The sequence below is a fragment of the Scardinius erythrophthalmus genome, assembly GCF_964197995.2.
Source record: "Scardinius erythrophthalmus genome assembly, chromosome: 16".
NCBI classification, from domain to species: Eukaryota; Metazoa; Chordata; class Actinopteri; order Cypriniformes; family Leuciscidae; genus Scardinius; species Scardinius erythrophthalmus.
In genome coordinates this window covers 23,074,417-23,146,505 of record NC_138236.1, presented here as the reverse complement: position 1 = coordinate 23,146,505, position 72,089 = coordinate 23,074,417, and the positions used below count along the sequence as shown (strand labels likewise).

The 72,089-nt window shown below is 42.2% G+C and overlaps 1 protein-coding gene across 1 annotated transcript in view; it reads left to right on the top strand.

The window, feature by feature from the left end:
* Nucleotides 1-2,040, top strand: part of has2 (hyaluronan synthase 2) — an 11,031-nt gene extending 8,991 nt beyond the window's left edge. Inside the window, exon 4 of the mRNA XM_081387757.1 lies at nucleotides 1-2,040. This exon is cut by the window's left edge and continues 222 nt beyond it. Coding sequence (XP_081243883.1) covers nucleotides 1-708 — 708 coding nt within the window. The 3' untranslated portion in view covers nucleotides 709-2,040.
* Nucleotides 2,041-72,089: the final 70,049 nt, after the last annotated feature.

The following is a 72,089-nucleotide window of genomic DNA, read 5'->3' as shown; positions in this document are numbered from 1 at the left end:
ACCAATCGAGTCCTGAGCCTGGGATATGCTACAAAATACACCGCCCGCTCCAAGTGCTTGACCGAGACACCCATCACCTACTTGCGCTGGCTTAACCAGCAAACCCGCTGGAGTAAATCGTATTTCAGAGAGTGGCTATACAACTCCATGTGGTTTCACAAGCACCACTTGTGGATGACCTACGAGGCCGTCATCACCGGCTTCTTCCCCTTCTTCCTCATCGCCACTGCGATCCAGCTCTTCTACCAGGGCAGGATCTGGAACATCCTTCTGTTCCTGCTGATCGTCCAGGTTGTGGCACTCATCAAGGCTTCGTTTGCCAGTTGCCTCCGTGGAAACATCGTCATGGTCTTCATGTCCTTCTACTCAGTGTTATACATGTCAAGTCTGCTACCGGCAAAAATGTTCGCAATAGCCACTATAAACAAATCCGGGTGGGGAACGTCTGGAAGGAAGACCGTCGTGGTGAACTTTATTGGACTTATTCCAATCTCAGTTTGGTTCACCATTCTTTTTGTTGGCATTATTTATTCAATAATCCAAGAGACCCGAAAGCCCTTCCCAGAGTCCGAAAAAATAGTTTTGATTATCGGCGCAATTGTTTATGCCAGCTACTGGGTCGTGTTCTTGACTTTGTACGCTGTCCTCATAATGAAGTGTGGCAAGAGAAAGAAAGGACAACAGTATGACATGGTTCTTGATGTATAGTATTTCCCAGTGCCCTTCATCCTTTCTACGTTTACATTAAATACAATCTCAGACTGCTATCTGAAGGCGGGCTCTCCGCAGGTGACAGGAAGTGACGCCGAAAAGAGACATCATTGCTGCTGTGACTGTTAATAAGAACAATCCTTTGCAGTGATAAAGGAAACACATTGTTATATGTGAGCTTTGACACTCTTGATGTTTTAGTATTCTTTGCACTTTCACGTTCACCCCCAATATGCATAATGCTTGATCTAGAACTTTAAGGAACAAAATACCTCAATGGTTATGTTTGCATTGTGTGAGTGTTGGATTAGACTCAGTTTTTCTTAAGTAATTTATGATTTTTACTTTAGTTTGTTTTATATATATATATAAAATATATTATGTATACATTTTTAGACTGAAATCCAAAACAGAACTTCTGAGTATTTTTTGATTGTGCTGTACTTTGTATTTGCATAAATGTATTTTATTGCCTTTTATATAGACTTGTTTATTATTATTTTTTGCTTTGCCACCAAAGATTCTCTATTTTCAATAAATATGAGGAAATGTAACTCTTTAAGACTTGCCTGTCTGACCAAAATGTGAAATTAAGAAGCTGGATTTGTCTCTGTGATGACAGCAATAAAAGGCAAATCTAGGGATAAGTTATTCGTTGACCAGAAGGGTGATGAACCTGTGTTGTTATAATAAGTATTACATGGAGTAATGATCAGTCTATTTATACAACACCAAGATTTATGGTTTTCTAACATTATTTAAAATAAAATAAAAAAAATGTAATATGAAAGTATCGTTTGCTGGTTCAGTTGAATGTTTTGAACTGTCCAACACAATCTATGCAATTTCAGCATGTGCAAAAATCACATTTCTTTGCAAATTCTCCAGAAATTGACACAGGAACATTTGCACAAATATGAGGCACAGTTGCCTCTAGTTATTGTTATTATTTCACACAATCTTATGTCATCCATCAGTGTCCAGAGCATTTGCAATACAGCTTTTCTAGTGGTGGCAAACCTTAATTTCCAAGTAATGCCATGCTTAATTTCCTGGAGAAGCTCTGATTTTATTTACCAGCATTATTTTAACATTTACCGAATGTTTAAGATAATGATTTGAATCATTTATCAAAGTGCCAACATGTGATGATGAGTAATGTTATTTTGTGTTACAATAAACTATAGATTGTAATTGATGGGGGCTTTTACTAAGGCAGTATTTTCATAAAGCACTTTTGTGTTTGTGCCAAATAAAAGAAAATACTTTATAATGCGTATCCAACATGCTGTTTCCTTTGTAAGCATCATGTCCTTGAAAAATAAATATATGACCTGATGAATCTGTATTTTTTCTCTCTCTCTAACTCTGGCATCTGTTAGTACAGTGATTAGGGGAATTCCTGAGACTTCAGACTGTTCTTATGCACAAGGACCTTGCTTGGCCTTTGTTCTGCTATTTCATCAGCAGCTGATGAGGGATGAATAGAACAATTATTTTCATGCTATCAGGATGCTGGATTGCCATGGAGAAGCGTTTTGTTTATGACATATACAGTGTAAGCACAATGAAGTAGCCACATAGTGGAAGTCTAGACTGTGCACTTAAAAATGTCTGCAGCTTTGCAGTATAATCCCTCAGCGCATGCTGTCACATTACGCTATAAATCAAAGATGATTTCATGGGTCAGGGTAGAGATGAAACTCACGGTTCTGTAAAAAGATTTCATTATTCTGTTCGTAGCCATAGCCTTGGCAGGATCCATCTCAAACACTGCTGACAACTCTAATTTGTGCCCATGGCAAGTCTTGGGAAAACCTTGGGCTGATGACCGCTTGAACCAAGAAGCCGTCTTCCCTGGCTGTCCAAAAAATTCCTCATCGCAGACAGTGTGCAGTCTTGGCAGCTACAGCCACTCTTCCACTCAGCCACAGGTGGAGAGGATTCTCTCTGTAAGCTCCAGTCATGTGTAGAATAGGACAAGACCTTAACTAAGTGTTGCAGAATTCCTGGACGTTCACTGCTACTTATGAGGGACACATGTGTTCAACAGGACCTATCCCATGCAGCACAACTGAGCACAATGGTGCCATAGTCGATTTTAAAGAGATATTTCACCTTAAAATAAAAAACAGTCTTCATTATCTTAACCTCATGTCATTCAAAAAAGGATAGTCTTGATTATTGTCAGGGTCTATCTATCTATCTAAACTTCAAAACTTTCAGAATTAAATTTACTGCTCAAGCCAACCTTAAAATTTTTCTTTGATAAAGATTTCTTTGATATTCTAATTCAAAATTAAACTTTCCTTATTTTCTTTAATTTTCTATCATTTTAATTATACGTTAATATTTTATTATCCTTATTGTTTGCTTCATCAATTCAATCTCCAAGTGGTGCATAACCTTGGTCACTGTATGGGGGGAAAAAGCAGCTTGGACATCCTGAATAAGTTTTTCTACAGGACTATTCCCTGAAATGGCAATGTGTTTAGCTTATGTCATGTTCTCAAGCACTCCCTGGGCTTTGGGAAGATGTCTGCACAGAGGTAACAATACACTTGATGTGACTGCCAGGTGGAGGTGGAAAGACTGAATGGCGCGAATCACACCAAGGGCTTGTAAAATACTGTGTGCAGATGAGCTGCAGGCATTGTCTGTTTCTTATGCTGTATATACATTTACAAATCTTTAAAATCATTTGAGCTACATCTATCTATCTACACCTACCTATCTAGTCATTTTACCTATTATTGAGTTTTTTTTTTTTTTTTTACAATTGCTATTTCTTAATACTTAGGTCACCATGTTCTAGTCTGTGTATGTTTTAGTTGTGTTTCATTTTCATTCTGTTTCCGTTGTGCGCTTAGCTACAACCACCACCCGTTACAGAGTACGGAACCAAAAGATAAGATTTTTTTGCAGTGTTTTTTCTCTCTTTTTTTACCCTCAAATATGAACTTACCAGAAGTCCGCCTTCTCGGAGCAGAAGGAGCAAAACCTTGAGGGCCACATGAGGGAATTTTGAAAACAATGACCTAAAAAAACACTAACAACTGGTATCATTACACAATGTTTTCTTTTGTAAAATGTATTCACAAAACAAGCGTAATATCTCTCTACTGTTTAGAATTCATTGTAGTATATGTTGCATGGGCCATGTAAAAAAAAAAAATTCCTAAGTTGTCCGCTTTGTATAGATGGCAAAGAAAATGAAAAACTAACACGTGTAGATGTTCAGCTAAATGTTAGCTAATTGTTTTGATAGGATTTCATTGTTTTAAGATTTGGGAATATATTTCAATATGGTATTACTGTAGAAATGTGGCAAATTTCTGACTTATTTGTATTATGTTAGGTTTTAACTGAAGTTTAACATGCATGTAGGTGGAGTTTTTATGAAGGTATTTTTGGTGCAAATCAACTGAACGCCTGTGACAGTGGAATTTGTTGTAGAGAATAGCCACACATGTGTATCAGTAAATTTGAAGTCACAGAGATAAATGTTTTAAGAGTTGCAAACTTGTAGACTTTTTTCTCTCTCCCACAAACACAAAACAACAGTTACACCTTCTCAAAATTTTCATTGCAGGTTCACATACACATCTCTGCTACAAATGAACACTTAAAGTTTTTTCTAGGACCTACCATTTTCGTACAGTTGCACTGAAAGTGACAGAAGTGCAAATGTTACAACTTACCCCATATGCGGGGTTAATTGTAACAGACAGAGGGGTTAGTTGTAACACTTGTGTGTAATGCATAATTCAGTACTATTTTATCTGTATAGTTTGATATTGTTTGTACATCTGTATAGATAGATATCCATACATCCATCCATCATCCAAAAATCATTCTGTTCTATTATGGATCAATATCATGGATATAGATATAGGTAAGGAATGCACAGTTTTGCAATAAATAAATAAATAAATAAATAAAATCATCTTATATTGTAATTGCTATTGAATTATATTTGTGTGTGGCAGCTGCATGCAAAATTATTATTAATAATAACAGTACTAATAAAAAAAACGAGCTCAAATCACATTTTAAAGGGTTTATTGCATGAAAAACATGCTTTTAATAAAAAAAAAAACAAGTGATCAATGCATAGTTAACAAATGTGAAAAAAATCATACTTTGATATTTAAATTCCAACATTGTTTGTGAAAGTCCAACAAAGTTAAATGTGGCAAAATAAATATATAAATAAATACTCAAACCTGAAAAGTTGTGTGGCTTCCTGTTTTCATTCCATTATCGTTGTACACTTTTGTGTTTTTGAGGTTTGCGCAGAGATAACGGATAATCGTTTGCACCTTCTAACCTATTTCAGGGAGTGCGTTCTCGAGCCACCAGGCACTGTTTTGTGCGGATGGGCGGCCGGAGTGCGTTAAGGGTTTTCTTGTTAGAACGGTGTCGTGTAAGCGGCCCCTAAGTTAATAACTACTGATCTTCGCAACGGAAGTAAATCACTCAATCAAAACTAACTTTAGCTGGACAATAACTTTATCCTATAGCTGTTGTAAAGCCTAAACAATCTGTTACGGTAATTTACTATTATCAGTGTAAAGCTTCTTTGAACCAATCCATATTGTTAAAATTGCTATATAAATGAAGGTGACTTGACTTGACTTGACACTTGGCGGCTTAAAGGGGAACTTGGCAACTATTTAAACTTAATAAATCCGTTTAGAAATCATTGGGATGGTTAAATAACTTGTTCTGGTGAGAATGGTGACTTTCCCCACACCCCCCAGCGTTCCCCGGCGGAAAACCAACCTTGCAACATGCGGACTAACGTCCCGGTTAGTTGGAAATAGGAAGTCTCGTGATAAGCGAGAACGAGCAACAAGCAACGAAACACAAACTGCTTTACGGCAATAAAAATAAACACACACGCCATATGATACTGTGTATGATGTGTTACCCACCTCGGTAGACATAGCTCCACACGATAAAGTTGGCCGGCTCCCAAAATAACAAATGCACATGAGCAGCGGTAGAAAGGGGGAGGAGGGGCCGCAAGTGAGATTTTTTTTACTACAGTGTTGTGAAATATACTGTCACAGTGTCTGGTTTATGTTCCTTGGGTCACCACTAGATGTCCTCCTTCCTCACGGTGTCCAGCACACTCTTGAACTACATTCCCCATGATCCTTGTCTTTTCATTGCACTCAGCTGTCCCTTATCACTGATCATTGCACTCAGCCTGTTTCCCATTATCATTGTCATTTCCCTGTGTATAAATACCCTGCCTGTTTAGTGTTTGTCACGGAGTCCTTGTTGTATATCACGCCACTTCTGTGTCCATTTTCTGCCTGTTCCTGTTCCTGTTCCTGTTCCTGTTCCTGTTCCTGTTCCTGTTCCTGTTCCTGTTCCTGTTCCTGTTCCTGTTCCTGTTCCTGTTTTGGATTGCCTATTCGGATTTTGACCCTTGCCTGGGCTTGACCACTGTTTTTGGATTTTCCCTTAATAAATTACTTACCGCATCTTTGGATCTTCTCCCTTGTTTCCAGTGTGTGGATCGTGACAGAAGGACTCCGTCAAATACAAGATCCAGCGGTATGTACACCAATTTCTCCCCCCCCAGCCACCGAGCGGGAGAGGAGAGATATGTTTGAGGGAACCCGGTTGGTCATATTTCGCGGGACCCGTGGAGGCCGCAGTAGAGGAGGTTATCGAGAGGAATCCCAACACCACTCTCCACCATGGCCCCCCTTCGACTCTGGGTTGGTGAGGTCCAGCCCAGAGCCCCATCCGCAACTGATTCCGCCCAGCTCAGAACCAGCAGATTGCCATCAGAGACAGAGGTGGAGAAGGAAGACCTCCTCTCCGTGCAGTCTAAGATAGACAAGGCAGCTGAAACTCTGTTGGAGTACTTCGAAAGGCTATATCAGATCCTGGAGAGTGCCAAGTCTGTTCACGTCACGCCTGCCGAGCCTGTGTCTACGGACAAGATGGCCGCTGCCGAGCCAGTTCACGTCAGGCCTGCCGAGCCGGTGTCTTCGGACAAGAAGGCCGCCGCCGAGCCTGTTTACGTCACGCCTGCCGAGCCTGTGTCTTCGGACAAGATGGCCGCCGCCGAGCCTGTTCACGTCACGCCTGCCGAGCCTGTGTCTTCGGACAAGAAGGCCGCCGCCGAGCCTGTTCACGTCACGCCTGTCGAGCCTGTGTCCCCTGACAAGATGGCCGCCGTCGAGCCTGTGTCTGTTCCTGAGCCTGAGCCGGTGGTGTCTGTTCTTGAGCCTGAGCCAGTGGCGTCTGTTCCTGAGCCCTCAGTGACCGCGACACTGGCCATTATGGCCACAGCCATGTGGTGTGTGTGGGCTACGCACACACTTGAACCGGTGGTGTCTGTTCCTGGGCCGGTGGTGTCTGTTCCTGAGCCGGTGATGTCTGTTCCTGTTCCTGTTCCTGGGCCGGTGGTGTCTGTTCCTGAGCCGGTGGTGTCTGTTCCTGAGCCGGAGCCAGTGTCGTCTGTTCCTGAGCCCGAGCCAGTATCGTCTGTTCCTGAGCCGGAGCCAGTGTCGTCTGTTCCTGAGCCGGAGCCAGTGTCGTCTGTTCCTGAGCCGGAGCCAGTGTCGTCTGTTCCTGAGCCGGAGCCAGTGTCGTCTGTTCCTGAGCCGGAGCCAGTGTCGTCGGTTCCTGAGCCGGAGCCAGTGTCGTCGGTTCCTGAGCCGGAGCCAGTGTCGTCGGTTCCTGAGCCGGAGCCAGTGTCGTCGGTTCCTGAGCCGGAGCCAGTGTCGTCGGTTCCTGAGCCGGAGCCAGTGTCGTCGGTTCCTGAGCCGGAGCCAGTGTCGTCGGTTCCTGAGCCGGAGCCAGTGTCGTCGGTTCCTGAGCCGGAGCGAGTGTCTGTTCCAGTTCCTGAGCCGGAGCCAGTGTCGTCGGTTCCTGAGCCGGAGCCAGTGTCGTCGGTTCCTGAGCCGGAGCCAGTGTCGTCGGTTCCTGAGCCGGAGCCAGTGTCGTCGGTTCCTGAGCCGGAGCGAGTGTCTGTTCCAGTTCCTGAGCCGGAGCCAGTGTCTGTGTCTGTTCCAGTTCCTGAGCCGGAGCCAGTGTCTGTGTCTGTTCCAGTTCCTGAGCCAGAGTCTGTGTCTGTTCCAGTTCCTGAGCCGGAGCCTGTGTCTGTGTCTGTTCCAGTTCCTGAGCCGGAGCCTGTGTCTGTGTCTGTTCCTGAACCTGAGTCGCTGGTGCCAGTTCCAATGCCAGTTCCGGTGGTGCCAGTTCCAGTGCCTGAGCCGTTGGTGCCAGTTCCAGTTCCTGCGGCGTGGCCGCCCGAGGGGTCTTCATCGCCGTGGCCGCCCGAGGGAAAGTCTCCGCTCTGGCCGCCCGATGGACTGTTGTCTCTGCCTTGGTCGTCCGATGGACTGTTGACACCGCCCTGGCCGCCCGAGGGGTCTTCACCGCCGTGGCCGCCTGAGGGAAAGTCTCCGCCCTGGCCGCCCGATGGACTGTTGACACCGCCCTGGCCGCCCGAGGGGTCTTCACCGCCGTGGCCGCCCGAGGGAAAGTCTCCGCCCTGGCCACCTGATGGACTGTTGACACCGCCCTGGCCGCCCGAGGGGTCTTCACCGCCGTGGCCGCTTGAGGGAAAGTCTCCACTCTGGCCGCCCGATGGACTGTTGACTCCGCCCTGCCCGCCCGAGGGAAAGTCTCCGCCCTGCCCGCCCGAGGGAAAGTCTCCGCCCTGGCCGCCCGAGGGAAAGTCTCCGCCCTGGCCGCCCGAAGGGTCGTCTTCGCCATGGCCGCCCGATGGGCCGTCTGCTTTGCCCTGGCCCCCGGCTAAGTCATCACCCCCTGTTTCTGTTCCCCTCCATGGTCCTGGCCCTCCATCCCTCCCCCTGATCCGCCACCGTTGCACCTTCCTCCTGGACTTTTGTTGGGTTTTGTTTTTTGTTATGTCTTGGAGCGTCTGGTAGCCGCTCCGTAGAGGGGGGGTTATGTCACAGTGTCTGGTTTATGCTCCTTGGGTCACCACTAGATGTCCTCCTTCCTCACGGTGTCCAGCACACTCTTGAACTACATTCCCCATGATCCTTGTCTTTTCATTGCACTCAGCTGTCCCTTATCACTGATCATTGCACTCAGCCTGTTTCCCATTATCATTGTCATTTCCCTGTGTATAAATACCCTGCCTGTTTAGTGTTTGTCACGGAGTCCTTGTTGTATATCACGCCACTTCTGTGTCCATTTTCTGCCTGTTCCTGTTCCTGTTCCTGTTCCTGTTTCTGTTTGTGTTTTGGATTGCCTATTCGGATTTTGACCCTTGCCTGGACTTGACCACTGTTTTTGGATTTTCCCTTAATAAATTACTTACCGCATCTTTGGATCTTCTCCCTTGTTTCCAGTGTGTGGATCGTGACATATACGGCCCACAGCTGTAGGGGGAGCTCGTTAAGAAAACACGTGACAACAAAAGGGAAAATCAGCGAAGAAATGGCTAGAGTTGCCATGTTCCCCTTTAATTGTACCACTATGCTACAACTAACCCCGCTGTGTAAAAGGTAGCCTTAAGGTAGCCTTATATAAAGTTAGATTTGGTGACCTTACATACACACCCAACTCAGAAACCAAAAAAAATGTATGATGAAAAAATTTACTTGCATGGTGTCCAGTATCTTCACGAAATCTTATCAAAACTTTCCACAAATCCGCGGGAGACCATCTTCTGGCAGTGAGAGAAAAAGAGCGGAAACACAACCTGCTTGACCCTGACTAACTATGTAAAAGGTTTGTGTTACATTTAACCCCGCGTTAGGTTGTGCCCCACGCTCCCCTACAACTTCTTGAATCTCTCAATGTCTCAAACGACAAGTTTCGTGCACTCTCCCTTTTTCACCATTGGTCTATTTGAAATGTGGAGCAAAAGTGAGTTGTGCGTCTGTAGAGGCAGTGGGTGGAGCCTACATGAATATTCATGAGTTTCCCGGGCATGTGCGTGGAACTGATCATTTTTGTTCACACTCTTCATTTCTCAGCAGGTTTAATGGATTATTTTAAAAAAGGTAAATATACTTTCTGCGCAAACTTTAACTACAATTGTTTATCATTTCGTAAAGTTCATAATGTTTTTATGTAGGCCTATATAAAGTACAGCAAACTTCAACTCGTTTATTTCCTTTAAAACTGTCTGAAGTATTATCAAACTATCATTTGTTGAATGTCACTGCCCGTAACAACTGAAATAAACCTGTATAAATGTATCTGTAATATTTTTTGTAACACAATATGTGATGATCCATATGATGTGTTTAACCCTGTTCTGAGCCAAACTATTCAGCATTCTCCATGTTCTCATGGTTGTGAACTGTCTGTGGTTGTAAAAGTCATGTTGCTGAAATTTCATTGATTTTTCATAATCTTATTTCCAATAAAAAATAAATATTTGGCATCATGGTTTAAGGTTCCACTTTTACAGTGAAACCAAAAATTCCAGAACACCTGAATGATTATAGCTACACGTATTTCCAACAGAAGAGCAGATAGAATATTCCTAAATACATGAACCAATTACCATTTCATATATTTATTAATAAATACAGTTTCATAAACATGTACTGTATGTTCTTGATTGGGCTTCAATTAGAGGCACTTCTGACTTGAATTCTTGAAAAATAAAACCTTTAAACTTTGTTGGATATATGTTAAAACATGACATTCTGGCATTTTTATCACTTAAGATTTGCATGACAAAAGTTTGGAATCACTATGATTTAAGAAATGTTATACTTTTATCCACCTTATTCTGCTCTAAACAATGGGTGCTGCCATAACGACGACTCCGGTTCCCTACTTCCGGTTCGTAGCGCTTGACCTGTACTAGTAGCGAGAGAAGTTCAGTTTTAACGCTAACCACTCTAAACGTTTACTTTATTGAATGTATCTGATACATGGGCATTATCTCCTTCTTATCTTATGCTCGAAACACCCAGTTTCTAAAAAGTTTGAAATCTTCTTTGAATTGTTAAAACAAATAACAACAGCACATGAGGAGCTTGAACTCATTCTCTCGCTGCTAGTACAGGTCAAGCGCTATGAACGGAAGTAGGCAACCGGAGTCGTCGTCATGGCAGCGCGCATTGTTTAGACTGAGCAGAATAAGGTGGATAGCAAGCAAGGATGCATTCAATTGATCACAAATGACAGCAAAGACATTTATAATGTTACACAGGGCCGGCGCTAGCCATTTGGGTGCCCTAAGCACAAATGCTTGGCGGTGCCCCACCCCCACCCCCACCCCGTCGGATCAACATATAATAGGCCTCATTGAACGACCACTTAAAGCCAATCAATGTACTATTTAAATCGATGGTAGTGTTATATCTGTTTTATGATTAAGCATTGTGTTCCCCCCCTCCCCCCCCCGCACCCGCAGTGTCCCACCCACTTTTTAAAACAAAGTTACGCCACTGCATACACGCAAGGGCTACAAAACTAACATTTTTATTTAAAACATTGTCTTACATGCAAGCGACGCGCGAGCATCATCCCGCTGTCTTTTCTTTTTTCCGCCCCCGACTCTTGGTGCCTTTTTGACGCCATGTCTGAGGTCGGTGTCTGCCAAATTTGACATTGAGTGAGGCATAATCGAACAGACCACTGGGAGGTGGGGAGGGGGGGGGGGGCACCAGAGGGAGACTGGCACAGGAGATTCACCTTTTTCTCGACTAATTTGGTCTAGGCCTATATTACTTTTGTATTGCTTTTGTATATTAATATGCTTTAGACATATTTTATTTGTTATTTATACTAGTAGCCTATTGTGATGATTTTTCACGACCCAGATTTTTTGGTGCCCCCCCAAGCACTTGGTGCCCTACGCGCAGTGCGTGATGTGCGTGTGCGGAGCGCCGGCCCTGATGTTACAAATAATTTATATTTCAAATAAATGTTATTCTTTTGAACTTGCTATTTATAAACAATCCTGAAAACATATGCTGCATAATGATTTCCACACTTTATTGAGCAGTGATAAGTATGACAGCATAACTGTGATAATAATCCGAAATGTTTCTTGAGCAGCAAATCAGAATGTGGAGCAAAAGTGTGTTGTGCATCTGTAGAGGCAGTGGGCGGAGCTCACTTGAAGCTCACACTTCTTGTCACTTGAAAGCGAAAAACAGTGTTTGAAACTTGTCGCAGCAGATTCAAGTTGTAGTTATACGTACTTGTGTTTGTCCTAGAAAAATATCCAAGACATTTGTGAGAAAATATTCTACAAGTGTGCAACTCTCATTGGATGAATTCACATAGCCTACTGATTTGCGGATGAGCAAAATTTCTCTGTGACTTCACATTTTTTGATGCAGGTGTATTATATACCCGCGCTGCGTGGCAGAGCAGCTGCAGCAAATGATTGCACGCCAATGTGCTTTGGCTCATTTAGTTTCACTTGAAGTAGATTGGCCTCTCTAGCGAGATCCCTATTCGTCGGTCCCCGATGTGGCGTCTCCGTTCCCTCCTTCAGGGAATGAGGGTTACCATACGCAACCGAGACGTTTGTGGCCAACTGAAATCATTTCATGTGCAATTGAGTATATGACAAATTTTAGTTTGCTGTGTTTAGAAATGTGGTATAGGCTATAAATGTTTGTGATTTTTGTAAAATCAATAAAAAGAGCTGCAAAAGTTTTTTTTCCTGATATATAAAAATTTCGTTTGGATGTGTGAACTGTTGATAACACATTTGAGAATTTGGTACACAATGTTTTGAGAAAATTCTGCATTTGATTTATGATTTGTATGAAATAGATGAAAACTTACAATCTGTTTAGGACAATTACAAAGTGTTCAGATCACCATGTTAATGAGATCAGTGATTTGAGTTAGAAGAAATATGTCAAATTGATTGAGAAAAACTGTAAGTTGTCGCAAATGTTCACCAATTTAGCCAATGTGTAACCTACTTTTATTGCTGTTCATTGGCAAACATCATGTACATTCTCATAAAATTCTTACGTTTTTTTTAGGGAGTTGTAAAGATTAATATCCTGTAAAAACAAACTCTAAATTACAGTTATAGTAATGGCCGTTTTGTTTCCGACATGTATTATAATTGGTAGACCAATCACAACAGGCTGGGCCGTCTGACAATTCAGAGCAGAGTGGGCTCTCGGAAAAGGAGGGATTTGAATCTTCGACCATTCCATTTTCAGACACTTTTAGAAATGAGGTGATGTGCAAAATTATATTATGAGAAAATTAAAGTGTTTTTGACCTTGATTGCATGTAAACCTGTTGTAGGAGAGCTCCAAAACAAAATTAGGAACCTTCAAAATAGCATAATTGGGACTTAATGAATAATGAACCACTAGTTCTGAGAACTTGGAGAGACAAGTCTCCTTTTCTTCTCTGGCCCACTCTTTTTCCCTCATGGAGCTTTATGACTTGAATTTATGTAACTCGGTCATTAAGGATATCAAAACACACTACGGCTGTGAAAAGTTGTGTTTGAAGGTGAGAGGTGTTTCTGTTCACCCTATAAAATTTTGCTTACACATCAACAAAATGAAGACAAAATGAGGTGTTTGTTTTATGTTATTTTATCCCCATTTTTTTTCTTTATGATTTAAGATAATGAATCCTGAGATGATCAAGTAAATGTTTTTGATAAGGTCAAGAGCACTCCTCTGTACTTCATCCAGAGAAAGGAACACAAGAAAGTGCTTTCCCAATTAGTAGGGTAATTGGTAAAATTGGTGAAATTAAGTAATTGTGGTTAAATTTAGAGGGATGGAATGTGTGGGGAATTTGCTAAAAGTTGACTGATGTGACCACTTACCATAAAACCAGAGACATGCAACTCAGTCTCTTTCATTCAGGACATACCGGAGCCCATCGAGTCTTTAAACCCCAGGTTGCCCATTCAACATGGTTATAAATCATCCTAAACTGAAAGTTTTGGCAGACAATTTACACTGTGATGAAGACAAATGGTCCCTCTGCAACATGCAAATGCCTAAAGGATACTCCACTGAGACAGCAGTCTTTATTGTAAAATGTCTCACATTGCCCTGTTCTGTTGGGTATTTCAGCAATCGGTGTGTTTGATCCAATTCAAGAATAGAATTTGAAATGTCAAGATGAGGTCATGGGTTTTGAGGGACAGGCCCAGTGTGAAGCTCTGTGGTGCTTGCATTGACCTATCTCATATACAGGAAGTATCATAAAGAAATGTTATTTGAAACACTGCATTGGGAGAAATGTTCAGGTCAAAGGTTCACTAGGTCATACAACCTTTTTTGGTCACGTCTGCAAACCTGGTGCCTTAGAAATGCCCTGCGTTGTAAAGTGTGAGAATTTATGTCCATATAAATAAACATAGTTTGCACACCTTTACCTAAAATACACTTCAATTCAAGTGCAGTGAATCAGCAGTTTAAAACACAAGTGGAAATGTATCATAATAAAAGAAAAATCTAGTGTATACAGTTGTAGACGTGTGATGTTTGTAGAACATAAATGACTACAATAAAAAATAAATAAAAAAAAAACACTGTAAAGTGAACATTTGTTGCAGGAGGTATTTACCTGATTCTACATACATATACTAATTTTGTTGTTGTAACCTGCTTCAATCAGTTAAACATTAAACAAGGGAATGCTGTTTTAACTTAATTGAGTAACACTGACCCAACATACAATTTCCAATAAAGCTCAAGATGGACACATTCGACACATGCACACCTGTGAATTTTGCTTCAATGAGAAATTGTGATTTGGGGTTATTAAACACAATACATTTTTTTTTTTCAATTGCTAGCAAGCATTGGTCAACCACATTTTTAAAACTCTTCATTCAGTCTGCATTACCAGGATGAATCTTGGCCAAACAGTTAATCTCACCTTAGACCAAGACTGAAAAAAATACTACTGTAATGGAGACTAAAAATAGGACACCTGGGTAGGCTTTCAGCTGAAATTGCAATTAGTTGTGATTGTAATATATATTATTTAATTTCATTGTAAATATTCTGGTAATATTTTATATTTCAATATAATTCCTGCAGAAATGCACAGAGTTTGCCATCATTCTGATTTGAATGTGCTTTTGTCATTTTTGAAAGCAGTTTGTTAGAATTGGAAAAATGTGTTGCAAATATAGTGTTTTGCAGATGAAGTATGAATGACAAATGTCAAAATGTGGTCATTGAATGCACTTTGTGTGAAAGCACTGAAAAATGATTCACAGTTTGGTCCGACTGTTTCGCAGAATGTGTGTTTGAACATGTGGCTTCAAAATTGACTGATGCTTGTTAGCAATTGAAAAAACCTGAAAGTTGCATACAAGTGAAAATGGCAATTTACAATGCAATTCTTTAGCACAAACCACAACATTTAATAACAGAAACGTCTTAATGTTCAACAAAACTGAATATCCCTGAATATTTAGGGAAAAATCCCTAAATTTACTCTCCTAACGCAGTCCCTTGCAAAGCATGCTGGGAACTACAGATCCACTGCCCAGGGCTGCATTTCTCAAAAGCATTGTGAGCTAAGTTGATCATAGAGACCATTGGTGCCAAATGCTCGATCTACTTAGGCTTATGATGCTTTTGGGAAACGCAGCCCTGGGCAGTGGATCTGTAGTCCCCAGCATGCTTTGCAATGGTAAATGCAAGTCAATTTAGGGATTAAGTATTATATGTGTTTTTCAGTAAAGGGAAATATGTTGGTATAGTTTGTTAATTTTTGATGTTCAGTTATGTTGGACATTTAGACTCGTTTTTGTTTCTGAATTTTGTGGTTACCTTTGTGCTTAGCATGGGCACTCAAAGTTTTATGCTCAGTATTGATAACCGGCTTTATTTAGTGATTCATTATATTCATTATGTGCATTGATGAACAACAGTTGACCCAACAATGAATAAACTACAAGTTGTGTGTAAAAATGTCTTCAATTAACTTAAGGATAATGAGTTATTTTTGAACGATATTTATATCAAGGTGGAAACCAGTTATTATAGATGTTACCATATGAAGTAAATTTTCTAAGTTGAACTGACTAAATTTTTTTCAGTGTACAAAATAGTAAGAAAAAAGCAAGAAGGTCTAAACAAATTAACAAAATCTTTCTAATAACTACATCTTTTTTATTTGTTATTTGATTAATCTAACAATATTTATTTTGTACTCAGCACTCATGGTTCAAATGCAACCAGCACAGAAAATACTACACAGATGCATTTGCTTGTTTCTTTTGTTTAGTTTTTTTAGATTAAATCTGGCCAATGCTCTATCGTTTAGGTCGCTCTTGGCAGACGAAGTCGCCTTTGTTTCTTCATTCAATATAATGTCTCGTGTATCAGAGCTAAAGAAGGGAGGTGCCCTAAAACACACTCAACAACCAATAATCACATTCACACAGCATACAGAAAAGTACCCAACACAGCAAATTGAACAGCAAACTCTCTTGTCCAAATGTTAGAGCCAGACAAGTGTATTACTTGGACCAAGATTTGTTAGAGGGGGAATTTCTCTACAAGAGGACGGATATAAAAAAAAACAGCAAAAAAGTAAAAAGTAATGATTAAGTATGATTTTGCATGGAGTGAGTCTCTTGCCAGAAAAGCTTATCAAGTGCAAACTTCAGAGTCTTTGAATCAGATATTTTGCTTTGTGTTTATTAACCTCTAACAGCAGGGTCTGACAGCTTCATCCATCATACTCAACTTTCGCTGTGTGAATGAAAAGAGATTCTCTAAAACTCTAAAAATTACACTAGAAAAGAGATATACTGCCTTTCCGTTTGCATAAAACACACGGATGTAATGAGTGAGCACATCCTCGAAACTCAATCCCAGAGGAACAATACAAATTTTCCATGGGGAGCAATGAATAAATCTTTTGACTTTGGTACATAAAGTTAAGGAGCATTGTTGAAATCTTGATGTCCACTAGAATAGCTAGAATATAAAATATTTTTAAAAAACAATGCCAGATTTGTTGTGCAAATCAGGAGTACATCACAGTCTATATTTTGTTTAACCACTTTTAACTGAAGTCTTTTAATATGGCTCAATCCCAGATGCCACAGATACAGTCCAAAGCTCAGAGCCAACAACAGAGCAGAAAAAGAGAGAGAAACCCAAACCAGTGTGTTTGTGAAGAAATCATGCCAGCGTGAATTCTCATAAATGCAGAAAACAAATGGTCTCTTTACAGCAGAGATTGCTGTTTGGTCTCCCCTGAGCCTGATGATTAAAATGAGCTGGCTTTTTCAAACATAAGATGACGAATATATGTGAATGAGATCCGTTAAGAGACTTCATGATCTGCAAGCCAACTCACGTCAAAGGTTGTGAATAAATAAGAGAGGAAAGAAGTTCCCAGCTCAGTATTGCACTAAAAATAAAGTCAGATTATATTGATATTTGTGTCTTTGCAAAACAGTCTCACAGCCCTCTAGTTCACATAGCAAATGCAGTTTTGACATATGGAAAATATTTTCATCTCGTTTGTACCTTCATCCTAAAGGGATACAATTTATGAGCTGGATGTGACATGTGGGTCCAGGCAGACATTTTCAAATTTTCTAAGCAGTGTTCAGAAAGTGCTGATAAAACAGTCCAAAAGCACATGGGACATCTTTTAACGACCCTTATGCAGGTTATAACGTTACGCCAGTAGGTGGCGATAAGTGACTGTCTTTGTGTGTGATTCTATTGATTCGTTCATTGAACCTATTCATTTAAAAACACTATCTGAATCTGAATCGCCCCCTAGACCCTCATTCACTAGTCCCTAGTGATGGGGAGGAGACCGCCTATGCCGAGTCCGAGTCAAGACCGAGTCTTTGAAGGGTCGAGTCCGAGTCGAGACCGAGTCCGTTGGTTTTCAAATTCAGTCGAGTGCGAGTCAAGACCGAGTCTTTGAGGAAGCAAGTCCGAGTCTTTAGGAGTCGAGACCAAGACCATAAAAACATGTCAGTTTTCATATCCATGATTTAATATCACCCCAGTTAATAATCAACAGTTAGGCCTACAGACTAAGCTAGATTGGGAATTGTTTAGAGGAGCAGTCTTAACGTCTTAATATGGACTATGCTTTTACTATCATTAAAAAAATCCCTACCACATGCATCATCTTCTGCCTATTTTTCTAAACTGCTTCAACAGTGCTGCTCTGTCATCAACATGTTAAGTCCACCCTGACTTTTTTAATCATAGTTAGGACATGCAGAGCAATTTGACCCTTCGCAGGGAGCTTGATTGACAGGTGATCTGACCAATCATATTTCGCCATCCGCCATTTTGTCCGACAAAGCAGTCAGGAGAGTTAGTAGATTAACATGGGAGGATTTGAACTTGAAACACGGAGTGTACTGATGCCTTTCCGTGGTTAAAACAACATTGCTTCTTATGTTTGTTCATGTTTATTTGAGGCTATAAATTAACTAGAAGGAAGAGATGATCGGTTCACGAGCAGCTTTAACTGATGCTCTACAGCGATCTGTCACGGCACATTAAAGAGCAACAAAACGGTATTTATTGTTTAAATTTCTTTTAAAAAATGACCAAATTTGAAAGGCGAGACTTTGTTTAATATGTTTAATAGTAACCAAAAAGTTATGTTTAATATGTTTAATAGTAACCGAAAAGTAACCTGCTCTGTCCTGTCTGTCAGCGTGTTGTCAGACTCCTCTCTGCTCCGCAATGTATTTTTCACTGCGTGAGAACATGGTGTGGCGTGAGAACGGCGTAGCTTGTCGGACATAGCGACAGTAACTAAGGGGGGCGGGTCTTTGCGAACAGTCAATTAAAATTTTCTAGTGAAGGGACGAGACCGCCTATGCCGAGTCCGAGTCAAGACCGAGTCTTTGAAGGGTCGAGTCCGAGTCAAGACCGAGTCTTTGTAAGAACAAGTCCGAGTCGAGTCCGAGAAAGCAGAAATCGGTCTCGAGACCGGACTCGAGTACTACATCACTACTAGTCCCCTAATACTGTTCACTTGAAGGAGTGAATGAAAAGGAGTGAGTGAATTCGGACAGCCGTTGAGCGCATCGGTTGTACACTCGTTATTGCAGTGCATTGTGGGATTGAATGAGTGCACTCAATTACGTCCACTATGGTTTCGGACACCACTACAAATGGCTGTCCCCTCAAATAAAGCCCTATTTGAGGGTATAGGAGGTGATTTCGGATTCAGCCACTGATTCATTCAGGAGCAAAATATTTCAGTGTGTTCGACTTGAAGCGCACTTTGCAGACCAATCGGTGTATGACATCAATGTACCACGAGACCGATTAGAGAGCCGTTTGTTCGAATCGCTCTTGTGGTACTTTTTGCGGTTCACTTAATGACTGTCTTCATGAGAGTCCCTGAATCATTCACTCAACTGATTAATTAAAAAACTTAAAGGGATAGTTCACTTTGAAATTAAATTTTGGTATGTTTTAGCTTACCTCAAGGGCATCCAAGATGTAGGTGTCTTTTTTTCCGCAGTAGTTTCAATTTTGATATTTTTAGGTCAAACCATTCTTGTCTTTCAGTCATATAATGCAGGTCTATGGTCACCCCCTCAAAGAGCATGCACAGAGTCCAAATTAAAACAATTCCCCATCGTCCAAATTAAACAATTCCCCATCGTAAGTACACATTGATGGCCTAAGACACGAAACGAGCGGTTTGTGTGAGAAAACGAACAGTATTTATATCGTTTTTACCTCTTGTAACACAGCCACGTCCAAGTGATCTGAGGGCGCGAGCACATTCTGGTGTGTGACGTGTGCACAGACTGGTGCATATATACGTCGCCTTGGCTACGGCAGTTCATTGGAACGAATGGCTTTAATGCGACATCTAGTGTATATATATCTATGCACCAGTCTGCGCACACGTCACACAGCAGGAAGCGCCCGCGCCCTCAGATCACTTGGACGTGGCTGTGTTACAAGAGGTAAAAACGATATAAATACTGTTCGTTTTCTCACACAAACCGCTCGTTTCGTGTCTTAGGCCATCAATGTGTACTTACGATGGGGAATTGTTTAATTTGGACGATGGGGAATTGTTTTAATTTGGACTGTGCATGCTCTTTGAGGGGGTGACCATAGACCTGCATGATATGACTGTCAGACAAGAACGGTTTGACCTAAAAATATCAAAATTGAAACTACTGCGGAAAAAAAGACACCTACATCTTGGATGCCCTTGAGGTAAGCTAAAACATACCAAAATTTTATTTCAAAGTGAACTATCCCTTTAATTCATTGGAACATTATTACTGTGTTTGGAGACACGAAATGGTTTTCATTTTTATTTTCATTAGAGGAATTGTATATGTTACGGTCCCACAAAACATGCGTCTAGGATTCAGGGACACATAACATAAAAGATCGACAACGAAGTGCGTGATCCAAAAATATATATTTATTATAACTCAAACAACTCCCAAATTAACCAAACAATAAGAGACGGGGAGCTCAGCAACAAAGGGAAAGGAAATACAACCCACAGCTGAGACTCCCCGCTCCTAACTCAAGTTCAAAACGGTAAACAAAAGGCAAAAACGGCGTTGAGCGGCTTCCTCTCCCAAGGCCACCTCCTTCCGTTTTATCTCCGGTCCTTCCCCAGCACCACCAATCAAAACTAAGGAAAACGGAAACAAAACAACATTAACATAATTAACATAATAAACCTTAATTAGAGGACTCCAGGCCAGGCGTTCGCGATACACGCGTAACACCCCCACCCCCAAATGGTGAATGGTGGGAAAAAACAGCAACAACCCACCAATCACCATATAACAGTGCGCGACAATGTATCTGCCAACACATTATTCTTCCCGGCTACATGTTTTATCTCCAAATTAAATGATTGGACAAACAAAGCCCACCTCATTAAACGCTGATTTGAGTTGCGCATTTGGTTAATAAACACGAGAGGGTTGTGGTCCGTGTAAACTGTAACCGGACATGAAGAAGAGCCTATATAAACCTCAAAATTATTAAGGGCCAGAATTAAGGCAAGCGCTTCTTTTTCAATTGTTGAATATGACTTTTGATGTTTTTGAAATTTTTTTGAAAAGTAGCACACCGGATGTTCAATGCCATCAAGCCCCTCCTGCAACAAAACAGCACCTGCTCCCGCATCACTGGCATCCACAGCCAGTTTAAACACACGATCGTACGCTGGAGCAGCGAGAACAGGTGCCTGCATCAGGAGAGTTTTAAGGGACTCAAAAGCATACTGACATTCCGGTGACCATTTAAAACTTTTTTTTGGACTCAGCAAGTCAGTAAGTGGGGCAGCTACAGCAGAAAGTTTTTACAAAAACTGCGGTAATACCCCGCCATTCCTAAAAAACGTTGTAGTTCACGACGAGTAGAAGGAACTGGAAATGATGTAATGGCCTCAATTTTCGCATTTACCGGTTTTACCTTGCCACCACCCACAATTTTCCCTAGATAGGTTACGGTTGCTTTCGCAAATTCACATTTAGCCAAATTAACCGTTAAGTTTGCCTCAGCCAACCTGTGAAACACTTGTTGTAGCTGATTGATGTGCTCATCCCATGTCGCAGAGTGAATTACAATGTCATCCAAGTATGCCTCGCAACCCGGCACCCCCCCCCAAAACGCAGTTAACCAATCGTTGAAAGGTAGCGGGCGCATTAAAAACCCCAAAAGGCATTACAGAATACTGTAAAAAGGCATCCGGAGTAACAAATGCACTAACTTCCCTGGCACGCGGAGTTAATGGCACCTGCCAATAGCCTTTAAGGAGGTCCAACTTTTTCACGAAAATTGCAGACCCCACGCGGTCAACACAATCATCCATACGAGGAAGAGGATGACAATCAGGCTTCGTGACATTGTTAACCTTCCTAAAGTCTGTACAAAAACGGTCAGATCCATCAGACTTAATAGCGAGAATACAGGGTGAACTCCATGAGCTGGCACTACGTTCTGCAATACCATGCAGCAGCATATAGTCAACCTGATTTTGTAAACGCCGACGTTTCTCAGGATTGACACGATACGGGTGCTGTTTAATCGGCATGTTATCACCCACATCGATGTCATGCTGTAATATGTGTGTTTGGGACGGCACATCTGAAAAGAGTAAAACATAACGATTAATTAGATTTACGACATCTGTACGCTGTGAACAGGGTAGATGCAAAAAACAGGAATCAAGGTTAGCAAGCATTTCAGAGTTGTTTAACCGGCCCTGAACTGTAGCCAGAAAAGGACTCTCGATACCACAATCAACTTCAGAACCGGACAGCAACTCCCAGGCCTCAGGGACAGTTTCAGCTCCAGATGTTACCTCAGAGAAATCAGGTACCTGAAAAACACTACAGACAGGAGAACACACAGTTTGAGGCTGTTCAGCATTGAACAAAGCCAGAACCGACTTTACCTCCCCTGAATTGGATTTGTCCAACTGCTCACGATCATAATAAGGTTTGATCATATTGACATGGCACAGTCTGCTTCGACGGGCACGGTCAGGAGTAGCTACAATATAGTCCCTGTCACTAACCTTCTTATCTATGACATAAGGGCCACTATAGCGTGCTTGAAGACTAGAACCAAGGATAGGTAAAAATACCAAAATTTTATCCCCAGCCTTAAATTGTCTAATCTTGGCCTTTTTGTCAAACCAACCTTTCATTTTGGACTGAGTAGCAATCAGATTTTTGCTAGCCAACTCACAAGCCCTGTGTAACTTGTAACGAAAAGAGCTGACAAAATCAAGCAAATTTTCTTGTTTGAACTCACTCAACCAATTCTCCTGCAGTAACTTTAAAGGGCCACACACATTATGAGCAAATACTAAGTCTGCTGGACTAAAACCAGTAGACTCTTGCACAACTTCTCGAACAGCAAACATCAAGAGATGTACCCCATCATCCCACTCCTTTTCAAATTCAAGACAATAAGCACGGAGCATTGATTTAAGGGTTTGATGAAACCTTTCCAGTGCACCTTGACTCTCCGGATGGAAAGCACTCGAAAAGCGGTGGGTGATGTTCAGCTGATCGGCCACCTGTGCAAAAACATAAGACATAAAGTTTGTCCCCTGGTCAGTTTGAATTACCCTAGGGAGTCCAAACAATGAAAAGAACTTAATTAGTGCCTTTACAACAGCGGGCGCAGTAATTTTACGCATAGGTATCGCTTCAGGAAAACGCGTTGAGGCACACATAATGGTCAGTAAAAATTGGTTACCGGATTTAGTACGGGGCAATGGACCCACACAATCAACGAACACATGATCAAATGGCGCATCTACTGCTGGAATAGGATATAAAGGATATGGCGGTATGGGCGGATTTGACTTCCCAGAGATTTGACAAGTATGACATGTTTTACAATGTAGCTTCACGTCCCGTTTTAACCCTGGCCAAAAAAACTGTCTCAAGATACGGTCATACGTTTTCTTAACCCCTAAATGACCAGCTAAGGGATTATCATGTGCCATGCTAAGTATTTCACCACGAAAACGACTTGGTACAACAATCTGTGTGACAATGCTCCAATCATCCTGTGCAGAAGCGTACGATGGTGTCCATTTACGCAACAGGACATCATTTCTAATAAAATAAAAACCGCGTCAAGCCTCAAGCCGCCAACAACAAAATACAAAGTAATCGCAAAAATACAAATGCACTGTAGAGTGAAGTGATTACTCAAAATAGACAGTGTACAATATAAACCAAGAATATATGTATATATATTTCGTTTCCTGTATATAAAATGTAATTTATTCAAGTATAATGTGTTTGTTGAACTGTTTAATAAAAGCAATATAATATATCACTTTATATTAGCAAAATATGTTATGAATAAACACGCACAAAGCTTGGGTGCCTATTTTTTTTAATGGTGGGTGTTGCAATTGTGTGATTGAAGAGGCAACATGCAGTAAATTTACTTCGGATGTTTATGCGTTTGATTTTAATGCTATCTGGCACTTCGTTGTGTTCAAGATGCTACATAAACCAGGGAACAGCCTGCAACTGGAACAGTACATGACTATCCCTGCCGTGCTCACAAGATAGGAGCACTGTTCTGTTCGATCCCCTGGGTGTGGGTGTGGGCTAGGTCTAGTTGTCAAATCCACGTGGCATTGTGCTTCATATTACAGAAAGTATCTAATCGTTTGTGCAACATCTGTTCAGGCACTTGAGGACGACAGAGCACACGCCACAATCTCATTCACACGTTTGTGAGGAGCTTTTGAAATTCAAAACACGTGATTTAAGAGGCACTCCCAAGCTTTTTAACATCACATCGAGGTTTTGTATGATGAGCCAAAGGGATTTCAGTAAGAAGGCACAGTTTCAAGATGTAGCAATGAGCATGAATAATTTACTATTTGATTAACTGCAATGAAGAAGAGATCAACAACCATTTGCATGTGGAGGAAACTAAAGCTTCAATACACTTTTTAAATGATGAGAAAATACATTTTTAAATGACAATACTCTTAAAAAATTTAAATTATGAGAAAATGCATTTTTAAATTATATTTAAAACATTTTCAATGACATTTATTACATTTACATATGTAAGTGATATCAAGTGTGTATATATATATATATATATATATATATATATATACTATACAATACTGTATATATATACACTTGATATCACTTACATATGTAAATGTAATAAATGTCATTGAAAATGTTTTAAATATAATTTAAAAATGTATTTTCTCATCATTTAAAATTTTTAAGAGTATTGTCATTTAAGAGTTTAAGGATCACAGTTCCTTCATGAAAAAAGAAAAAAGAAAAAATATATACAGTATATATTACTTATTCTTTCCAGCTGAGTTAACATAACTGTAGCAAGGTGTTTGATCAAGGTTACAACTGTGTTGCAAGGATTAAAAAAGTTTGCAAATTGACAAGAGATTTTGAAATAATGATTGGTTTAATCCCTGCATTGGAACACAAAAGACTTGTTCAAACTTGACATTCCTCTGAACATCTAACAACAATCTGAATTTTGAGAAATGATTTATTGGCCGTGATTAATTATGTTTCAATTTCATTGTACATTGAATACATCCTTCAAGTATTCTTTCTCCATAGCATAGACAATAATACCAGTCAAATGCAGGCTAATTGCACTTTTGGCAAGTGGAAAATTCAAAACAGATGTCCTGAGAGAGCGCAGACAGAACATTGCTGTCAAGTAGACTGGAGATACAGTGTCTGTGGTGGCCAGGGAGAGAAAACTCAGTAACGGGTTACTTTCTCGTAGTTTTTACATTTGTTCATGCTGGACCTAAAGCAATATATGTAATTAAGACTGATTACCAAGACCAGCAAAGATTTATATTACACAAAGCTAAATAAACACTCAAGTTCTGGAGAGAGAACACATAAGAATGGCACAATATGCCTGATTTCTTTATATCACTGCAGATAGAGTTAACTGTATTTCCTGAAATGGCATATAACTTTGAGTGTTTGATCACTGAATTTGAATTGGCATGTAAAATCTTAAAGCCTGGTTTGTTGTAATTTAGGCTTAATTAATTGGCAGTTGTAACAAAAATTCCTTTACACATAATTAGAAGAGAAATACTGTATAGTGAAGTTAATTTGAGGGAACATGTAAATTAAATTAGCAACATTTTATTTAAATTTCTCATTTTTAAAGTCAGTGTAAATTTCCATAGAGTGGGATTGTGGATTGTGTAAAGTGGCCGTTGTGTGAAACAGAGGTATTCAACCCTGCTCCTGGGGACCCACTGTCCTGCAAAGTTTATTTCAACCTACTTCAGCACACCTGCCTGTGTGTCTTCAAGGGATCCTGAAGAGCTTGATAGCTGTTTAAGGTGTGTGATAAGCGTTCAAACTAAACTCTGCCGGTCAGTCGGTCACCTCGAGCATGGTTGAAGACCTCTGGTGTAATGTGTAAAGTGGTGGAAATTATCAATAGACTACATCGGGGTTCCTCAAATCCGGTCCTGGAGGGCCACTGCCCTGCAGAGTTTAATTCCAACCCTAATCAAACACGCATGAACATTAAAGGGCTGTATCCGAAATTGCACCCTATACCCTTAAATAGGGCACTATTTGAGGGGACAGCTGGTGTCTAAAACCATAGTGGATCAAGTGCACTCATTCATTCAATCCCATAATGCACATAATATGATATAATATCAATCCTATAATATGATATAACGCTGTAGTGGCTACAGCGTTATATCATACAGGTATAAATTCCTATTTAACTGATTTTTTAATTAAGGTATACAGTTTAATTAAGGTTTATACATGCTAGTTTTCATGACAGAGTTCAATTTAAATCTTTTTATCTTACAGCTGGTATGGAGCTGCCAGTTTGCTAAGTTTCAAATGATTATTAAACAACAAGCACAAACTATGCAAAAGTCCTTCCAGTGCACCAAGTGTCCGAATTCACTCACTCGTTTTCATTCACTTCTTCAAGTGGACTATATTAGTGAAGTAATGTAGGGAATAGTGAATGAGGGGGCGATTTCAAACACAGCCAAGGTTGTCAGAGTTACTAGAAAATTGCAGACAAGTGAGTTTGATCATGGTTTGAGCTAAACTCTGCAGGACTGAGGCCCTCCAGGGCTGGATTTGGGGAACCCTGGACCACATGGTAGAAGCTACTTCAATACAAAGTCCTTTCTGAGGAAGAACAAGAAAACTTTAATTAAGCATTACAAAGCCAAACTTTTTTCATTGGAATAATGAGCACCAATAAATAATTCAGAATGATGCCAAGGACATCAATTTTAATTTAATTTAGACTTTTAGTGATATATTAGTATTTTCCTTGAGGCCTTTATATTTATTTAGCCTCTTTTAAGTGTCAGTTTTCAGAGTTTTTTCCAAACGTTCAAACGTTCATCAAAGTTTTCCTTTGAAGTGATTTCATAATCATCAGAACACGAGGTACATTTTCAGGCGTGTCATTAGCAAAGGGTGAAGAAGGTCAGCATCAAATGAAGGAACCAAGATCCAATTATTTCTGCTGTTTACACATACACATGCATCTCTGCTCACATGTTTGCATTAGCCGTTTTAAAGTGCAATCAGTCATATAGCCTTACAACAACGTCTTCTGAAAACTCTCTCTGATTTATGTTCTGAATAACCAAACAACAAGTTGTTTAGGTGATGTTAGTTTCAAAAGTGATCAAAAGAGCACTTAATTCCACTTAATTCACCAATACAGTACATCTGGAACTGTACTTTATTATTTGTTCTGTACTTTATTATCGTTGCTTGCCATATTGTACAATTTACATTTGAATATAGCAGATGCTTTTTTTTAGAGAGGAATATGGGCCTAATGAGCAAAACAAATTAAAAATAGATTAATAATTAAACATTATGTCAAAATAATGGGCTTTTTTGTGACATACAGAATCACTTCAAACTGTCTCAGTCTCATTTCCTGTCTAGCTTCGGCTTGCTGAGCACGAGGAAACTGGGAGTGTAAAGACAGGTCCGTTAATGCAAGGGTCACACACGGCCTCTCTGTTTGTTGGAGAGAAGGAATGAGGGAGCTGGTGCTGCCAGAGAGCTTGTACATAAACTGTTACCTTTCCACCCACCTCTGGTCATCATATGTTGGTGTACAGAAGATGCATTGTTAGCAGAGGCTGGGGAGAATATACATCCTGTCCTCTCACAGAGCTTGTAAGGTAAAATCAAAACAAAAAAATACACATAATGATCTTTTGTACAACTAACTGAAGTTTTATGGTCTATCTGCCTGAGCTATAAAAAGAGTCAATGATGTATAAAAGATCTTTAAAAAAATTCAAGTTCTCATTAGTCTGGCTATCACCAGACCAAGATCAATCTTTTAAGATTGAACAATGAACACTGTTTCCCTTTCGTTGTCACTCCGAGTTACGTCGGATGATGACGAATGGGGTTTCGCTTAGATAGCCTCTCACCTTCGAGTATATAAAACGAGCCAATGGCCATGAAATGCCATGGGTCTGTGGAATTTGCATAGCGTATCTCCGCCCCACGCCGGGGGTATATAAGGAAGTACGCCGGCAACATGCAGATATGTTTTCGCTTCGGAGCCGAGTTCAGTGCTTCACTCCACAAGCCTTCTGAGTGTCATCTCAAATCTCTTCGAGACGAGCGGCTCTTCAGTGTGTTGGTGTGACGGTGGTTTCCAGCGAGATCGCATTTCCTGCTGCTGATTTGTGCAGTAATCTGCCGACAGTGAGTGTGTTTCTCCCTGGGCGCTTCAGCACTCTGCTGAGCTTTTCCACTCTCTAAAAGAGCTGCACGCGGCACATCTTTTTCAAGACGGTTCGCCCGTGTATTTTCTATTTCCTGGATGTGTGTGCGTGATTCATCTGCCTAACGGTCGCGAGCGCTGTTTTGCGTGTTGGGCTTAATCACGCTCGGCAGCGCTCGTTGATGAGTCATGTTTTCATTGCGGGAACATGACCATCGCGATGTTTATAGCTCGAGACTCAATGATCTCCATGTGAGTAGAGTCCCCTCTGCCACACCCCAATTTATCTCTTCCTCGAGAAGGGATACTTTGGCTGGTGGCCAGGGTGATGGTGGCTGAGGGTTCGGTGTGGCACAACAACGGACGAGTCAATTCCTCGGGCCACACCCCCCTCCACATCGCAAACCGTGGAGCTTCCGTGTGTGCCTGGTTTCTTTCGGGGACCCAGTGTTTCATTCGGGGCTCTGGCGGATGGTGTCATGCACTCACAGCATCACAAGGCTGGCTTGATTCCTCTGGAAATGAAGTTTCGACTGCGTTGCCTCCCACGGGAGTGCCATCGTTGCCGGGACCGATCCAGAGCTGTCAGCCATGCTTTCCCGGGCAGCTGAAAGCATCGGCTGGAGTGGCCCCGCCCTCCCCCCGAGCGCTGTAAGCTTCTCCCGGACGTGCATCAGGATGCCTGCACTCCGCGAGAGTCTACGTGAATTTTGCGGCCCGCGAGTGTCCTCCGCCTTCGCTGCTTTCGATCGCGCAGCGATCATGTTCTGTATGTTCACTGTCACTATCGTGGCACGGTCATGCAGTGCTGTGTGTCGCCTGCGCCTTCGATGCAGTGCTGTCCCGGGAGTTCTGTCCGAACCGGCCGCAGTGGAACGCTAGTCCTTCCTGGCCAACCCTGGCAGAACGCGGAAACTCTAACCACGCCCCTATGCTGGGACGCTATGCCTCCCATGCCCGGCCTGGTTGTTCCGCCACGCACACTGCTGACCTCGCTCAGGCAACATCAGTACCTGCGTGATCCTGGGTCAGGTGATGTCCACTAGTGTGGTCCAGACATGGGCTCAGCCAGGTTGATGTGAGGGTTGAGGATCTGAGAATTCTTTTTCATCTCCCCCATGTCCCAGGCTGGGCTCCTCGGCGGTGTGGTTGAGGACTGTACCTTACAGTCTTTTGACCCCCCCAGAAGCAGACCGAGGCCTTCTGCACCGACGGTCATCCGTCCGTGCGGTCTCCTTAGTCTGCTTCCCGCCGAGGCCGCCTCCCTGCGGCCCCTCCCCTCGAGCCTTCACTGGTCCCGAGTAGGAGAGGGTTGCAGGAGGGCGGCACCACCATTCTCCGCCCCTTAGCCGGCCAAACGCCAGGTTAAGCAGCACTCTCGAGACGGGTGGCTTGCTCGGCGGTGTGGTTGAGGACTGCGCCCAACAGTCTTCGACCCTCCCCTGAGGTGGACTGAGGCCTTCTGCACCGACGGTCATCCGTCCGTGCGGTCTCCTTAGTCTACTTCCCGCCGAGGCTGCCTCCCTGCAGCTCCTCCCCTCGAGCCTTCACCGGCCCCGGGCTGGAGGGGGATGCAGGAGGGCGGCACTGCCCGTCTCCGCCCCTTAGCTGGCCAAAACGCCGGGTTAAGCAACAGTTTTGAGATGGGCAGCTTGTAGTTAGGGCTCAGTTCTTCTCAAGAGTTGGTAGCAGGGCCACTCCGTCCACCGGTGGAGGGCCGGGGGAGAATCTCTTGTTTCTAGAACTGATGCCCCTTTCTCCGAGCCCCTAGAGGTTGTGGATGACAGTGCGCTCCGCTCACGAGCCTCACCACTCTCGTCCCCCTCTGTCGCCAGACCCCTGCCAGAGCACGCCCCCGTGGGACGCTGGTCCTCCCCTGGCCTCCTCTGGCAGGGCGCGGCTAATGACCGTGCCCCCACACCGGGCCGCTATGCCACCCACGTCCGGGCCGGTCATTCCGCTTCGCTGCTCCTTCAGTGTACGTCTGGTTCCCTTGACCCCGCTGGTACAGCTTTTGGAGCTCTCCCAGACTGTCCCGTTGGGTCGCGAGAACTATCAGGCTCGGCTACGCGATTCAATTCGCACGGTCTCCTCCCCGCTTCAGGGGAGTCCGCTTCACTATGGCCGGTGGCAATGCCCCTGTCATGAGAGTGGAGGTCGCCACCCTACTGGCGAAGGGTGCGATCGAGATTGTCCCTCCAGCCGAAATGAAGTCCGGCTTCTACAGACCCTACTTCATTGTACCGAAGGCAGCGATCGACCTGAAGGACGCCTACTTCCATGTCCCCATTCTTCCTCGACACAGACCGTTTCTTCGGTTTGTTTTCGAGGGGCAGGCATACCAGTATGCGGTTCTCCCTTTCGGGCTAGCCCTGTCTCCTCACGTCTTCACGAAGGTCGTCGAGGCAGCCCTTGTTCCCCTACGAGAACACGGGGTTCGCAGCCTGAGCTATCTTGACGACTGGCTGATCCTAGCTCACTCTCGAGACCAGGTTTGCAAACACAGGGACCTTGTGCTCCGGCACCTAGCTCGTCTGGGCCTTCGGGTCAACTGGGAGAAGAGCAAACTCTGCCCCGTGCAGAGGATCTCTTTTCTCGGTATGGAGATCGACTCGGTCGCCATGTGCGCGCAGCTTACGAGCGAGCGCGCGCAGTCACTGCTGACTTGCCTTCGTCAGTTCGAGGGCAGGAGTGCGGTTCCACTGAAACTTTTTCAGAGGCTCCTGGGGCATATGGCATCCGCAGCCGCAGTAACGCCGCTCGGATTGCTACATATGAGACCGCTTCAGCTTTGGCTTCGCGATCGAGTCCCGAGGTGGGCATGGCAACACGGCACGCTCCGAGTCCCAGTGACTCCGACCTGCCGTCAGATCTTCTCCCCGTGGTCGAACCTCAATTTTCTACGGGCGGAGTTCCCTTAGAACGAGCTTCCAGGCATGTTGTATCAACAGATGCCTCCGCCACGGGTTAGGGTGCCATGTGCAATGGACATGCTGCCGTGGGCTCCTGGACAGGACCCCAGCGCCTTTGGCATGTCAATTGCCTCGAGTTGCTGGCTGTACGCCTTGCCCTGCACCGCTTCCGTGCGTTGCTCAGGGGTCAACACGTACTAGTCCGATCAGACAATACCGCGACAGTAGCGTACATCAACCGTCAAGGTGGTCTACGCTCCCGCCGTATGTCGCAACTCGCCCGCCACCTCCTCATATGGAGTCAGAAGCATCTGAGGTCGCTTCGAGCCATTTATATCCCAGGAGGCCTGAACCAGGCGGCCGTCTCGGTTTCAGCCTCTCGCTGGAGAATGGAGACTCCATCCCCAGTCGGTTCAGCTGATTTGGGATCAGTTCGGGGACGCACAGGTAGATCTGTTTGCCTCCGACGACTCGTCCCATTGCGACCTGTTTTATTCCCTGACCGAGGGCACGCTCGGCACGGATGCACTGGCGCACAGCTGGCCGCGGGGCCTCCGCAAGTATGTGTTTCCCCCAGTGAGCCTTCTTGCGCAGACTTTGCGCAAGATCAGGGAGGACGAGGAGCAGGTCATATTGGTCACCCCGTATTGGCACAACCGCACCTGGTTCCCAGAACTAGTACTCCTCGCGACAGCTCCTCCCTGGCCAATTCCTCTGAGGAAGGACCTGCTTTCTTAGGGACGGGGCACCCTATGGCACCCCTGTCCCGATCTTTGGAACCTCCACGTGTGGCTCCTGGATGGGACGAGGTAGGTTTGAGTACCCTATCACCAGCGGTGGTGGCTACCATCACTTACGCTAGAGCATTGTCCACAAGACATGCCTATGCGTTGAAGTGGAACCTCTTCGTCAACTGGTGTTCTTCTAAAAATCTAGAACCTACGAAATGCCCGATCAGTGTCGTGCTTTCCTTCCTGCAAGAAGGGTTGGAGCGAAGGCTGTCTCCCTCCACCCTGAAAGTGTATGTTGCCGCCATTGCCGCACATCACGACGCAGTTGATGGTTAGTCCTTGGGAAGGCACGACCTGATCGTCAGGTTCCTGAGGGGAGCGAGGAGACTACATCCTCCTCGTCCTCCCCTCATACCCTCTTGGGACCTCTCAGTGGTTTTAACTGCCCTGCAGAGTGCTCCCTTTGAGCCTCTGCAATCAGTGGAGCTTAAGTTCCTGTCAATGAAGACAGCGCTCCTGGTTGCATTGGCCTCCATCAAGAGGGTAGGGGACCTGCAGGCATTTCGGTTGACGAAGCGTGCCTGGAATTCGGGCCGGCTAACTCTCACGTGATCCTGAGACCCCGGCCTGGATATGTGCCCAAGGTTCCCACCACACCCTTTCGAGACCAGGTGGTGAACCTGCAAGCGCTGCCCTTGGAGGAGGCAGACTCAGCCTTGGCACTGCTCTGTCTAGTACGCGCCCTTCGTGCTTACGTTGACAGAACGCAGTGTTTCAGGACCTCAGACCAGCTCTTTGTCTGTTATGGTGGGAAGCTGAAGGGAAAGGCTCTCTCCAAGCAAAGGTTGTCTCACTGGATAGTGGACGCCATTGCTTTGGCTTACCAGCAGCAAGGTCGACCATGCCCCCTTGGTGTGACGGCCCACTCCACTCGGAGTGTGGCATCCTCTTGGGCTCTAGCGCATGGCGCCTCGCTAACAGACATCTGCAGAGCTGCATGTTGGCGACACCTAACACATTCGCGAGATTCTACAATCTCCGAGTAGAGCCAGTTTCTTCTCATGTACTCGCTTCAACTAGCCGGTGCTAGATTCTGCTCAGGTGTCTTCGCTTGCTCGCCATTCCTCTCCACGGACGGGATACGTGCGATATTTCCTCAGGTGAGCCTCATAAGCCCTGAGTCTCCTCCAGCACTGTTGACGTCAACGCCAGAGTTATGCCACTGGCAGCTTTCGCGCTTGGCTAGGTGCCTCCATGTGCATGGTTCCCCTCCGGGCGACCCCCACATGTGTATTCCACTGTAAGCCTCTTTGAGCATGTGTCTTTCCCTTGGCAAGCCACCTTGCCACCCCTGGGGTTGAAATATTCCACCTGCGGCTGGACACCCCAGTGTTACTCCGTATGCAGCCCTTCGGGGTCATATGTGTATTCCAAGTCCCCCCCTTCGGGTTGGGCATGATTGCATATTTCCACTGAGATATGCTTCCCAGTGTACCTTGGTATTCCTGTGTTAAGTAGGAGTCCTTCGTCCGTGCCAGTTTCACGACAGGGAGCTCAGACTTACGCATGGCACTGGAAGACAGTCGAGAGGTGGCGTGATTACACTGGGAACCCCATTTGTCGTCATCCGACGTAACTCGGAGTGACAACGAAAGGGAACGTCTCGGTTACGTATGTAACCCTCGTTCCCTGAGTAGGGAACGGAGACGTTACGTCTCCCTGCCACTTCCGCTGTACCGCTGGAACGCCCGAGTTCAGTCTCGGCTCCTCAGCGAAGAAACATATCTGCATGTTGCCGGCGTACTTCCTTATATACCCCCGGCGTGGGGCGGAGATACGCTATGCAAATTCTGCAGACCCATGGCATTTCATGGCCATTGGCTCGTTTTATATACTCGAAGGTGAGAGGCTTTCTAAGCGAAACCCCATTCGTCGTCATCCGACGTAACGTCTCCGTTCAGGGAACGAGGGTTACATATGTAACCGAGACGATTTTCTTCTGCGCAAGAGCATACCTGTCAACATTTGGGTACCAAAATACAGGAGACCTGGGGGGGTTTCAGTTCGGTTTCATGTCACATTACACACCCCATCGCCAAATCATAGAAAAATTCAGTTAAGACAGTTGTATTCATCTTAACAATACACAACAAATCAATATACAGAAAAACAGATTTCTAAAATAAGGTATAGGCCACAAATCTGTGAGTAGGCTACAGTTTTCAAAACTGAACAGGTGATGTTGTGTAATATTCAGTTACTGTAAGAAACTGTTCCAGCGGGTGTAGTTTACTGGTACTGAATATTACACATCACCTGTGTATAGCCTACTCCATTAACTGGAACAGATTTTCACTGGAGCTGAATATTACATCCAAATATTGTTATGTAATCAATCAGCATATTGTTGTGTAACTTCACCTATTGGAACAGTATTTCACATTTTTTCACAGGAACTGAATATTACAAACAACTATTGCGCAAGAACGATTTACAAAACAACGATTGCGAAAGCGTGCACGGAATATGAATTTGTTCACTGTTACCGTTGTACGTAGTTATTTTTTCTTTTCTTTTCTTTTTTTTTTCTTTTACTTTTGGCGTAGGATATTTATTTCCGTCAAGGTCAGGCTGCGATGTCAAATGTATTCCCAGGAATGAGTGATGCGCTTTCCGCTTTTAAAGTTTTATAAAATAGTAGCCTAAGATATGGCTTGAATGGTTTAAAAGTGTTAGCAAGACTAAAACAAATGAGTTGAGCTCACGAATGGGTTGAAATTTGTATGATGTGTTGATTGTGCGAGTAGGATGGGTTTCATACAAGATCTGGCAACTGGACAACTTTGGAATAATATAGGGGAGAGTGGGGTGAGTTGTGCCAGTTTTTACTCAAAGTGACTTTAAAGTGAGGCCATGACAGTAATGCCTTCAACTTAAGGATGTACATGTATTTCAGGATGTTGTGCATCCCTGAGAATAATAACTTTGGATCTGAAATAAATAGTTTCAGAAATATAGCTTTTGGGAAAAAAGTGGTCTCATGGCACAACTTGCCCCTGGTGCGGGGTAAGTTGTGCCTTTTGGGGAAATATGTTGGGGTAAATTGTGCCAGTGCTTTCTGAAGTAAAACAGAACATTTTACTGTTATGAACCGTATGCTATATGAAAGCAAGACAAATTCAATACAAAATGACTAATTTAAGGTTTATTTAGATATTGTCACCCTGGAATACCATAGCATGCGTTTTTCCTATATGGTCAATTGCATAGGGATTTTGTATTGAACACAACTCTGGATCACAGTGTCACAGAGACAAGGGGGCGGGCTCATTTTACTCAGACGACCAATCAGTCTCTCAGGATCATTGTGAAGCTATCAAGCTACGCCCTAGCAACCATTTAGAGCACCATAGCAACACAATATATGATATTTGTGATTCATTTCAGGCAAAAAAGGCTTTGGCAATAGATGCCTGTTGACAGAACGCTGTCTGTCAATTATGTAACATAAGAATAAAGTTACTAGGCTAATTTCTAAACATCCTATTGTGACTTAGGCCACTTAAAAACTGAATAAAACTTCTCTTTAATAACACAGTGCAAACTCAAAACTGAAATCAGTGTTAGCTAAATTAAACAAATAGCAGGCAGGCCTAAGTCAAACAATGATGAGGAATGCCCATCTCCTCACTTCTCAAGATTATCCCCTGTGAGTATGTAGGTCTCTAGGTGGTCTGGATCTGGCACAACTTACCCCATGCCCTTTGGCACAAATCACCCCAGACCCACAAGTTTGAAAAACTAGCATGATCCAGCAGTTAAGAGCTAACATCATGCTAACTGTATAGACTCATTGTGTAGCCTACTAAAGCACTAAAACATGTGTGAAATGTTTTCAAACTTGTCTATAATTGTCCAGACACTACAATCAAAAAACCTTAATCATAGAAAATTTACTTTGAAAGGGAAAAAACAGTTTTTTGCACTAAAATGTGCTTAACTCTCATGCCATGTATCTCTCTTCTTTGGAGGATGAGTAAAATTGATTGCTTTTCAAAATTATGTGGTCACACGACCAAATTATTCTATGGTTTTCCAGAACAAGGGGTGGAACTACTTCCCCCCCTGGCACAAATCACCCCACTCTCCCCTATTGATGTGATATAACAACGTTTGGGCCATACAAATAACGGGAGTTTCACGGGAGAAATAACAAAACGGGAGGGGGGGCGGGAGATGGGTGTGAAATATGGGAGACTCCCGGGGAAAACGGGAGTGTTGACAGGTATGCACATGAGGCGTGATCAACGGGCATAGTTCAAATGACTCTGTATGCAATTGGATAGTCCTTCAACCAATCAGACCAACGATCCAGGTGACGTACTTTGCAGAGCGACGCGAAAAGCTCCAGGCAGGAAATGTGTTACCAAACGTGTTGATCAGCGGCAGAAACAGCTATGGAATCGAGCGATTTTTGCTGGTTTTGTAAAAAAACATGAAAGTTAGTGGTATTTACACCCACTCGAGCGATTTGTTTGCTAAAAAAAAGCCATTTAGCATCGTCGAGAGGTTAAAAGGAATACGGCTTCATATAATATATGAACTGCAGTTTTATTTTTTAAGCTTAATTTACAGTTTCAGAGTCATTGGAATGGTTATATAACTTTTTCGGGTTGAATGGTGGTCTTCTTGCACCTCCCAAGTGCCTGTGAGCGGAAAAACCACCCTTGCAACCAGGGCTGTAGTACTCGAGTCCGGTCTTGGACTCGAGTCCGGACTCGAGACCGCTTTTCTATGGTCTCGGACTTGTCTCGGACTCGCTGGTATTCGGACTCGGACTTGTCTCGGTCTCGGCCACTGGTCTTGCCAAATATGGCTTTTGGTCTCGACCGAGTCCAGGTGTCTTTATTATGTTCCCAGTATTCACAAATACGTCGCCGCGATATTAAAACAAAATATTATTGGAGGGAAAGTGAAACATGGCCACCTAATAACTATGGGCATTTCGGCTCTTTTATACGAGCCGGCTCGTTTCACTCAGCTCACTGAAAAGAGCCGGCTCTTTTGACTCACAAACGGCTCTATAAAAAATAATTTTTTAAATAAACTCGCTGAAAGTCCACCGCTAGTGCAACGTGAATATTCACATTTTTAATTGTCCATAACACCCCGAGAACTAGCCTGCTTGCCTTGCACATCTAATTAATGGGCAAAGTTTTCCGACTTTTTTCTTACCTTTCTTCCTTTGCCATTTCCACGAGTGATAGGCTAAAATATTATTTTTCGTCACTTCATCCACCCGATCCGCGGTTTAACCGCATCTCTTGTGTGTGTGTGTCTGTGAGTTGGCTCGGCCTTCCCTCATGCAGTTTAATTGGTTGACAACGCGTGTATGATTGACAGGAATAGAATGTAAGGCTGATCAGACAGTTGAAACGAATGTGTGTGCTCCTTTAGGCCTAGGCTAGATATTTTTATTTATTTTTTTTTTTTTAATTAGTCAATTATTTTAAATAAAATTAAAATTATTCATTATTTCATTATTACTTAATGATTTAATTTATATATAGGCTAGCCTATATTTTTTAAGCAGACTTTTTTTTTTTCCTATCCTGGACCCGGTCTTGACTCGGACTCGAACCTTTATGGACTCGGTCTTGACTCGGACTCGAACCTCTTTGGACTCGGTCTTGACTTGGACTCGACTAGTCCTGGTCTTGGACTTGTCTTGGACTCGACAAAGGTGGTCTTGACTACAGCCCTACTTGCAACTTTGGGCTGGCGGGCCACTATCTAAACATTTATATGCTAGCCTTCTGTGTATCATAAATACCTCAGTGGACATGGCTCCGTGCGTTCGCCGGCTTCTTTGAAAACTAATGCACATGAGGGAGAAGATGGGAGGGGGGAGAGTTGCCAACTAGTTTTGATGACAGAGTTGTCAAATATATATTCTGAAGCTGTAGGGGGAGCTCTATAGAGCAAAAAGCGAGAAAACAGCGAAGAAATTGCCAAAAGTGCATAGCCCCACTTTAATGAAACCATGGCCAGAAAACAGGTTCTAAAAAGTGGAGACTTGTGACATCACAGGGCAGCAAAAGACAGCCTTTGCAGAAGAATATCAACGCCTACGTCTACGTCACCCTGTCTTTGGCTCCGCCCACTGGCGCGTTAGTGAATAGTTACATGAGAACGAGAAAAGATCGACACAGGATCAATATCATAACCTTCCAAACGATCCTAATGCTATGAAAGTTGTTTGTTTTTTTTTCAACATTTTGAATGTCTAAGCAGTGCATTATTTGTTGTGTTCGGTGCATTTCACTGTGGATTATTTGGTAATTCAGTCCTAGTTTCGACGCAGGCTTTGCAAACAGCCTTTTACAATATGCATGCATAGGTTGTTTATCCAAATTCGACCAATCAAATGGGGCCTTACTATCTTTATACCCGCCTCCCCAGTAGGTTATACCCGCCTCCCTCTCCCAGTTTAAAACTAGATTAAAGACGCATCTCTTCAGCCAGGCATTTATATAATATTTTTAATCTTACAGTTAAATCCGGTCTCTAGTTCATAAACGCCAGAGGAGAACTGGCCCCCGACTGAGCCTGGGTTCTGCCAAGGTTTTTTTTTCTCCATTAGGTCACCTGATGGAGTTTTTCGGTTCCTTGCCACCGTTGCCTTTGGCTTGCTCAGTTGGGGATACTTAATTTAATTAATCAACCAACAATACTATTGATCAGAATTACCAAACGTGGACGTTTTACACTAGAAACAAACACTGATGTACTATTTTATTTAATACTGTGAAGCTGCTTTGATACAATCTGTATTGTGAAAAGCGCTATATAAATAAAGTTGACTTGACTTGACTTGACTAGGTGCTATTGATCGGGCCCAAAGGGGAACCTAGTGGCTCAGAGCAGAGATTGGAAAATAAAAACTAATGGCGGGAGTAGAGACAAGAGAGGGAAATGACAACAGCGAAAAACCTGTGCCTAAAAAGAACTGTACGTCTGAAATATGGCAATATTTTGACTTCAATAGAGAAGCGTGTCATAAATGCAGGTACTGTGTAAAGGGCCGTTCACATATCGCGTCTAAAAACGCATGGAAAGCGCGGCCGCGCTGCTATCTCCTTCTTTCCACGTTGCTATGCAACCATGACCTGCATGAGCTTGCAGAATTCTGTAAAGTTGAGATGTTCTCATCTCGTCACGACATAGGCGGGCTTGGAAAAATGTGCTTCCTGCATTTGAAATAATGAATTTGCACGCGCAAAAAACGCGATATGTGAACATAAGTGACGGTGTCACTAAGTTGTGGTAAAAAAATTTGGCCACGTCAAGAGGAAACTAAGCTCCAAAGTCATCTGGAAATATTGTTATCGCAATACTCAACAACAATATCGCATATTCCCAGTATCGTGCAGCCCTAGCATCAAGCGTATTGACTTTGTGTGTGTGTGTGTGTGTGTGTGTGTGTGTGTGTGTGTGTGTGTGTGTGTGTATATAAACCATTGTGCAAGACACTTAACCTCAGGTTGTTATACAGGGACTGAGGCTGTATTTGTAATTTACTGTAAATTAGATTAAAAAAATCTTCTACCTAGTGACTATTTTTTTTAAATATACAGGACCATGCAGAAGGAAAGGGTTGTGATGTCACCTATAGAGGAGCCAGGACCAGCAAAGCAATATCTCAACATGTGTGATATATTATTATGTAGAGTTCATAAAAAGCATTTGAGCACAATTATTTGATTAGATGCTTTAATTAATGGTCTTGCATCATGGGAAACATTATGAGCAGAGTATTGATCTGCCCAGGGGAAGCCAGGTGCCTGTTTTGCATTAGAGATGAGAGAGGGTAAGAGAGAGAGTGATACACAAGAAATGAGAAACACCCTACTATTCAATTCAGACAGGGACATATGTGCACATGTGCTTAAGTTTAACGAGGGCCATAAGACACAAATTTGAGGGAGACAGAAAGAAATGAAAGAAAGGGCCAGTGAATGACACAGTGAAACGCTGGGGCCAGGAGCTGATGCAATAACATCAATATTATCACTGCAAGTCCTTGGTTGTGATCTTTATTTGGCCTGCAGGTGGTCCTCTTACAACTGCACAGACTTGATGTACTTTTATATTTATCAACATTTGTCTTGATATTTTTTACGTAATTGAAGCTATTTAAGTAGGCAATATCTTTTTGCAACACATTCTCACTCCTAACTCGTCGCATATTGACGCTTGGTCAGGACCCCTCGACAACACTTTTTAACGCACAGAGTAACCCTTTACTGTCATTTTTTAATGGCATGGGAATGTTATTGTCATGATGAAGATATTAGGTTATAATTTTGCCATTATGACATGTTGGGGTGTGATTCTCAATTTAATCAGCCAGCATAATTGTATTATTATTTTTATTTATTTACACTATTCAGACAAATTTGAACACGTAGCCCAACCCCACCCCTAAACCTACCCATTATTAGTATATTATATTATATAAAACACAGGATATAACAGGCAGATACGACTAGTCAAAATTTAATCAAAAATACAAATATTCCAAGTGTTCTGAGGCCAAGCAATGGATTTGTGTGAAGAAAAGACCCAAAATGGATCACCGTCTCCATCGGGCGTAGATCCTACGCACATATTCAAGAATTGCTGCCTGAAGAAACATTATGTCAGCTTTGATAGTGAAACTGATGGGACTTTCTAGAACATTGGAGCTGTCAGAAAAAATAAAAATAAAATATTTTTTTCACTACAATCAAATTGGGCTTCCCCATGCTGAATGTATGGAATTTTGTGTTGATTATTTATGCTTTTATTGATGTGATTGATACATTGCTACTTGTAAAAAATTCTGCTACTGGAGCTGCTGACTTACTGGAAAAACTATGATTATGTATGATACAGAGATTACCTTGGGTTACTTGCAAATGCAAGGCTAAATCTGTGGCCTCTTGTGGAGCTGCAGCAAATCACTCACAGGTGAGCTGTGTGAGTCTAAAATAAATAAAGAACACTTCTCTGAACTGAAAAAAAAAAAAAGTAACTATATAAATCAACTCCAAACCTTTTGTGTCTCAAGAAAGAAATTAAACATTAGATGGTGTGCTATCAAACATCTCAGACTGCACTGGGAAACCACTGGGGATCCAAGGCGATCTGCCTTACTTTTGGCATTGACTGTGTAGCACAGTGAAAAGTGATCGCATACAACGCCTCCTGAAATTACAGCTGATATTGATAGTAATCAAAGCACCGGTCTTGGGTACAATAAATCATGAAAGAAGCTCTTCTGAAATCAGTCTTCAGGGAGGATATTTAAAGCGCGCACACACACACACACACACACACACAAGTTGTTTACGAGGAAGAAGTTACTGCATTTTTATTAAGATAAAGCCAAACAATTTTCTTTAATCATTAGTCTGATTTTAATTGCAACTGAACTTGACAGCCAGTGATCAATGATCACCAAACATTAGTTACATGCGACATGAGGATGAGTTTGTATTACAATGTTTTTTATCCTCTTTAAATTTTTGCTAAACTACTTTGGATCAATGCTTTGCATTTGTAAAAAGCTCTGCTCTATACAGATAATTAGAACTGAAAACTGAATGACACCTCGGAACAGAAGTTATACTGATATAAAATGAGGGGTTATAAAAGGAGATCCTGCTAATTCTTTACTATCATGCTGGATCAGTGATACCAGATCTTTTTTTTTTTTTTTTTTTTTTACATTCCCAAAAGGCTAAACAAACAACAAAAAAAATTCTAACAAGATGGAGATGATGTTATGAGTGTGTGTGTACACAAAGAATAGAAGCAAAGAGAATGGGTAACTGGTTTTATTTGCAGCAGAGGAGCAGCGACACAACAGTTGAGCAGAAATGACGACATTGCAAGTTTGACAGGTTGATTGAGTGAAATAGCAGTGTCCTTTATCTTTGCAGGTTATGATGGGAGACTGTGACTAATGTCCATGAATGGTGGAGTGCACACACCTCAGTTGCTGATGGTAAGGGGTTTCCAGGTGAGTATGGGAGTGAAGCGTGATGGAGACAGGAGACGATGAGGAAGGGATCTTCAGAGGAGCACAGAAGAGAATCACGAGTAGAAATGGAGACGTTGGTGGGAAGGAATGCAGGTAATTCTTTAGCAGGTAGGAAGTCCATAGTCCACATTGAGACCAGACAATGAGTGTGACTGAGGTGTGTGCTCATATACTGTGGTGATTGGCATAATGATGAGTGGCAGGTGCTGGTGATTAGCATTCTGGAGCCTCGAATGACAGTTCGATCAATGGGTCCAAGTAAAGTCGTTCACAAATGTGTCCGCTGCTGCTCAGTATACGCAACAATTGAAGATATTAGAAGACATGTTTGTCGTAAGAGTTTTATAGTAAAAATATAGCATATCAACAGTGATCAGCAATAATGATAAGCCTAATACTCACAATAAAAATAATAAGCTTGCGACACTGTCTCATAAGAAACATGTTTTACCACGCTATTTAATACTATGATTTTATGTATAATAGTGTTAATTGGTTTACATGGTTTTAGTGCATTTTATTTCTCTTGCCATTTTAAGTGTGTGTATGTCTTTAAGCAATGCATGGTTGGCCTTTCATGTCACATGACAGGAAGCAGGAAATACATCTTTATAAGAGAGCAACATAGCAACCAAAAGGGGGGAATTCACAAACAGTCACAACTTACCTGGGGCACGTTCAAGTTCAAAACGGTGCGCAACGTTTTGCTACGGTTTCTGGATTGAACGTCATGACGTCACGTCGATTGTCGAGTTCACACGCATAGGTTTAGTTACCTATGATCACGCGCGTGAACTCGACAATCGATTGCTAAACAGGAAGAAAATACAGGTATGTGCGCTGGCTTAATAAACATAATTTTTATTCATATCTTTCACATCTACTGCAGTCAGATTCACCCGTGATCACTCTGAAGGAATCACTCACATGACCTGTGCACTTGTAATGACACATCAAGGATGTTAAGAGGCTAAAAGCTGGTTTAAAACTTGCCCCATTGAAGTCAACAGGGTGCAAATTTTAAAAAGAGGATAACATGGTGTAGGCAACACCGATTTTTGTCGTTGTTCTCTGTATTGACAGCACTCCAAATTTACCAAAAAATTTGCTCAATGTTAAAATTGACTGGAGTTCTCCTTTAAAGCGCAACAGGCTGCCATTTATGGTAAGTATTTCAGTCCATGTGGATGACTGTGGATTGTCAACCGCATCAAGATAAGCCGCCTCATCCTCTTCAATTGAATCCATCTTTTGAGCTGATCTGCACACTGCCGCGAAGTGTCCCCTCTTTTGACATTTACACTCAACGTCTTTTGCTGGGCATTCAGTCCATGAATGTTTTGGGGCTTTACCACACTTCCCACGCTGCTTTGGCTTTGATGAGGTAGGCTGAGGCTGAGATTGGCTTCCGCGTTGAAAAGATTTCTTTCTATGAGCCTGTCTTTTACTGTTATGAGACAATGCATCTATTTGTCCTGGTGAATCAGCTGACCGCAGAACAGCTTGTTGCTTTTTCACTTCCTCGTGCTGCCTCACTTGAACTATAGCTGTAGCTAAATCCAACTTTGGGTTGAGCTGAAGTTTTTCAGACAATTTAGCATCACGTATACCGACAACAATTCTATCTCGAATCATTTCGTCACATAAGACGCCATATTTACAATGTTCAGCTAGCTTGTGCACTGTGGTGATAAAGTTTTCTGCAGATTCGCCGACGTCTTGACATCGTTTATTAAACTTGGCTAGTTCATAAATTACATTATGCACTCCTACAAAATGTTCATCAAAGGCCTTTTTTACCTCGTCAAAGTCATTTTTTTCTCTTCCGTCAACTGCAGTGAGCTCAGAATATCGTCAGCCTTATCGCCCATTGTATAGATGAGAGAATTCACCTGGTATGCACCGTCTTTTTCTTTCAGTCCAGACGCCATTCTGAAGCATTCAAACCTTTTGATCCATGTGGGCCACGAGCTTGGCTCAAAGTCGAATGGTCCCGGTGGTGTGATAGTAAATATGTGGTCCATGCTGTGTGCTTTTAGCTTGCCACTAGCTTGTTGTTAAGTTAGCTCTCGCCGACTCGCTCTTTCTCTTCCTATACAGGTCCCCCGTTCTCACTCTACACACCATTAAGACTGCCCCGACGTCTTTGTCTGTGCCACTAGACTCTGTCTGTCGTGGTTATCGGTGACCGTGTTATCGGTCTCTGACACCATGCATTGTTCCTCTATACTCTGTTTTCAAGGACACAACTATCCGGATGAAACAGATAACTTTTTATTCTTCTTCTTCCAGTCATCACTTACTCTTAAACATCTCCAGTGCCCCCCCGTGGCCAATACCTGCCATTACACTAACCATAGTAGCCATATGGATTAGACACCCAGTCTTTTTAATTTTTGGGGTTTTACATTGCTTGATCAATTTAGATCTAAGCCTGTACCAACTCCCGTTCTAAACCTAACCATAGTAGCCCTATGGATTAGACACCCAGTCTTTTTAATTTTGGGGTTTGACATTGCTTGATCAATTTAGATCTAGACCTGTACCAACTCCCGCTCTAAAGCTAACAATAGTAGCACTATGGATTAGACACCCAGTCTTTCTAACGCATGGGTTTTTAGATTGGCGGTTTCTTTAGATCAATCATGATCTAATATATACTCATCTTAAACCTACCCGCAGTCGCCTTACAAATTATTTTTTAATAAAAAGGCCCAATTTCCATATGGGTGGATCTCCTAGTCAGGAGGCTGGTTCAGTCTAACATGCGTTGGCCCGTGCCCTTTCCTCAGTCTCCCTATCCCAAACCTTCCAAGTGCTAGGTAGGGGGAGCTGTTGTAATTTTCAACACCTAAACTTGGCCAAAGCCATCTGACCAGACATACCAGAAAACTTATCCGAGTGTATACAAAGTTTGTAGCAGTTGTAGCGTTATCAGTTTGTAGCAGTAAATGAAGAGATGTCTTATCGATCACAAGTTCAGTATGGCGTACCACAAGGCTCAGTACTAGGACCGTTGCTGTTCACTCAGTATGCTACCCTTAGGAGATATCATTAGGAAACATGGAATTAGCTTTCACTGTTATGCCGACGATACTCAGCTCTATATTTCTTCAAAACCTAACGAAACTTACCAATGCACAAAATTAACGGAATGCATAGCTGATATAAAAAAATGGATGACTCGTAATTTCCATTTCCAAAAATAGAGATTCTAATTATTGGATAAAAAACGTCCTCACGTACTAACCTAGAATACTGTCTAACACTTGATGGCTGCTCTGTTAAGTCTTCGTCGTCGGTTAGGAACCTGGGTGTGCTCTTTGATACCAATCTTTCATTTGAAAGTCACGTGTCTAGTATCTGTAAAATCGCATTTTTCCATCTTAAAAATATATCTATATTACGCCATATGCTCTCATTGACAAATGCGGAACAATTAGTTAATGCATTCATGACCTCAAGGCTAGATTATTGTAATGCTCTACTGGGTGGTTGCCCTGCACGCTTAATAAACAAACTACAGATAGTTCAAAACGCAGCAGCTCGAGTTCTTACCGGAACCAGGAAGTATGACCATATTAGCCCAGTTCTGTCAAAACTGCATTGGCTCCCTATTAAACATCGCATCAGTTTTAAAAAATTGCTGATTACTTACAAAGCACTAAATGGTTTAGCTCCGCAGTACTTGAGCGAGCTCTTAACGCATTATAGTCCTTCACGTCTATTGCGATCTCAAAATTCCGGCCAGTTAATAATACCTAGAATATCAAAATCGACTGCTGGCGGTAGATCCTATTTAGCGCCAAAACTTTGGAACAGTCTTCCTACCATTGTCCGGGAAGCAGACACACTCTGTCAGTTCAAAGCTAGATTAAAGACACATCTCCTTTGACCTAGCATTCACATAACACATTATAGACTTCTCTAATTCAATGTTAGGCTGCATAGATTAGGTCAGCTGGAACCGGGAACACTTCCCATAAATCCTGATGTACTCGTTACATCATGAGAAGAATGGCATCTATGCTAATTTTAGTGTCTTTGTTTATCCCGAGGTTTTCCCGCACCCTGCCGGATCCAGACTGTATCCAGATCTGATGAAGGACCTTCGCCTGGACCCGATGACAACGCAGTGCTGAAGTGCCAACTAGTCTCTCCCTATGGAGGATCCCTTTACCACTCTATAGATAAAGTGTCGTCGGGAAAACTCAATTCGCGTATCTACCCCGAATTGATAAAATAAAATAAAATAAAATTCTGTATCAAAATTATAAGGAAACACCAGTACTTTGTTTAGGCTTGGTTTGTAGGGAATTACAAACCTGCGCACATATATTTAAACGCACAAAACTATAGAACCAATTCTTAATGCGCATGTGAACGCCATCAGCGTTTCTCACAGGTTCGCGTTTAAAGTTTGTGTTGAGAGAATGGTGTCGTCTTAGCGGCCCCTAATTTAATAACAAATGATCGTTGCGACGGAAGCGAATCAATCAAAACTAACTTTAGCTGGAAAATGGCTTTATTAAAGAACCACTGTAAAGCCAAAACAATCTTACCTTAAATTATACGTTTATCTCTGTAAAGCTGCTTTGAAACAATCTCCATTGTTAAAAGCGCTATATAAATGAAGATGACTTGACTTGACTTGACAAAGGGCCTCTTATTCTGTATCCAAGTAATTTTTATAATAACAAGATTTCTTGGGGGAATGCAATGCTGGGCCAGGATTATCTGGTGGTGACCTTCGGGTTGCAGTCAGGTTCGCTGGTCAAGAGCAAGTTCAGTGAAGAACTTTGCATTTCTGGATCAAGTGGGATCCATTGAAAAATTATGCATAAAACAAAAATCATTGTTTCTAAACAAGATTTCTTGGGGGGATGCGATGCTGAGCCAGGATTATCCGACTGCGACCTTTGGGTTGTGGTCGGGTTTTCTGGTCTGGAGCAGGTTCAGTCAAGAACCTTGCATTTCTGGATCCAGTTTGATTAAAGCAAGGATATATTCTTTGGGGTTAGGTTACAAGAGGCTCCCTCCGGCATCTTTCTCGGCTTATGGCTGGGGGAGAGGCGGGATTGAGTGCGAATACGAGCCCAGACAGGCTCTTTGGGAGATGTGTGGCCTAGACAGGAACCATCTCCTGGTTCGCCTCTGAGAGATTTATTTAAATAAATTTCTTATTTTTACTAGTATTATTAGTATTTTTAGTATTGGGGATATTTATTGTTGTTATCATTAGTGTATTCTGTCCCAGTATTTGACAGCAACTCTCGTTGTCTTCTTAGGCTCCATTGTCATGATGGCAACAGATCAGGAGTTCCGAAAGTCTGTTAGAAGCATGTAACACTTCTTAAAAGCTTTTCATCATACCCATACACTTCAAGCCTCTGCCAGCCAAAATCGACAGTCAGCCCGTTTGGTGCCAATGGCCAATCAAATTGCCACAGGGATCCGACCAGCACTTCCCAGTCTAAATACAGAATGGCTGATTTATAGGAATGGCCGAAATTGGTTACACACAGGGGTGGATATCTTGAGAGATCATAATGAAGGAGCTTAGCAGATGGCCAGGAGAGAGCTGCTGGAAACTTCACGGGTTCATTGGGAAGAGGTGTAGCAAGTGGCAATTAGATGGGCACATAGAAATTTAAAAACCATCCAGGAAACAACTATCAAGTTAGCAACTGCTGCGGTCACATGGCTGATGACAGGGAAACCCCAGAGGGAGGAAGAGGTACTGGTCAATCCCCAGCCAGTAGAAGCAGCCAGTCAGTCATTGGACCTCCTTCCTCGGTAACCAAAAAAATCCAGGTTAGGCAAGGGGAAGGGATGCAGGGAGTGGCAGTTGCTGTTCCGGATCCCTCAGTGGTTCCAGTGATTCAAAGAAAGACCCCGACCCGAACCGGGATAGTACCCCAAAGCCTGTAGTTGGTCAGGAAATGCCCCAGATGGTTGAGCAGGGTGAGCTCAATTCCTCACTGTCCCCAGTCTTGTTATGGGAAGAGGAAGAGGGAGACAATAAGATGGAGAATAAGGCTGGCCTTATTGAAATAAAAAAATAAATAAAAACTAGTATTTCCCAACAGGCCCCCAAACCAGTGTCTGCGGCTGGGCATACTCGTCCCACAGTTTCCAGGGAACCCGTCACTGGCCTTCAGGAAGAGGTACAGACGGTAGCTCAAAGCCTACATGTAAGACACAAGCATCATGATGACAAATATAAGAACTGGGATCTGGAACCAGTTAGGTCAATTCTATTCATTGGGGATTCGAACCTGGGCCATTTGCCACCAATAAACAATGATAAGGTAGAGGTGGATTGTTATCTGGGGGCAAACTTGGCCCAGGCGTACCACATAATAAAACACAAGACTGTTGTGTCATTGGAAACCCAGCATGTGGTCCTGGCATTTGGGTTGAATAACAGAGAACAGGGGAACCCAGTGCTGTTGAGAAAAACTATAGAGCGTCTGCAGGGAGCCGCTTTTCAAACCTTCCCAAATGCAGTGGTCCATATATCTCTAATCAATTACGACAAGGCTTTGGTGGGGCGTTTGGTGGAAAACATCAAATTGCTTAATAAAGTAATTCAGAGGACAGGCCGCAGCATTCCACTTCTACCATGGTAATCATTTAGAACGGAGGCGGACAACATCCATTGGACCATGTTCAAACATTGGATGCAGCATTCAAACTTAAAATGAAAGGGACCACAGTACCAGGCCCCCTGTTAAACAGATCAGTCATTAATCTGTCACAAATTATTCAACTGTCCCCGGCACAGTTCCAGCTTTTGGATAAAGGATTATCATTTATTCCATCTTCCTCAGTTAAACCATTTGATAAGGGGTCCATTTTTGCAGATTTAGGTCGATTCCATTTGAAAATTGACAATTTATTTTGGGCCATGTTCTGATGTGTCACGGGCCCGGCCATTTTGGGCCAAATTGGATTGGGTTCCTCCACCCAGGGAGTTGCTGGGGGAGATTTGGGATTTCATTGATAAAAATCCTGAGGACGTTCAGGAAATAGTCCCTCGAGCACAGGCCCCACCCGCCAATCTAGCACCAGAAGAAGTAGTGGCTTTGAAAGAATTGTCTCATAGGCAGGACATTACGATCAATCCAGCAGATAAGGGAAGTGCTGTGGTCATTATGGACCGACCACAATATTTGCAGGAGGCTCTACGACAGTTGGGGGATGAGAGTTTTTATTCCAAGCTAAAGGCCCCAATTTTTCAGGATTCTATTCCCTGTATTGAACGGGTTGTGCATTCATTAATTCAAGAGAGTCTCATTTGTCAACGACAAGCAAATTATTTAGTGGGGGAACCAAATCCGAGACCGAGGTGATTTTATTTGCTCCTAAAAGTGCATAAACCCCGGGATAAATGGCCTACTACTTTCATGCCCCCAGCTTGCCCCAATAGTGTCTGACTGTGGGAGCGAGAGTTGTAGGGTGGCAGAGTTCATCGATTTTTATTTAAACCCTTTATCTACCAAACATTTAAGTTACGTTAAAGATACTTATGATTTTTTAGAGAAAGCCAAACAACTTAAAGTACCATCTGGGGCTTTTTTGTTTTCCTTAGATGTAGACAGCCTTTATACAAATATTGAGACCCCTTTAGGTTTAAAAGCAGTACGGGACTGTTTTGAAAAGTACCAGATGTCTCCAGGCCGGATGAGGCTATCTTGGAGCTCCTTGAGTTAAGTCTCACAAAAAATGATTTTGAATTCTAAGGAAATTTTTATTTACAAATTAAAGGAACAGCCATGGGGAATAGGTTTGCGCTGGCTTATGCCAACATTTACATGGCACAGTGGGAAGAGACCATTCTCCCCAAATGCCCCAGAATTCCTTTCTGTTACCTCCGATACCTGGATGATGTGTGGGGCGTGTGGCATCATAGTCACCAGGGGCCTCATTAATAACCGTTGCGTACGCACAAAACAGGCCCTGAAAGAGGCGTACGCCACTTCCGACGCATAAGTTGTGATTTATAAAAACAAACTTGACGGGAAAATTTGCGCACCTGCACGCAAACTCTGACCCATGCGTACGAACGTTTTGGAGACAGAGCAGTTTGGCGACACCGATGGTGAGCTGGAGTTAAATGTCTTTTTGGTCACTTTTAGACAGAAAATCTAAAGAAAATTAAATACAGAAAGATAATACAAATATAATTTCACTCACCAAGCCTGTCACTTGAAGCAAATATCCATCCCTTCTTAAATGTCCGCGCCAGCGAGCGCGTTGGGCCGTTTAGTGAAACTGACGCAAATAACAGTTTAAATAAATAAAATAATTATTTAAACTATGTTTTACTTATTATATAAACATTTAGATTAAATGTGCCATTCAAATTAATGGATTTAAACATGAAATCATTACTGAGAAGTAAAAAAATAAATTATATTCAATCAATAGAAATATTTGTTGTGGATGCAATGTTTTTGAACACTTTTCCTGGCGTGCTGTGTTTTAATGTTTTTAACCACAGAGATAATTGCTTATCATGATACTACCAGATTGTCTGAGAAAATAGTTTTGTGCAAATAATGGCCAAGGCCTATCTGTTTCCATTAAAAATATAAATCAATTAAAAATACAATTCGGCCAGTGGAAAAGATTGAGAAAAACTTTCTCTGAAATGTATTTTACACTATTTGATTTATGTATTCAAAAACAAGGCAAGGATAGGCAACTACTTTATTTTTATTAATGTAATGTGTCTTGTACCGTTATCACGTGGATGAATAATCATATGCAAATGATATGTAGATGAGGATCTGCATAGTAAAACTAGGTATTGTAAGCTCCATATATGGTTATTTCGGGGTGGAGACGCATGTGCGCACAATCTTCCGCTGACTGGGATTTATAAAGTGAATTCTGCGCAGGTTCTGGCGTACGAACGGTTTTAGAAGTCTGAATATTTTTTTGCGTACGCCATTTTTGGCTTTCGGGCGCACGTACACTTTTAGTAATGATCCTACGCACAGTTTTATAAATGAGACCCCAGGACTTCCAAAACTTCCCACCATGCTTCCATCAAAGTTAAATCGGTTATCAGCAGCCAAGCCATTGACTTTTTAGACACCACAATATATAAGGGGCTGGATTTCCCCACCACAGGACAATTAGATTTCAAGGTGTTCTTCAAGGAAACAGACACGCATGCACTGCTGCAACATCAAAGTTACCACCCCCATCACACATTTTGGGGGATTATCCTGCCACAATTATTGCGATTTAGGAGAATTTGCTCTCAGAAAGAAAGTTTTGAGCAGGCCAAACAGGTTTTGTTTAAAGCACTTCATACAAGGGGGTATTCAAGGTCACAGCTACGGGCTATATTTAAAGAAGCCGTCACAAGTCCCGTAACTCCATCCCCCCAGGCTGAAGCCATCTTTACTTTTTCATCAGCTTCGGTTGGCCTCACGAAAGCAATCAGGAACAATTTCGTCCAAACACTGGCAGACACCCCGGCAGGGGGAAACGTGTCAATCTTCGCCGCTTATAAACGAAATACTAACTTGCTGGACCTTGTGGTCCATAGCCGCCTCCCCAGGGCCAAAGAACAGTTACAGTTGACCAGAAAACCTTGTGTGGTCAGGGCCTGGGGTCCACAGGAGGCATTTTTCCTGCCAAACATCTCTTTGAATGCAGAATTGTGTCTACATGATCAGATGCTCCAAGTGTGGCAGGCAGTACTTTGGCCAAACAAAAAACTCAATCAGGACACGGCTGTACCAGCAACGGTACGTGATCTGTTCCAATTGGCCATCGGACAGGTCAAGGCGGTCCTTGGTGGAATATTTCCGAAGATATGGAGTTGAGCGTTTGCAAATACAGGGGTTGGAAAACAATTCTAGGTGGACAACAGAGCAAAGACTGTAATACCTGAGTTCCTCGTGGTTTGAATGAACATATTTAAAATTAAAGTGTAAATTGCAGGTTTCATTTTTCATGAAGATAATGCAATGTGCTTATTAAACATAAAGATAAGAAACGCCCACCATTGTTTTGTATGTTTTTTATACCAAAATGCTGAATATAATATGAAAAGTTGGTACTTTTTACAGTGGTTTTAAGCACTCCCTCTCCCTTCCACTAGGCTGGGCGTGACGTCATAAGAGGAACTCCAAGCCTAGAGTTACCGTTAGTCTAACGGCAAGTAGGCTAGCAGTTATATTGGAGACCTAGCTAGCGAAAATGGTTAACTATTGTGTTTGTGCGGGATGTACGAATACATCAAAAACAGGGCAGAGGCTCCACAAGTTCCCCAAGAAAAAACGGCTGATTCGTGCCTGGGTGAGGTTTGTGGCTATGAAGCGGGCAGATTTTACTGCTGCCTCTGTGACAAAGTTAGCATATGCGGCGAACACTTCACTGCTTTAGACTATGACCCTGGAGACATGCGTCGGTTCAGTGTGGGTTCAGTATGGGTTTTAAACGCCGGGTACGACTTATTTCCTTATTTCGGAAATAATTAATAAGTCGGGTAGGCCTACGACTTATTTCCGATGCAATTCCCTCACGTCATTCCTTCAGTGATGAATGAAATAACTCAATTGTAAACGTACTTGTGTGTGCTGGCTTCAAGAGGACCGTGATACTCTCCTGAAATGAGAGTAAGCTATGGGTTCAGGCAGCATGCGTCAAAACCAGGATTTGCTGCGTGAGGCACGTCAGATCTGCCGGTCGCAGGTCGAGCTGCTCCACTAAACTCCACTAAACTCCAAAACGCGTTCACCTCACAGCAGCACATACTCTCCAGTCTCCACTGTTGATTCCATTGGGTAGCATAGCCCACACAAACACCTGTCAAACAAAGCGATAGGGACATCGATCTCTCTTTTTCTTTCAGACAATGAGCATCGCTAATTAGTTGCGTTTTAGCACAGGCAATATCACGTTCAGTCAGCAGATGCCGGACAAATGGGCTGCTACTCCCTCTTATGACGTCATCACCCAGTTACTGTAAAAAACACGCTACCTTTGAAGAAACCCCAATAAATGTTATTTTAAAGGGACACCAGGCAACGTTTTCGTGTTAATTAATCATCTTCGTAAGTCGGTATATGGTTAAATGACTCATTTCAGGGCGAATGAAGACTCTCTCGCCCGCCCCTACTGCCTGTAGGAAGAATATCCCGCTTGCAGGTTCGGTGTATCCTACCCGCGTCAGTCTCACAAATTCTCAGACATCGCGAGAAGCAGGATCAGTTTATGGCAAGCATCCCCAGCACAGAGGCAGGCTAACGAAACCCGGCTAGCGATTGTTGCAAACGTGTGTATAATGGCAGAGCCGGAGAAGAAGCAGCGAAAACCCTTGACGGAAGATGTAAATATATATATTTTTTTATGCTTATGCCTACTCTCCCAAAAAAAAAAAACACGAAAGCAGTAGTTCGCCTTGTTCATATCGTTTGTTCCCGGAAAAATTACTAGTATGCATGACAACACAATAATTTTTTTTTTTTAAACTCGCCATCAGTTGGAAAGAAAATATTACTTTACTTACCTCGGTAGACATAACTGGTTTTGAAATAGCCGGTTCCTCTGCTCAGCTGGGTTGACAGCTGATCAGCTGGGTTGTTCGTGGCGAGGGGGGAGGGACAACAGTTTGTTTTTACACAGTGTGTTTGAAAGCATTTACTACCAGACAGCTAGGGGGGAGCTTCATAGAGAAAAAACACTCAGGCTTGCCTGGAGTCCCTTTAACGCATTTTAAGACAGAAATGTTTAAATATATACATATTGAGCACTTTAATTTACACATTAATTGGTTGTGGTGGTTGTTAATGTGGTGGTTGGCTATATTAATAAGGGGAATGTCCAAATTCATTCTCTGATTCTGAATGCTCCTTTTAAGAAAAATAAATTCTCGAATTGGGCGAGATTTGGATTATAATATTTACACACATTTTTTTTCTCAAGCGCATTTTTATAGACTCAGTCCATTGTGTACACGCCATCACCCTTTTCACAGATCCATGGCTCTGAAGTCTACATAGAGGCAATCTGTCATGGTTGTCAGATCCACTGTCTCATTCTAGTCTCATGTGTTTGTGTCGGGTGGGTGTGTCTCGTTACGTTCCTTGTTTCATGTGGGCGTTGTTGCTGATCATCCTGATCAGTGACAGCTGTAAGTCATCATCAGCCTTATTTAATGCCCTGTCTTTCGTCTCATGTTTGTCAGATCGTTGTTTGATGCATCCTGTTCGCGTGCTTGTCTCCCTGTTCCTCGTGTTTCGTGTGCACCGGATCCTGGACTACATCACCACCGATCTCACCACTCACCAGCCGTCATCTGCACTCTTCACTGCCCGTCTCAGTCCCTGCGTCACCTCTCCTGCTGTCTGCGTTCCTGATCGCCCGAGAGTGTGAGCGAGTGAGAGAGGAGTCCCGACGACGCTGAATGTTTTCATGCTGTTTGACTTCTGAGTATTTTTTTACTGAAATAAACACTTTTACTTGCAATTGCTTCCAACCTGTTTATCATTACAGAACGATCTGACCAACTATGGAAGCAGCAAGTGCAGCATCACTCAAGGAATTTATCGATCACAGCATCTCCCGAATGGACCAGCAGCAAGAGAGCATCTCGAACACCGGACGCGCTGTCCAAGCGCTTGTGACGCAGGTGTCCGAGCTCACCCAGCAGGTCCAACTTCTAAGCGTTCCCACTGCGCCGCCCACACCGTCCGTTCCCCCCACAATACCCGAGAGAGGGCCGTTGGCGGAGCCCCGCCTTCCTGTACCAGAGAGTTACGCCGGTGAACCTAATTTTTGCAGAGCTTTCCTTACCCGATGCTCTATGCATTTCTTGTTGCAGCCCCGGACGTTCGTCACGGAGGAGAGTAAAGTGGCGTTCGTTCTCACGTTACTAAAGGGCCGTGCAGCACTGTGGGGGACGGCAGTGTGGGAGAACAAGGACCACTGCTGCGATTCGTTCCTAGCACTCAGCGCCGAAATGAAGAGGGTCTTCGACCGAGCCGTGACTGGTAAGGAGGCTGCCAGAAGACTCGCGGACCTTAAACAGGGGAGTTCATCGGTCGCAGATTACTCCATCGAATTTCGCACGCTGGCGGCTGAGTGCAAATGGAACGAGGAGGCGCAGTGGGATATGTTCCTGCATGGGCTGGCCGACCGTGTTAAAAGAGAGATATATATGCTGGACCTTCCTTCCACGCTAAATGCATAGACCAGCTTGGTCGCCATCTTCGTGCCACCCGCGATCCCGCAGGAGCGGTTCAACGCAGCATCCCAGAGGAGGACACGGTCGATCACGAGCCCATGCAGGTGGGTAGAGCTCGGCTTTCCCGGGAGGAGAGAGAGAGGCGGAGGTCCCAGGGACTCTGTCTCTACTGTGGTGGCTGGGGACATTATCTACACGCATGCCCGGTAAAAGAGCAAGCCCGATAGTAAAGTTGAGGCTACTATCGGGTGGGATCTCCGCCGCGAAGTCCTCACCATCCACTCTCCTTCCGGTTAGACTGAGATGGGCCAACAGTACGCACACCTGTCGAGCACTCGTGGATTCCGGAGCAGAGGGTAACTTCATGGACATTAATCTTGCATACCAACTTCACCTTCCCATCTCGCCGCTTCTTCACCAGATCTCCGTTGATGCCCTGAATGGCCAACAACTCCCCAACATTACCCATTTTACTGACCCCATAACCCTTATCACCTCCGGCAACCACACTGAGACCATCCCTTTCCTCCTCATGGACTCCCCGGTTGCACCTGTTGTGTTGGGTCACCCCTGGCTGGTTAAACACAACCCTCGTGTGGATTGGGGCTCCAACTCCATCTCTATGTGGAGAGAGCCCTGCCATGAGTCCTGTCTTGTTTCTGCCTGTCCGTCTGTGTCTGTTTCTGTGTTACAGGAAAAGCCAGCGGATCTGTCAAACGTGCCCGCGGAGTATCTGGACCTGAAGGAAGTGTTCAGTAAGTCTCGAGCTGCTTCGCTCCCTCTGCATCGTCCCTATGACTGTGCTATAGACTTAGTGCCAGGTAAGTCTCCGTCTAAAGGCAAGCTTTACTCTCTGTCTGTTCCCGAGAGAGAGGCCATGGAGAAATATATTTCTGATTCTCTGGCAGCCGGGTTCATCCAGCCTTCCTCTTCTCCTGCGGGGGCGGGGTTCTTTTTTGTTGGAAAGAAGGATGGTTCTCTGCGACCTTGTATTGATTACCGAGTGCTGAACAACATCACGGTAAAGAATACTTTTCCTTTGCCGTTGATGTCTTCAGCTTTCGAGAGGTTGCAGGGAGCATCCATTTTCACAAAACTGGACTTACGTAATGCATATCATTTGGTCCGTATCAGGAAGGGGGATGAATGGAAAACCGCTTTTAACACCTCTAGGGGGCACTTTGAATATTTGGTTATGCCTTTCGGGCTTTCCAATAGCCCAGCGGTTTTCCAGGCACTCATCAATGACGTGTTGAGAGACATGGTAGACCAGTTCATATGTCTACCTGGATGACATATTGATTTTTTCTTCGTCTCTCCAGGAACACGTTCAACACGTCAGACGAGTGCTTCAGAGGTTGTTAGAGAATGGGCTTTTTGTTAAGGCGGAGAAATGCGATTTTCATGCACAGTCTGTCTCTTTTCTAGGATACATCGTCTCGTCTGAGGGAGTGCGCATGGATCCTGACAAGGTTAAGGCTGTGATAGATTGGCCAAGTCCAGATTCCCGTAAGGCCCTACAGTGGTTTATGGGGTTCGCCAATTTCTATCGACGTTTCATTCGTAATTTCAGCCAGCTAGCTGCACCTCTGACTGCCTTGACCTCCCCCAGAACGACGTTCAGGTGATCGGACACAGCCGAGGCTGTGTTTACCAACCTCAAGAGCCACTTCCATCCTTGTCGCCCCTGATTCCACACGTCAGTTCGTGGTGGAGGTCGACGCGTCAGAGGTGGGGGTAGGAGCAGTTCTTTCCCAACGCGCTTCCTCAGACGACAAGATGCACCCTTGCGCGTTTTTTTTCACATCGCTTGTCGCCTGCCGAACGTAACTATGACATTGGTAACAGAGAGTTGTTGGCCGTCAAGTTAGCGTTGGAGGAGTGGCGTCATTGGTTAGAAGGTCCAGGGGTACCTTTTATCGTTTGGACCGATCACAAGAATCTTGAATATATTAGATCTGCTAAAAGACTCAACTCCAGGCAGGCTCGGTGGGTAATTTTTTTCGGACGTTTTGACTTTACTCTCTCGTACCGCCCGGGTTCCAAAAACATCAAACCCGACTCCTTATCTCATATTTTTGATCCATCCAAACGCCCGGTGACTCCCGAGTGCATTTTACCCGAGAAAGTAGTTATCTCAACACTCGTATGGGAGGTCGAGTTGAAGGTCAAGACGGCCTTGGAAGGGGTAACACCTCTGCCTGCTTGCCCACCGAGTCGTTTGTTTGTTCCGGAGGAGTTACGGTCCGACGTCATTCGATGGGGTCACTGCTCCAACGTGGCCTGTCATCCAGGAGTAAGTCGCACTAGTCACTTAGTTAAGCAACGATTTTGTTGGCCACTTATGGTTCGCGACATTCACGATTTTGTTTTGGCTTGTTCTGATTGTGCCATGGGTAAGACGTCTAACCGACCTCCTGATGGGTTACTTCGGCCGCTGTCTGTCCCTTCTAGACCCTGGTCCCACATTGCGCTAGATTTTGTCACCGCCCTCCAGAGGCATGACGGTTGTTTTAACCGGTACTGTCACGGTTGTCAGATCCACTGTCTCATTCTAGTCTCATGTGTTTGTGTCGGGTGGGTGTGTCTCCTTACGTTCCTTGTTTCATGTGGGCGTTGTTAGCTGTTAGTCATCATCAGCCTTATTTAATGCCCTGTCTTTCGTCTCATGTTTGTCAGATCGTTGTTTGATGCATCCTGTTCGCGTGCTTGTCTCCCTGTTCCTTGTGTTTCGTGTGCACCGGATCCTGGACTACATCGCCGCCGAACTCACCACTCACCAGCCGTCATCTGCACTCTTCACTGCCCGTCTCAGTCCCTGCGTCACCTCTCCTGCTGTCTGCGTTCCTGATCGCCCGAGAGTGAGAGTGAGTGAGAGAGGAGTCCTGACGACGCTGAATGTTTTCATGCTGTTTGACTTCTGAGTATTTCTTTACTGAAATAAACACTTTTACTTGCAATTGCTTCCGACCTGTTTATTATTACACAATCACGTTTTTTGGCCTGGTTTTTGAAAATTGTAATCACAGAGAAAATGAGATTCCATGATAAGAATGCAAGTTTTTTATAAAATCAAAAAGCTAAATATAGGTGCACACATATTTTTTCAAAGCACAGTATATTATGTGCACATCACCTTTTTCACAGATCCATGGCTTGGAAGTCTACATAGAGCCAATATCGTTTTTTTTTTTTTACCTGGTTTTCGAAAATCTTTTTCGCAGAGAAAGTCGAGATTTGTGAAGTGTTTCAGAAATGCTAAATGTTGGTGCGCACATTTATTTTTTTTTTAAGCTCAATTCGGTAGTGCATTGTGTGCACACATTCACCCTTTTCACAAAAACCTAAAGCCTGGAACACACCAAGCCGAAGCTGACGAACTAGCGCTGATGAAAGCCGATTGTGTTCACCTGTGTTTCCTGTCGTAGATTTTTCCCTAAACCTAACTACAGACCCTTTCCAAAAAATTAGAATATCATGGAAAAGTTTATTTATTTCCATAATTCCATTCAAAACGTTTTGCTTCATTTTCCAGCAGGATTTACACCTGCCCACACTGCCAAAATAATCAAAACCTGGTTCAATGACCATGGTATCACTGTGTAATTAATGTGTGATTTCATGTAATATTCAAATTTTTTAAAATCCTGTTTTCGTGGGTTTTATGAGCTGGAAGCCCAAATTATGTACAAATAAACAACTAAATACTTGAAATCGTTTAAGTTGAGGGCCCTGAATCTATAATCTATGGAAGTTTAACGTTTTGAATTGAATTATGGAAATAAATAAACGTTTCCATGATATTCAAATTTTTTGGAAAGGGTCTGTAAGTCCTATCTCATCTGACCTAAGTCTACCGGGGACGTCTCCAATCGACGCTCGTCTCCAATCGACGTCTCCAATCGACGATCCCTAACGTCTCCAATCGACGCTTAATATATAGTCTACCTAACTAACTTGCTTCCCTAACTAGCTTTCTTCCTGTGCAGGAATAATGGACAAACAGACCTTAGCAAATGTCCTTTAAATGCTTTAATCACAGCCGGAGGATCTCTCGAGCAGTTCTCAGAGAATCTCCCCCAAGAAGCAAGGCCGGAGGATCTCAGACAAATTCCATTGAGACTCCCACCAACTAAAAGAATATAACAGTTTTTATAGAATAAGGAGGTATGGCAAAAATGTCATATTGCATAATTTCCCCACAATTTGATTGGGTTTCATAGACAAACCCTTCAGTTACCAGGTAAAGCAAACTTTGTTTTAATGATTACTTCATTGTTAATCACAAAGTTCAAATTTAGTCATCTGTCTAGTTTCAATTCCCAAATGTGTTATTTTTACACTCTCACAGCCAAAGTAAAAGGGGTATGGCAACACAACATACAACATTCAAAAACACAGGACAGAACATTTTAGTACATTGTGTTTCAAAGAGTTAGCATGTTAGGCCTGAAAAAGGAAGTAAGTTTAGACGTTAGAGACATGGTTATTTTGTTATACAGTTTACTATTTTATCTATTAAAAATCCACCACATTCCTCTCTGGCAGCTTTCTTCAGAAATGTTGAAATCGTAGAGCTTTCCCTCTGTTGTTAAGGGGTTATTTTGTCGCTGCTAAAATAACAGAACATTTATCAATATTTATTTACCGTGAAAGATCAAAACGCATTTTAACTAGTTCCAGACATTTTTTTGTGATCCGTGTAAGTGACGTCATCGATTAACAGCACATACATTTATGTTAAATGCCAACTTCCAATTACCCATTCAACTGACAGCAAAATCTTTACAAAACTAACAAAAAAATCTCGTCTACACATAAAGACATAATTAAATAAAAGCCATATCATTAAATAAAAGACAGGGTTCATACACCTTTTCCAAGGTCAAATTCAAGCACTTTTCAAGCACTTTTAAGGTCCATTTCCAAGCTTTTTCCAGCACCTTCCACCACCGTAAATTACATACCAATACAGTCAAATTATTATTTGGTGTTTTTATCACATTAAAATAGATCATGCTATAAACTTAATAGCAGACAGATCAGATATTTAAGCAAATCACAAGTTTTATTTTTCAAAATGTATCACTGTCTAGATAATGCCTATGAATGATACTTTTCATTATATTAAAGCTCCAATATGTAAAAAAAATTCACCACAAGAGGGTGCAGTTTCCAACAATAACAAAGGCGAAGCTTGATGACGCTATGAAGGAGGTGACGATGGGAGATGTCGTTTTTAATGCGTTTTCACCATCTAGCGATGTATCTAAATGGAATTAATGAATCATGATCACGGATGAGGTAATTTATTCGTTTTGTATTACCTGTATGTCTGATCGTATTATTTTATGTCATCATAATTAATGAACTGCAAGGAACGTGAAATGTTATGCTATATTATTACAGACATGTGGTGTAATTCATATCTATTAAAATCATCTTTACTGTAACTATTATGTTACTTGTACAATAAAAAAAAAAAATGATTTGCTTACCTGTCTATCAATACACCTGCGAGAGCAGAGTCTCTGTCAAGTCCAAGATTGTCGCGCAGCTCTCTCCATCTCGAAAACGCCTGGCCGATATTTATCCGGGTTTTATTCCTCTGTTTGTCACACAGTCTGCGTGTATCTGAATATGGACGCTTTCGTTTTGTTGGCACTTCAATACTCGCCAAAGAGTAATCGTGATCCATAACAGCTATAACCATACAGTCTATGACTATAACGCTATAACCACCACTTCCGCATTTGACCATGTGATGTTCCGGTGTGGTGGAATATCACATGGTCCACACCGGAAAAAAAGGATAGATAGTGCGGACATTGCGTCACTGAGAGACGACATTTCTTTTCCGGGACGAACAGTTATTTAAAATCGGAATTTCTCTGAAATAAAAAATCTTTGGAGACTTTTGAGATATTGTAAGTACACAACTGGAGGAAATATATCACACTGTGCAAGTTATTTTCGGAAATTTTATTACAAAATTGTTACATATTGGAGCTTTAATGTCCAAATATTGCTTCCCAGATAATGTAATTTTCAGGCTATAAAACTGAAGTAATTTCAAGGGCTGAAAATATGAAGACATAGGATTTGAACAGAAATATTTTACAGGCCTTGGTTTTGGGACACATTCTTGATATAGACAAGGTTTGAACGAAATCTGAGACATTGCAACAACAACCTGTAATTCCATTTTAATGGTCGTTGCGACAGAAATAAATCAAAACTAACTTTAGCTGGACAATAACTTTATTCTAGAGCTGCTGTAAAGCCAAAACAATCTCTGTTACTTTAATGACCTATTATCACTGTAAAGCTGCTTTCAAACAATTTATATAATTAAAAGCGCAATATAAATTAAGGTGACTTGACTTTACTCATTTGCAATAAGCCTAATTGTTTTAGCTGTATAATGTGCTGGACTATACCCTTGGCCATTGAAGCATTATAATTTTACAGATTTACTGTATTTTTTTTACAGATTTTTAAATCATTAAAAACTTGTCAGTGTCTCTTACTTTGTTTCAAGTTTGAAAAATTATACTGAGGATGGTTTTTATGGTAATCCTGAAAAATATTACAGAATGTCTAGCTTCATTCCGGCTAACAATGACACAGGCAATTAATTTAACCCATATTTGTATGTTAGATTACACAATTCTGTTTTTTTGTTGAGTTAATGATACAACAAGTCTTATATACTTTATTGGAAATCATTTTTAAACATTTTCCAGCTTTTTTTTTTTTTTTTTGGCTCTGAATTTTGAGTTATCAGGAGCCAAAAATGAGCCCATGTCTATATGAAATCCCAAATTGATTATATTAACTGTGATTAAAATGTAGTTTTCCGAGCACTAATTGTTTGTTGAGCTCCAATTATGGATATCAGTGTATCATTTGTATATGCCAACAATGTTAGAAATGTAATTAATTTAAAAATTCATTGTTACCCAGGAATGACATTTTCATGGGGAAAAAGATCTGATTCACCAAAAAAAAAAGGTTAATTACATTCTTGGAATGTGTACATGTCATTGCATTACATACACAACACTCTAATAAGTATAGAAAGTCCAAAAAAATTATTTCTTTGCCATTTTTATTTATCTGTCATTCACCCAAATAAAATGGCCTCACGCGGCCAATAAAAACGGGGTCTCCAAACAAGCGCGGAAATCAAAATGAAAACTCCACCTAACTTACTTTAGCTATGGCCAGCGTAGCACAAATCACTCTGTATCTGAAGGGCTACATTTTATTTCTCCATTTAATAAACGAACTATTCAGCCAGATAGGTATTTGTTCTGAAAGAAATAGTTATAGTTTCAAGCATTTTATCCAGAATTTAACCACAGCACGCGTTCGAACCTTGAAAAGAGTTTAGGTTAGCCTAACAGTTATGTACCTCTTCTGAAAACGGGTGAGATGCTAACGAACTTTTTCGAAGACACTAAACTATTTCTATTAAGTAAATATTCTACAGATGTGTGTCAATAACACGTAAGAAAAGTGTCAGGAACAGTTGTGTGTATTATTTGTGTGATTTTAGAGACTAAATTCACCTGAAAGCAGTGAAAACAACAGCGAAAGAGGGAGTTTGTTGTCAGTTGTGTTTGCTGCGCCGTCTCCATGGCAACTCTGCGCCGGTCCAGGGTTTGAAAGCTACTCGAATGTTCAACGTGCTCGCCCATATGGTCAGCCAAGCACATTTACATAATAAACATTTAGAATTAACACATTAGGCTAAATGAATAAAACAAGTCAAAATGAGGCTCAGTAGTGTGTGTGGCCTCCACGTGCCTGTATGACCTCCCTACAACACCTGGGCATGCTCCTGATGAGGTGGCGGATGGTCTCCTGAGGGATCCCCTCCCAGACCTGGACTAAAGCATCCGCCAAATCCTGGACAGTCTGTGGTGCAACGTGGCATTGGTGGATGGAGCGAGACATGATGTCCCAGATTGGATTCAGGTCTTGGGAACGGGCGGGCCAGTCCATAGCATCAATGCCTTCCTCTTGCAGGAACTGCTGACACACTCCAGCCACATGAGGTCTAGCATTGTCTTGCATTAGGAGGAACCCAGGGCCAACCGCACCAGCATATGGTCTCACAAGGGGTCTGAGGATCTCATCTCGGTACCTAATGGCAGTCAGGCTACCTCTGGCGAGCACATGGAGGGCTGTGCGGCCCACCAAAGAAATGCCACCCCACACCATTACTGACCCACCGCCAAACCGGTCATGCTGGAGGATGTTGCAGGCAGCAGAACGTTCTCCACAGCGTCTCCAGACTCTGTCACGTCTGTCACATGTGCTCGGTGTGAACCTGCTTTCATCTGTGAAGAGCACAGGGCACCAGTGGCGAATTTGCCAATCTTGGTGTTCTCCTGCACGGTGTTGGGCTGTAAGCACAACCCCCACCTGTGGATGTCTGGCCCTCATACCACCCTCATGGAGTCTGTTTCTGACCGTTTGAGCAGACACATGCACATTTGTGGCCTGCTGGAGGTTATTTTGCAGGGCTCTGGCAGTGCTCCTCCTGGCACAAAGGCGGAGGTAGCGGTCCTGCTGCTGGGTTGTGGCCCTCCTACGGCCTCCTCCACGTCTCCTGATGTACTGGCTTGTCTCCTGGTAGCGCCTCCATGCTCTGGACACTACGCTGACAGACACAGCAAACCTTCTTGCCACAGCTCGCATTGATGTGCCATCCTGGATGAGCTGCACTACCTGAGCCACTTGTGTGGGTTGTAGACTCCGTCTCATGCTACCACTAGAGTGAAAGCACCGCCAGCATTCAAAAGTGACCAAAACATCAGCCAGGAAACATAGGAATTGAGAAGTGGTCTGTGGTCACCACCTGCAGAACCACTCCTTTATTGGGGGTGTCTTGCTAATTGCCTATAATTTCCACCTGTTGTCTATTCCATTTGCACAACAGCATGTGAAATTGATTGTCAATCAGTGTTGCTTCCTAAGTGGACAGTTTGATTTCACAGAAGTGTGATTGACTTGGAGTTACATTGTGTTGTTTAAGTGTTCCCTTTATTTTTTTGAGCAGTGTGTGTATATATAAACGTTGTATAGGCCTATATAATGTTTATATTTATGACAACGTGAGGACGTTGTGGTCGTTCTCTATGGGATAAACTAGCGACGTCTTTTGAGGACGTGCCCACGACGTTTCTGGAACGTTAGCCAAGATTATAAAAAATGGAACTTTACCATGACGTCCTCACAACGTTGTCATAAAGTAATGTCACGCTGACCAAATGACAACTAACTGATGACGTCGTCACAAGGTACTGTGTTAGCTGGGTAGCCAGTTGTCACGGCACCCACTTTGGGAACTACTGAAATAGATCATAACACAGTCTCGGAGGTAAGAAGTGGATTATCCTTCACCTGAAATGTTTGTCTTTTCATCCTGAAATGCGAGGCAAATGTTGGACCACAATAATTAGGAACCACAGTTTCCACAAATCCCTTCAATCGATTGGGATGTTCTCTTTTATTCTGGACGGCAAGGGCAGTGACTGTAACATTGAGCGTATTTTTCAGTATTAAATACGTATTTATACCGATTTAATCAGGCTCAGAAAATTCTTCAAAAAGTACACAAAGAATGGCCTTCTCAGTTGCCATAGTTGGAACTCTTGTGTCATCAGAACAGGGTGTTCAACTCACCACCGTTTCCGTTTAAATAATGTTTTGCAACTTTTTGTCAGGGCTGAACACAGCCAAGGTGAATCTATGACAGTTGGAACCAGTAAACATTTCGCCTACCCCTGGTTTCACAGACAAGGCTTAAGATAGTCCCAGACTAAAATGCACGTTTGAGCTGTTTTAACTGAAAGCAACTTTCACTGACATATCTTAAAATAAGTCACTGCCATTGTTTTGTCTCAAGATGCACAACACCAGTAATGTTTTTATTTCTAAGGCACGTTTATAAAAGCTACTCAAATGTCGTAAGTGAACTAAGGTCTAATTCTGGCTTAATGAGCTGTCTGTGAAACCAGGCCATACAGTCAAATAGCATCAAAATCCAGCACTTGTCCAGACTGAAGCACTTCAGCATGATTAATGAAATGAAACACGAGAAAAAGCAAGAGTGAGAGAGAGAGAGAGAGAGGAAAAAGGGTGTGAGAGACAGAGAAAGAGAAACACTAGAGAGTGGCTTAATCCAAACAGCTCCACTTGGCCACCTTATTTCAGTCTCAAATTCAATATCGCAGCAGCTCTGGGAGCCAGACTGTGAAACTCTTCTGACACACTTTCCATTGAGTTCCATCAGAACTGGCAAGTTAGTGGGTCACTGTACACATCCAATGAAGCCTCGTACAATCTCTCTCACAGTCTGAAGAGACGTGCCGTTGGAGAAGTTGCATGGACTCGATCTGGGTGGTTTAAGTGCAGACACACACAGGAAATTATTCATCTTACGTTGACATCCAGCGGTAAACACATACGGGGCTTTTGTATACAACCCTTACAAACCCATTTGCCACTACAATGGGGCATGTACTGAAGCACCCTATAATCTTAAGCATAAAGCTGGTGGAAAAATAGGACACTTCACAAATATTAAACAGATGTGTATTTTTAAACATTGTGCGTCAAATGAAATGTTTGAATAATTACCTTCAGATGGTCCATTAAACTGGCATAAAATGATTCATTTAAAAAAAAACAGTTCTAAGAAAATCACTAATAGCTCATGGTGTTGCAACACATCTTTTCAACAGTTTACAACAGTAAGTATAACAGTAGAGAAGACAGATGCTTGTAACACGGGGTGTGGTAGATGGCTGATCACTATAATACATGATCGCTAACCTCCTGGTGACAATAGAAGTACAAAATAGACGTAAAAAGGCAAAGAAACTATTTTGAGGTGAACAAAATCCACGTTTATAGGCTACTTTTATAATTTGATTTGTGATCCAGTTAATGCATGTTAAATGACAGAACTGGTATCATCTTTATCAAACGATTCTCTTGATTAATTTTACATATATTCAAAACTATTAATGTAAAAAAAAAAAGAAAATATATGATTGAGCAGATGTGAAGGGCCAGAAAGGACAGTTCACACTGAGGACGATATCTTATAATAACTATAAAATAATGTGTTGGCTCAACAACAACAAAATTGTGCAACAGTTTTTTTTTTAATTTTTTTTTTTATTACAACTTTGAGTGAATTAACGTTCAACCAACAAGCTACTTTGAGTTAGAGGAACTAAATAATTTGTAGCATAAACACACATTTTTAAGTTGATTACTCAATATTAAGTTGCTCCAACTACCTGGAACCAATTAATCTTATCTATGTCAGTTCAAATCAACAGCTAGTGAACTTTAGTAAGATAGTGTCACTGGCATTAGCACAGTCATTGCTTATAGAGTCAATGTAGTGTTTATCTTCATGTATCTACTCCTCAGCACAATGGTAAACACAAAAACGTCAACATTACAGAAATGTCAAACATAACTTCACTCTCTCCCTTCACTAAAAACAAATAAATCAACACTTAATTTCAACATTTATTCTCCTTATCCACTCCTATCTAGCATGCTGGGAACTAGAAATCCACTTCCTAATTTCCGAAGTTATCAACACAATTTCATTAAGTTACTAAAACTTAAAGGATAATTCCGGTATTAAACACTTTGAGTCTATTTTGTAGTTTATTTTGGATGAACAAGAGTGGTGGACAAAGAAATTTTGACAATGGTTCCTGTCTCGACTTTTTGACTATTTTAGAATTGCCCATGACCGCTTTAGAATGGGAATATATGGCCATGCACAAACATGTCCTTAAAACAACCCTTAACGTTCGTTTTCAAAACCGAGTGGTTAGTGGTGTTCGTTGATGTTCCAAAACAAGTAGAGTAGCGAAATACAGTTTCTGTTGAGTTTTATTTAGCATTTTGTAAAATCCCATTGATTTCTGTTGGTGGACTCATTGCTCGTTGATATTACTGCGCTACCAGGATCGGAAAAGACGCTTCAGACTCAACTATCGAGCGGAAGTTTATACGCGGTTGTGAGGTATCTGAAAAAATAGCTCCAGGGGGATAAACGAAGGCCTTCTGAGGGTAATCCGTGCGGTTTTGTCGTAAAAATATACATATTTAAAACTTTATAAACGAAAATAACTGGCTTCCGGTAGCGGTCAACGCGCGTTCACGGAGATGGATGCTAGCGTATGACGTAGGACGTAGTGTAGGAAGCGTCGTGATGTAGAACGAACGTGACAGCTCAGCCAGAGAGCAGAGCAAAACAAAACTCTACGTTCATTCTACGTCACGACGCTTCCTACGCTACGTCCTACGTCATACGCCAGCATCCATCTCCGTGAACGCGCGTCGACCGCTACCAGAAGCCAGTAATTTTCGTTTATAAAGTTTTAAATATGTATATTTTTACGGCAAAACCGCACGGATTACCCTCAGAAGGCCTTCGTTTATCCCCCTGGAGCCGGATGGATTACTTTTGTGAAGGATGCATGCACATTTTGGGACTTGAATGAGGTGGACCCCATTACTTCACATTATAACCACTGAAAGATCTAAGACATTTTCTAAAATAACTGAAAATGTGTTCGTCTGAAAAATGATTGACATATGCATCTCGAAAGGCTTGAGGGTGAGTAAATCATGGGTTAAATATAATTTTTGGGAGAACTATCCCTTTAAATACCGGAATTATCCTCTAATATAAAAAAAAAAGCCAATTAACGCAGAAATTATAGTTTAAATTACAGACAATATTAAGTTGATGAAATGATTAACATTATTATGTCAACAGAACTCTACAAAATAATGTTTGCAACTTAAAGGGTTAAATTAAAAAAATAAATTCAAATTTTTAACTTGCATTTATTTAATTCATACAAATACACCACCAATTCACTGTAACACAGTTAAATTTTCTTAAGAGATCAGGTTTAATAAACATTATCATCCGTTGGTGTGGACGATATAGTTATTGTATAGTTATCATTCTTGGTGTGAATAGGCCTTAACTCTTTTGATCGATTAATCTGACATTTGACACAGTTATGAATGTGTGCATGTATATATTGATTATATTTGATTATATTTTGATTATATATATTTTTAAATTGTTTGCTCATATTTAATGTATTTGTTTAACTACTCAAAAAATAATTTAGATTTAAATGCTTAAATATTTGTGTTTTTACATTTACGTTAAATGGTTAAAATAAAAGGAAGTACATTTGATTAACAAAATAAATGAATGTACAAAATTTAAACTGATGTGAAGTTAGGAGAGAAATAGCACAGACACTGGACAAAGACTAGCTTTTTTAGTGCTCTAGTCTAGTGCAATGATCACCTGTTTCCAGCAGTAGGGGAGGTTGTAACAACATCACTACTTGCACTTGACATGCATTTACACAGTTTACAACAAAGTTGTAGATTTTAAAACAATTTTATTTTGTAGCAGACATATGTGAGGAAATCATATAAAATAATATATATATATATATATATATATATATATATATATATATATATTCCTGGTCTCCTCATGTACTGATGCTTTTTTGCTTGTTTTTTGAACTTCTGGATCACCCCATCATTATTTCTCACATCTATTTTAATGTCCAAAGCTGTGCATTGTTGTTACACAAACTGCTTTGTTTGCACCATTTAAATGTTTTACTTGCACAACATTACCTGAGGCACTGGCCCCCGACTGAGCCTGGGTTCTCCCAAGGTTTTTTTTTCTCCATTAGGTCACCTGATGGAGTTTTTCGGTTCCTTGCCACTGTTGCCTTTGGCTTGCTCAGTTGGGGATACTTCATTTAATTAATCAATCAACAATACTATTGATCAGCATTACCAAACGTGGACGTTTTACACTAGAAACAAACACTGATGTACTATTTTATTTAATACTGTGAAGCTGCTATGATACAATCTGTATTGTGAAAAGCGCTATATAAATAAAGTTGACTTGACTTGACTTGACTTGACTTGATTTAAAAGAGACTTTCCACTGAAATGCCCTCCCTGTTCACCCACAGGTGTGACCTCCAACGCTTGTAGAGGTGGTGAGGTAATAGGAAAGCAGCTGTGTGTGTGTGTGTGTGTGTGTGTGTGTGTGTGTGTGTGTGTGTGTGTGTGTGTGTGTGTGTGTGTGTGTGTGTGTGTGTGTGTGTGTGTGTGTGTGTGCGTGCGTGTGCGTGTACGTGTGTGTGTGTGTGTGTGTGTGTGTGTGTGTGTGTGTGTATGTGTCTGGTTGTTTTCCTTGCAGCTGAAAATCTCCAGAGAGTGGTGTCTTACAGATGTGGAGGGCTTATAGCGCTATGCCAACTACTCACGCTGTGCATGATCTCACTCCATGCACACTTAAATGCATTCGCACAATCATGCTTTACACTCCACAGAACCCTCTGCGGTCAGTGAGGGCCAAGCTGTTTGCTTCAGAGAGAACTGACCCTTATGTAAATGAATAAAGCTAAAGCACTTGATTGGAGGATATGTCTGCAAACGCATCTTTTTCTCTACATTTCTCTCTTAATTTCGCTACTTTTTCTCTCCTTCTGTCCACAGTGCGTTTTTGTCCTGCAAAACTGTCCCAGGTGGATACATTTGAAAATTCGGTCCCACTTTATATTAAGTGGCTTTAAGTAGGCTACTATGTACTTACATTGAAATTAATAATTTGATACAATGTACTTATTGTGTAACTACATGTTTTTACATTGTACTTACATTTTAAAAATTCCTGCATGTAATTACAGCTGTAATTAATTTATGTAATTACATTTGTAAATACACAGTTGACCCTTCCCTTACACCTTAACCCACCCTTAAACCCACCCACACCACCACACCTGTCCTAACCTTACCTGTCCTCACACCTCAATAGCAGCACAAGTGTTTTACAATACAACCTGAACACAAATAAGTACATTGTACTTATTTTTCGATGTAAGTACATTGTACTTAAAGCCACTTAATATAAAGTGGGACCAAAAATTCTGTTTTTGCATTTAAGTGTGGACTTTGAAAATGGAGGGATTCGAAAACGATGACACTTTTAGTCATGTGACATATTTTAACCATAGATGTCTGGTTATACCGGCATTGTTGTGCCTGATATTCATTTTCATTGTGTTGTAAAAAATAAAATTTACTTTGTACAATTTTCATATAACATTTCTGTGAAGTTGACGAATAAATTGCTTCCTGCGACAAAACATGAGGGCGCTTGAATTTTAGAAATGGATATTTGAGTGTGATCTGGGGCGCACCAGCTTATAGCATTGTGCCAGAAGAATTCTGTGAGAACTTTATCATGTCTGGTCTCTCATTATCATCTCAGTGAGCTTTTATTACGTTTTACGCATGAGGACCCTGCTGGGGAAAAAAAACAGCTAAAGCCAGCCTTAACTTGTTGACTGGTTTTAGCTGGTCTTCCAGCCTGGTCATACTTGGTTTAGCAGGCTGGTTTAGAGGGGGGTTGACCAAATCTTTAGCTGGTCAGACTGTTCTTAGCTGGTCTGCCTGGAAGACCAGCTGACCAAAGCCAGCTGAACACCAGACTGGGAGACCAGCTACTTCCAGCTTAAACCAGATAATAACAGCATAGGCTGGCTTTTAGCTATTTATGTATTTATTTATTTTATTTTATTTTTTTCAGCAAGGCATGATTTAAATGTTTTCCAACATTTGAGGAACTTTTGGAAAATGCTTGAAATCACTAGTATTGACAGAGAGTGTTTTGAGACAAAAACACCATTTTCAAATGTATCTGGATTAGCTGTAGCCAGAGAAGTGCTATCAGTTATAAAACTGCTTTTTGTCTGCAGCTGTAATTTAAAACAAATTGAACAAATGCCTCATTTAGCATTTGGATAGTGAATACAAAAGCTATGGGGATGTATTTTAGGAGCTACTGAACTCAGTGACCTACTGACGGTCGGTTATGGAGGGAAAATTCGACTGAAACAAAAAAAGTCTTGAAGAGAGGGCTCCAACAATGTTGTAAAGTGGAAAGATGCCATTAAAGCGAATGGTGCCATGCCAATATTGTCTGCCAGGGTCGGGTCTCATGCAGACTCTCCAGTCATGCACACACACACATAAACACTCACACAAATCATTAACAATAATTGCCCCATGTTTGTTCTTAGTAAATCGAAGGGATTCTCTGCATGGGAATGTATCCCAGGCAGTTTACATAAAGATATACTGAGACTCATATTTCACACTCTTTTTCCTTATTAAGCAACACACAAAATGTGCGTGCTGCTCCCTCTAGTGGAGGGATATGAGATATTTGAGTCCATCACAGATCCCAATGACATGTAGGGCTATACTTGTGTATCAAAAACTAATATTGACCTTAAATGTCTAAATAGCTTCATATTGACTCATAATGGAATCAACCCAGACAGGCACAGCTGTGGTGTTTAAACTGTGTGCTGTGCAAATGGAAAAACACTGTTCCTGTTTTGCTGTGCCAGATAACGCAGTGCAAACAAATAATATTATTTTGACACTTTAATTATTATGTTTTGTTCCTAATGACTAGAGACAAAATGAGAATGAGATTTATTATCTCTTTTTTTTTCTGGAACGGCACATTTAATAAGTGCCAGAATAGAGACTGCCAACATTAGCAGAATGAAATTACACTGTTTACACAAACACATGCATTTCTGGGTCTGTTTTGAACAGAGAGATTAACAGTGGTAATAAATCTGTGAGCACACAGAGTGACAATGAGAGTGAAAGTGTGGCAAACTGCACTTTAGTCATCATGTAAAATCGTTCAATCAATTTTAGAACCACTAAGGCGGGCGTACACGGTGCGAGTTCGGACCAGGATCGGACACTCGGGAGGTCGTGAGATATTGCACACGTTGCGAGTCAGTTTAACTGATAATCGCGTCAATGCAGCTGGTACACGGCACGACTGTCCTGCACGAATTTTATCAGCAATCACGTGAGCTTTCGCGCTAAACACAGAGACCGTCAATATTGCATGCAGGCAAAGCTTCAGATAGAAAAAATGACAGAAATGTGTTTGCAAATGATTTGTTGTAAAGCAGAGAACAGTAGCCATTCAACATAAAAACTAGAGAGAGAGAGAATTATTATTTTTATTTTATTATTTTTATTTAATATTATTATTATTATGTTCTGTAGTACAATGTTCAAAATAATTTT